Consider the following 72,089-nt stretch of genomic DNA (forward strand, 5'->3'; position numbering starts at 1 on the left):
TCCAGATGGCTCAGGAGGAGAGAGTGAGGCTGGTGAATTTGCACAGCCCTCCTTTACTCAAAACAAAGTCATGTCATCATTTCTCTGATGTCATGGTCCTCTTTGAAAACGAAGGACAAACACAATTTAAAGGGGCTGATTTACAAAGAAGAGCATACATTTGGAAAACTCCATTTACATTTCTTTAAATTGAAAAGCTTTGCAACCCAGAAAGGCATCATGGTACAATGCAAAGAATACCAGGTTTGGAGTTGGAGGTTGTTGTCTTCAGTCACTTTATATTTGATTTTTCATGGGTTTTTCTTGGCAAAGATACTGGTTGGCTATTTCCTTTTCCCATGTGTTCCCATTTTACAGATGAGAAACTGAAGCAAATGGGGGTGAAGTGACTTGCCTAGGGTCACACAGCTAGTAAGTGTCTGAGGTCACATTTGAAGTCAGGTCTTACTGACTCCAGGCTTGGTGCTCTATTTTCTGCAGCACCACCTAGCTGCTCCTTAGAGTTGGAGGACCTTGGTTCAAATCCTAATTCTGTCACCCTCTGTTCCACCTTGGGTAAGTCACATAACCATTGCAGGCCTCAGTTTCCCCATCTGTAAGGTGACCTCTAAGGCCCCTTCCAGATCCAAGTCTATGATCCTATGACCTTTGGTAAGTCCTTTCCCCTTTCTTGGATTCATTTCTCTTACCTGAAAGTGATATAATGGAACAAACATTAGATTTGGAGTCAGAGAACCTGAGTTTGAATCCTAGACAAATCACCTCCCCTCTATGGGCCTCCACTTCTTCACCCTCAATGAGAGGGTTGGATTTGATAACCCTTAAGATCCCATCAGCTGTGGGCCCTAAGTCAGGTACTTGGTCGGGGGGGAGTTCAGCCAGCTCTCCAAGACTTAGACAGGCAGTAGACTTCAGAAACAGGCTCTTACCTTTAATTCTGAGCATCACCTTTTAGGAGGCACACTGCAAGTTAAAGGGTTTCTGGAGGAAGGCAAGAAGCATGGTGGAAACAATATTATGTTAAGCTAAGACCAGTAGAAGGAATAGGAGAAAATTTCAAGAGCTATAGTTGAAAGAATAGACTTCTCTTGTGTGGTCCCAGAGAGCAGAACTATTAAGTTATTGGATATTGTCAAGGTGTGATATAAGGAAAGAGGGAGAAGAAAAAGGTGCCTACGGCATTGATAGAAGGAATTTTCTTCCTCATTCCAATGAAATCAGAGATCCATCAAATAGAGCTTTTCAAATATAGGTTTTTCAAATTATATCTTTTTACCTCAGCTTCACTTTACAAACATTTGTTTCTTTTTAGGTTAAACAAGTTAGCTTAGCTGTACACAAGGTGTACAAAGGATTTTGGTGGCTTCTGTGGGAGGATACTGTGTAGGGATGTTGTAAATGAGATCTGGCCAGTTTACTGGAACCACCTAGTGTTTTACAATTCTCTTGGGCTCAGGTTCATTTTATCTGGTTTTGATCTCGGAGAGTCAAGTACTGAAGCTGTCAATCCTTGCTGTCCCTTCTCAAGGGAGGAAAATGAAGGTGTCTTCAGAGAAGTCTCATATTAAAGAGGCATCCCCAATCCTCTTTCTTTGCAGAGTCCCCTAGAGTCAATTCTGTGGTCACAGAGACCATTTTTGAGGCTTCCTTCAGTTCATCTCTTATGAGCACTCCAGGAAGGAGGAAACCCATATCTTCTACTTCCTATGCGAAGCCCTACCTGAATTGCCTATCTGCCTTACCCAATCCTGAACCTTTGGAAGATCACACAGATTACTGAATAGACATTATTTTAGAGCCCTAAATTGAGTATCATGTCACCTGGAGAACGTTTCTTATTGTTTCCCTGGTACCACATCCCACCCATACAACAGACAATGCCCATCCCCACTCCCTGCTGTTCAGCCTGAGCGGGAAGTGATTAGGACCCCTTTTCCCCCCTGTTGGTTATTTGTGTGGGCACCTTTGCCATCATATGTGTCTGTGTCCTCCCCAGGGATTATTTGGATACCAGGGTGTTTAACTTTGTTGGGGAAAATGAGATAATGGTTGCCTAATGCCAGATGTTCCCATGGTTCACAAAACCTCTGGAACCAAACAAGCTGTTTTAGCACAATATGTATACATGGAGACAGATGTGCAGATTTGACTATACACACAGGTCTCTCCAGAGTCTAAATGTGTCTGGTTGCCCTTGAGCATCTCTAGATAATCCTCACTCCCTTTTATAAAACAAATTAGGGTTCATGAAACCCCAGCAGCATCCCTGGGATGCTGGGGTGGAAGTGGTGGTCTTACCATTCCTAATTTACAGAGAGATGAGTGATGCTTACGAGGACAAGTAACTCACACAGGGTCAAGAAGCCAGGAGGAGGCAGAATTTAAAGCCAAAAGTTGTATGGAAAAGAAAGAGCATAAGATCTGGCAGTTTGAGGGGTCAAATGTCCCCTGTGTTGCTATGTGTGTGATCTTGGGTCAATCATTTAACTGTTCTGAGATCCAGTTTCTTTGTTGCTAACATGAGGGTGTCAGATGAATTATATTCAAAGGTTCTTCTCAGCTTGAAATCTATGGGTGGATGGCTGTAAGCCCAGCACCATCTACACCACACCATCCTTTCTGTGCACGTGTTATTTCATTTCATCCTTATCACCCCATGAAGGGAATACCATAGGCATTATTGCCCCCGTTTCATAGAGGAGAAAACAGAGAGGGAGTGACTTCCATAATCACTCATCCTGCAAGTGTCAGAACTGAGATTAAAACCCCAGTTTTCTGAATCCTAGGATTTAGAGGTATCAAGTCCAATTCCTTCATTTTATTGAGGCCCAGGGAGGAAGGGACTTGCCCAAGGTCAGAAGGACAATAAAAGGCCCGAGCCAGTCTCTGGACCAAGTCCAAGGAGCTGATGTTCTTACCATCAGTTTTAAGGGGCCAGTTGTTAGCTTACTTGTACGAATTGTCTGACCTCTGCAGCATCCGTATCCAGAACTCCAAATGCATGACAATTTCTCTTCATCTTCTCTCTTCCTCCTTCCCCATCCCCCCACTGCTCATAGTCTTTGGAAAATTCCCTTAGATCTTAATTCTTCCAAGCCCCCCACCCCAATGCCAATACTCCCTGATGCCCCTTTTATGGGAGAATTTTCAGGGTCTCCCCTGCAAATTTAGAGGAGTCATGGGGCAGGACCTTGTTCTGGCCCCAAGCAAGGAATCTGGAGCAAGAAAGGGAGGCGAGGAGCAGAGACAGGATGAGTAAATGTGAGTGTGGCAAGGCCAGAGCTGCCAAACCTGGCTTCTCTTTCCAATCTGCACTCCCAGCCTTGGCTTCACACCGTTCTCCAGGACATCTACATGGCCTATGTCCCCAGATACCCTATTGCTACCAAGAAGCAGGGACTAGGGACTGAATGGCTGCTCTAGCCATTCCGGGCAATTGATAATCAATCAACCAATCAACTGACAAGCAGTTTTTTAATCCTTGACTCTCTGCCAGTCCCTGTGCTAGGCCCTAGGGATGCAAGGCCAAAGAAAGGAAATACTCCCTACCCTCAAGGAGCCCATATTCTAATGGGGGAGACAGCAAGGACATATATAAATATACATACAGCATAACTGTAAGGAGAATAAAGACAAATGAATACCAAGTAGGTAGTTGGGAAGGAAGGGCATTAACAAGGACATTCTGGGAATTTATGAGTGCTAGCCACTGTCTCTGGTGCCACTAGAAAAGAATCTTAGTTTAAAAATGGGCAGTGTGGCCTAGGGGAAAGAACACTGGCTTTGGCATCAGGCTGGGCTGGAATCTCAGCTCTGCTTCATATTAAGCCACGTGACCTTGGGGGAAACTTGAGGGAAAATCTCAGTTTCTCCCTCTGTAAAATGAAGAGATTTGAGTAGATGATTTCTAAGGTTATCCCTGATAACCTATGTACTCTGAGTTCTCTCCCAGTTTGAAGCCTATAGATGAATGGACAGATGAAAGATAGATATGATAGATGGCTGGAAGAAAGATAGATATAGATAGATAGATGGATGAAAGATAGATAAAGTTGGATGGATGGATGATAGATATAGATAAATGGATGGATGGATGATAGATATAGATGGATGATAAATATTGATAGATGGATGATAGATTACAGATAGATGAATAGATGAAAGATAAATATAGATAGATGAATGATAGATAGATGAGAGGTGATATAAAGAGATAGGTGGATAATATAGGTGGAAGATAGATATTGATAGATATAGATAGAAGGGAGATGGATGGATAATAGATAGTAGATATAGATAGACACAGATAGATGCTTCTGATATACATAGATGGATAGATGGATGATAGATATAGACAGATGATAGATATTGATAGACATAGATGGATGATAGATGAAAGATAGATATAGATGGATGAAGGATAGATGCATGATAGATATTGACAGATATAGATAGATGGATGACGGGTAGATGGATTATAGATGGTAGATATAGACAGACAGATAGATGGATGCTCCTTGACATAGATAGATAGATACATATCCACATGCAAATATATATAGATTAGATGATCTCTAAGAGCTGTTTGATCTCTGAATTCTCTGACATTTATATGTTGCCTGAGATTTCCAATGCGTTTTCCCCACAACAACCCTGTATAGAAGGTAGTCTGCATAGATCCCTTTTACAGGTGAGGTAACTGAAACTGAGAGAAGGAATTGACTTATTTAGAGTCACACAGTGAGGATTACATTGGGGTCACAAACCCAGGACCTTTGACTTTAAGTATTACACCACTTGGTTTCCCAGTTTCCATTAGATTCCCTATACCAGACCTTGGGTTCTGAGTAAATCCTGGAAGGGAAAATGTCAAGCACTTGAACAGAAAGAGGTCCTGTGATTTATACGGAGCCACCAACCAGAGAGTAGCATGGTGTTGTAGCAAACATTAGATTTAAATCAGGCCACCTGCATTCAAGACCTGCTTAACAATCTGCAAGCTGGGTGACCTTGAATAAATCTCTTCACCTATCTCTGACTAAATTTCTTCCATTGTAAAATAAGCGTTTTAGGCTAGATGGTCTCTAAGATCTTAGGATTCTATGACCCATTGGAATGTAAGCTTGTCAGGGATAGGGACAACAGCTAGCTGCTGATTAGAACAAAGGACAAATCCCTTGAAGTGGTCCCACATTTGACTTTGTGCTATTTGAAGTTATAATTATATGAAACATGGAAACTGGTTCCAGTCCAATAGAAATAGACAGTGGGAATTGGAATAATGTGACCACATCAGTGGATTCATCATTTGCACTGAGGACTAGCTGAAACTGATTTCTGTTATTCTGTTCCCAAAGCGCCTCAGCAGTTGCTTGTTGGAGAGGCAGCACAGCACCATAGAAAAAGAACTGGTTCTGGAGTTAAAGGCCCTGGGTTCCAATTCTACCCATGTCACTACTGATAGGACTTTGGGATGTCACTGAAATTCTCTGGATCTCTTTCCTCATCTGTTCTGATCTGGAATCTCAATATTCTCTGACATCCCTTCTAACCCTAAACCCACCTATGTTCACTGCTCAAATCCCAGCTTTGTCACTTACTCCCCATATGGAATTTTGGGTAAGTTATACCCTAAGCCTATTTCTTCCTCTGTAAAAGGAAAGCATTGGCCTGGATGATCTTGAACCATAGGATAAGAAAGTCAGGACTTAACCGAAGGACACATCATCTAGGGCTGAGTCCTGCCTCTCAGAGTTGCTACTTGTGGGGCTATGCTGAAAGTCACTTGAGTTCTCTGGACCTCAGTTTCCTCATCTGCACAGTTGACTCCTCTGAGTTTTTTCCTTCATCAGCAAAGTGAGGGTTTTGACCTAAGGTCTCTTCTATCTCTAGACAGACCCAGGACCTTCTGTCCTGGGTTTCGAGTTCTGCCACTGGCCATTACCTTTGTGGTCTTGGGCAAATTTGCTTCCTTTCTTGAGCTTCTGTTTCCTCATCTGGGAAATGAGAGTGGTGGGGACGGTATTAGATTAGATACCCTCCAAAAAAGTGCCTCCCAGTTCTAGAACTATCTTCCTATGAGCTGAATTGAATCCTAAATCCTTTCTCTTCTTTGGGCCTCAATTTACCCCTCTGTGAAATCGTAATATTTGGGGGTGGTTTTGGATTAGATGCTGTTTGAAATTGAATCCTAAATCCCAGCCCCTCTTTGGGTCTCAGTTTCCCCTGCTGTCAATTGAAGGGGTGGAGGCGGGAGCGGGACCCTTGTTCAAGCCGTGGAGGGGTCTGTGGTCTGAACCCCGTCCCAGGAGACACACTGGGGAGCCCAGGCGGCAGCTGGGCTCAGGACCGGCACTAGCAGAACCTCTAGCGGGAATCTATGGTTCTGCCCCCTTTCCCCGCTCCGTCCCCCCCACCCCCGCAGCCCCCCGGTGCCGCGCAGGCGTACAGTAGAACTGCCCCTCGGCGCCCCCCTTCCGACCCCCCACGTGCTGCCCCCGCCCCTGGCGGAGCGCGCAGGCGCGCTTTCGCCGGCCTTTTGGCCTGGCCCCAGGGCCGCGTCCGTTCATTCCAAGCTCCGAGTGCGGGCGCGCAGACGTTGCACGTACGTCCTCTCGCTCGGCCGCTCGGCCGTCCAGCCGTCCGTCAGGCCGCTCGCTCTCGGTGTTCCTGTCTGCTTTTCTCTTTCTCTCCCTCTCCTGAGCGGCTGCTGCGGCGGCGGCGTGAGCCGCGGGTCACGTGATGAGCATCCTGCTGCCCAACATGGCGGAGTTCGACACCATCTCCGAGCTGGAGGAGGAGGACGACGACGACGCGGCCCCCGTGTCCTCGGGCCTCGACGACGATTTCGACGAGGATTTCGACGACGACGACGACGAGGGGAACGAGGGCGGCGACGATCTGGAGCTGCAGCAGCCGCTGCCGCCGCCGGGCCGTGCAGTGAGCGAGGAGCACCTGCGGCGGCTGGTGCCGGACCCGGTGACGGTGCGCGGCACGGGCCACATCACGGTGTAAGTCAGGAGTGGGGGACAGGGAGAAGCGGGGGCACGAGATGGGGCTGGAGGCGCTGACGGGACGGGGTGCTGCAGTCCGTGAAAGAGGACGGGGGCGGGGGAGCGGGGCTGAAAGGACTGAGAGGGGTGGGAGGGAGGTGGGCCAAGGGGGTCTAGAACAAGGAGCCAAGCTGGGGGGAGCCCTCATCAATTGACAGGATGAGGGAGGGAACTGCGATCCCTGAAACAGGACCAAGGGGAGGATGACGCTAGAAGGACTGGGTCGGGGGTGGGGGTGGGGGCGCTCAGGGCAGGTGAAGTAGACCAAAGAGGGCCAAAAGAAGACTCTGCTTTCTCTGAAAGAGTCAAGTTGGTGGTTGGACATGGACGGGAGTGAAGCTCAGAGGAGAGCCAGTTTGAGGATGGGCTGACAGGATGGGGTGGGGGGGTGGGGGGAATCTGCAGTTTCTGAAAGAAGACCAAGAGGAGCCTGGGCTGAGAGGATGGAGGGTATGATGAAGTAGACCAAGGGGTTCCAAAAGAAGGGGCTACTTCTCTTGAAAGAGAATCAAATGAGGGGGGGAGGTTGACAGGACTGAGGAGGGTCAAGGTGAAGGGGCTGAAAAGCCTGAGGACAGTCAAGTTGAGGTTGAAGAGGGTTAAAAGAGGGTTAAAGGGAATCTGAAGGGGCTTCTTCCTCTGAAAGAGAGCCAAGTTGGGGGAGGGGTGGTGGTTAGGTGGTTCAAAAATAGAATGATAGATAGTTAATGGTGGTTAGAAAGAGGACCACTTCTTTTGAAAGGGAACTGTATTTGGGGATACTTAAAACTGAGAGGAATCAAGGTGTGGGGGTGACAAAGATTGGAGAGTAAAAGGAATATTTGCTTCATTTGAGAGGGAGTCAAAATTGGGGGGACAGAGCTGAGAGAACTAAGGGAAAGCAGTTTGGGGGAGGGCAGAAAAAACTGAGGGGAGTCAAGTTGAGGGCATTAGGAGGACCAAGGGAGGTCTAAAAGGGGGGCTGATTCCTCTGAAAGAAAGCCAAATTGAGGATAACAGCCGAGAGAACTGAATTGAGGAGGGGGGAAGTTTGAAACAAGGGACTGCTTTCTCTGAAAGCTAGCCAAGTTGGGGAGTAGAACAGAGAGAAATCAAGGGAGCCAAGGGGAGGGTGCTGAGGGAATTGATGTACTCAAGTGGGGGTGGGGGTGGGAGTGGGCTAAGGACTGAGGGGCACTAAAAAAAAAGACCTGCTTCCTCTGAAAGGAAGCTAAGTTGAGGGGTAGAGCTGAAAAATCGGGGAGCTAGGGTGGGAAAAGAATGAGGGAATGAAGTTGGGGGGCTAAGGACTGTCTGAACAGGAGCCAAGTTAGGGAAGGATGAGGTAATTGAGGAGACTCAAGTTGGGAAGGGAGTCTAAGAAAAGGGGGGGGGTGCTTCCTCAGGAGAGCCAGATTGCAGAGGTTGAGCTCATAATTGAGGGGAGCCAAGTTGACAAGGTCTTGGGGTTCTAAAAAGGGGGATTTATTCCTCTGAAAAGGAACCAAGTTAGGGGGATGGAACTCAGAGAAGTGTGGGGGGCTAAGACGGGGGTCTGGGAGAACTTTGGGGATTCAGGGTTGTGGGGAGACTGAGAACTGAGAGGGATCAAATTGAAAAAGGGTCTAAGGACTGAAAGGGTCTAAAATGGAGCTTCTTCTTTTGAAAGGAAAGGAAAATTGGAGAGGGGAGCCAAATTTGGGGGTGTTGAGAAAATTGTGGGGAGTCAAGTTAAGAGAGGTTAGAAATGAGGGGGTTTCAGAAGGACCGGCTTCCTTTGAAAGGGAGCCAATTGGGGTAGAGCTGAACTGAGGGAGGAGGCAGTCTGCATCAAGGGGCTGCTTCCCCAGAAAAGGAGCTGAGGGGGGTGGGAAGAACTGAGGGGAACCAAGGTGGGCCGGGGATGAGGGACTAAGGAATTGAGAGACTTTAGGGGAGGGAGGACTGAGGGAGTCTAAAAAGGGGGCTGCTTCCTTTGAAAGGGAACCAAGTTACAAAGGTGGAGTTCAGAGAACTTCAGGGAGGAGAGGGCTGAGGGGGCTGCTTCTTTTGAAAGAGAGCTAGGATGGAGGGCTGGGCCTGAGATAATTGAGGGGAGCCAGGAAGGCGGGGAAGGGTCACTGAGAGCACTGAAGGGAGCCAAGTTTGGAGGGGGCTCAAAGGATAATAATCCCTGAAAGAGGACCAAGTTTGGGGAGGGTGGCTGAAAAGTGCAGGGGGAGGGGGGACGAGAGGCTGCAATCCCAGCAAGCTGAGAGAACCAAGGGCAGCCCCTTTTGGAACAGTTAGACTGGAGGGCAGTGGGCACAGGAGGAGAGATGGGACTGCTCTCATGAAATGCTGTGAGCAAGCTGAAAGAGGGGGTAGGAGACTGCAGCCCTGAAGGGGAGGGGCCCAGTTGTTGAGGGAGATGGAGCTGTGTTGGGATGGCCAAGCAGGCAGGGAGAATACTGGTGGGGGGAGGGAGGAGGAACAACTGAAGGGGAGGGATGGCCCGGAAAGCAGGGGAACCGGAGTCAGAGAGAGTGGAGATGAGGCAGAATGATGCTTGAATTCAAGTCCTCCAACTCCTAGAGTCAGTGCCTTTGCCCATTGAATCACCCACACTACCCCTTCTGTGTGAGGCACATCTCTAAACTGCAGAATGGGCTTGGGATACCTTCCCTACTGGGATTGCTGAGGGTAGTGGAAATCACTTACAGGAACCCTTCTAAACCCCAACATGAGAGAATTTCATGTATAATTTATATCTCTATGAAGAGTCACATCTATGAAGAAAATGACCCTCTCCCTGCCTTGGCCTTTTTTCAGGTTACCATAGAGGTCAGCTGCATATGTTTTCTAAGTGCTGGTTTCAGTTTAAGAGGGGGCTAGGCCCCAAGAGCACACATCAGTGTAGGTCAATGAGGGAGCGAGGGGAACTTACTGCAATTTAGATGAAGTAGTTTTTCCTTCTGTAAAACTCCGAGTCACCCCTGGGAAATTAAACAAATTAAAGAAAGATCCTCACAGCTCATGGGGCTACAAAGGAGTTTTTCTAAGGGGCATGAGAACTTTTGAAGGCTACTTGTTTCCTGTTATGTGTCTGGACTGTAAATACTTGGAACTTTACATACTGGATCATGTTTTCATCCTGTTTTCACTATCTTTTACTACATTTTCAGGAACAGACCAGCTTTTTTCTGTCAAGTTATTATGTCTCTACTTTCTGTGATAACTTCAGAGCTGTTGACTCTTCAATGAGTTTATATACTTACCTTTCCCCATTAGCAGCTTTTTATGGTCCAGGGCTTATGATTGGGCTTGTCCTGTACTTTGTTCTCTTTCAGTGAAAGATAAAAGAACAAAGCTTGTGGAATTGGGTGGGGATAGGAAAGATAGCATGTTGTTTTATTCTTGGGACAACTTTTTGATGAAACAACTTGAATTCCAAATTTTTGGGTCCAGGAATGTTGCGTAGCAGTCAGCCACAGGAAGACAGCATATGTAGAGAGTGAGCTTACTGTGCCATTTTGTTTTCATTACTTTTTGCCACCAGCGAGAGGACTTAATCCGGAAACAAATTATGATTCTATCTCCTTTTGAATCTACAAATTGCTGTCATGTAAACTAATAGAAAGGGCTGAGAGAATCAGAGGCTCTTAGATGTAGAGTTGGAAGGGCCTTAGAGGTCATCTAGTTCAGAGATGAGGAAACTGAGGCCCAGGGGAACTTTAGGTGACTTGTCCACAATCCTGGAAGGTAGTTACTGGATGAGCAGGCATTGACAGGTAGCTCCCCTGGCTCCAAATCCGGAATGCTTCCCACTTTGCTCTGCTGACATTGTCAAAGGCTGCCTATAACAGCCATGACTCTGCTTACCAGCACTTCTTTTGGTAAGTTCAAATAGTGGAGAAGGAGCAAGGAGGCAGAATTTGTTTCCTGGACCTTGTCTTGGTTCCACACATGGATAAACAGTCAGCCTTTCTATTTTCTCTCATTAAAAGGGAGCAGAAGTAATTTTTTTTGCTTCGAATTTTCTTCAGTGACAGGAGCAAAGTTCCTTCTGTGATACTAAGGGGCGCGGGGGAGGTGATAGATGCGTTACAGGATGGAAACCAAGATCTGAAACCCAGGAGCCTGATGTTAGGTTGCAGGACAGTTTGGAAAGTTATTTAGTATCCTTGTGTACCATGTCTCAGCTGTGCCAGATCTTGGATTGAAAATTTTGATCAGCATATTAAATTACTAGAATCAAATTTCACTAGTTGTGAGGAATGGGATAACCATACCACGAACCTTTCTCATCCTGATAGTCTAAGGAAATATTTAATCTTGTGTTGATGTGTTCAAAATAAACTTCTCCTGTGTGTGTGTGTGTGTGTGTGTGTGTGTGTGTGTCTGTGTGCGTGTGCGTGTGCGTGTGTGTGTGCAGGACATCTAAACAGGTTTCTTTTTTATTCCCAAGATTTGTGTCTTTTTCCATTGTCTGCACTTTTTTTTAATGCTGAAAAGGACTTTGTTTCTTTTCACAGTTTTAAGTTTGAGTTAAAATCCCCAAGTAGGACCTTTTTTAGAAAGCTGTGTTGACACGGTAAGAAAAGTTTTTTTTTTGAAAACTTGATGACAAGTAAAGTGTTTGAGAGATAAGGACTGTTACTCAACCCCTAAGCATGATCACTCCTTACTTTGTTTGCACCTTTCTTATGTTCTTATCATATTCTGTTTTGTGTAATATTTGTGTATGGCATATTGCCCTACTGGGTTATATCCTCTAACTTTGATATAATTTATCATATCTCCCCCAGCACCTAACATAGTGCTGTGCATATAGGAAGTAGAGAATACAGAATTGTAGACTTGAATTAAAGATTGAGAAGCTACCAACCACCTCTGTGACTCTGGGCAAGTTACTTCAGTTCCCTGAGCCTCAGGTAGCCAGCCAAGTCTCTAAAATGAGGGATTCGGATTAGGTTATTGTTAGGCTCAAAGAACTGTGTTCCAGTCCTGGCTATTAATTGCCTGTGGTTCCCCTTCCCTGGCCTGTGAGGAGAGTCTTGGTCGGCTTTAATGATCTCCAAGTCTTTGTGTTCCAAAGCTCAATGCTTCACTTTGGTTTTCCTCTTTTTTTAGAAAAATGTGAGAAACAATCCAAAGGTTGGGTAAAAAGAAAACCAGAAACATTTAGGAGCACAATTATCTTTGAATTAAGAAACCAGCGACCAAATGAGATTATCTCTCCATTTTGGTATTCGAATTCCTGAGCGGGATGTTTTCGGAGTAGAGGAGCAGAAAAGACTGCCAAAGACGAGAGGCTTTTGGGTCTTACTGGCAGTAGAAAACCTTGATTTGGGGCTATTTCCATATAATAGTTGCATCAGAAACATTTTGCTTCCTTTATGCTTGCTGCAGTTTCTGATGCCATAGGACTTAATTGGGATTCTGTTAATTGGAATCATTCACATAAAGGTTGTTATTATTGCTCATAACAACTTTTTATAGCATTTTGAGGTTTAGAAAAGTCTCGTCAAAGACTCCTAACTGCCTTGTGAGCTTTGTGGTATAAAGAGAATCCCACATCCCGAGAGTTGAAAAGGACTCCAGAACCCCTGGGATGTGACCTGCCCCTGCCCTCTGCAGCTACTCATAGGGCAGGGAACAGTGGAAAGAGCCAGAGGCCTCAGGTCCAAACCCTGCCTCTGAGGAGGGCAGGAGGGCCACCTCTGTGGTTTCCTCCTCTGCGGTTTCCTCCTCTGCCAATTGAGAAGATTGTACCTGGTGCCCTCTGGGGTCCCTACTAGCTCCAGATGGGAGATTGATCCCTAAAGGCAGCCTTTGCTTAAGAATCTCCAATGAGAGGGGGCCACTCCCTCCTAAGCTTCCCCTTAAATCAAACTTTTAGATACTTGGGGGTAGCTCTTGTACTCTTTGTGTATCTTCTCTTCTGCCTCAACACCCCTGGTTCCTCATACAGCTTGATCTTGAGGCCTTTTACCATCCTAGTTGCCCTCCCTTTGACACCTCAGCTTATCATTGTCACTTCTGTTTGGTAAATAGAACTGAATGCCATCTACCAGGAATGGATTGGCCAGTGGGTGCCCCTGGACCAGTGTGGAAGATTGCTTTTGCTATCTTGGCTGCCCGATCACATTGTGAACTCATTGGAGCCTGTGGGCCACTGAAGACCCCAAATTGTTTTCAGATGAACTTGGGTAGAAAGAATTTGTTCTCTTTTAATTCTCCCTCTCTCTAGTAGCAACTGTGCATGGTAAAATCCTTCATTTTACATTAAAATACTTAGGTAATATTACTTGGGCCATATAGCCGAGGGCACCAAGGGTCAGAGATCAAAAGTGGCTTGCCCAGGACCACACAGCAAAGACCTGGCTGGCCTGGGACCTGCCCTATGGCCCCCAGGTTCAGAATGCAGTGCTGCGTTCAATTTTGCTTGTGTACTTTCTATAAAGAAAGGATTTCCTAAGCAAATTAATGTAATGTTAAAAAACTATTTTGGGGGAATGTCTAACATTCTTAAGGAGAAGCTTTTTAGTAAAAGTTTTGACTGACTTTGCCTCCACATAGCTCCAAATGGTTAGACTTTTACAGTAATTATGATACAGCCAGATATCCTTAGAAAGAAAAAGAAACTCGAAGTTAGAGAGCCATTTATCATCATCAGTTAAGAGTAAAGAGTTGTTGATTGTCTTCTTTCTGGAAGTCCATTTGAGCCTCAAACCGAGGTGCTAGTGACTCAGCTAGCTTTATTCTGCCTCTCCCAAGCCTTCGATAAAACCTATGAGCAAACTCAGCTTAAGTTTTCCTTGAGCACTTGCTATGTGTCAAGGACTGTGCTCAGGTATAAAGCAGGCAACTTCGAAATGCTGAACTCTTTCTTCACCTGCCTAACTCCACAAAATCTGCCTTCCCAAAATCCAGTCATTTACTAACATTTATTGAGTGTTGCACCATCACTTCTCACTCAGCATGTCCCAGGCCAAATTCTTCATCCTTCCTTCCCTGTGCTGGCTTTCCTTGCCAGATGAGCCTGTTTTGGTCACAGTGGTGCCATTCTCCTAGATTTCCAGGCCACAGACCTAGGAGTCATTTTGGACTCTTGCATTCTACCTCTCCTTCAGTTCCTATTTGAATTTGTCTCCCAAATCCATAATCCATTCCAACTGACTAGTCTAATCCCCACCCTTTATACCTTGTTAGAAGGTCTCTCAGGTTAGCACTTTTCTCTCCATACTCCTTTCTATCACAGTCCAGCTCCCTGGTACCTCCTGTGTTGCCCCTGATGCCCTTGATAACCTCCCTGCCTCCAGTTTCTTCCCTCATTATTAATCTGTTCTCAGTAGAGCTGGCAGAATTTTAAAAAATAACCCCTTTCTCATGTTGAAGAACCAATTCGGACTCCCTCTTAACCTGGGGGGAGTGGATATGAACATCCCTACCCAGCTTTCAAGGCCCTCCATAATATTGGCCCCACCCTGCCATCTGCCCTTATTTCTGGCTACTCCTCAGCACTTACCTTCTATTCCATTCAGGCCCATCTTACTGTCTTCCACACATACCATGCTCTTTTCTGCCTCTTTGCTTTTTGCTCATGCTGTTCCTCCTGCCTAGAGTGCCCGTCCTCCTCCTCTCTGCCTATCCATATCCACTTCAAGGCCCAGCTCAAGTCCTACCTCCTCATGAAGCCTTATCTGCCTACTTTGGAGTCAGAAGACCTGGGTTCGAATTGTGGCTCTGCTACTTACTCCCTGTGTGGCCTTGGGTAAGTTATTTAGCCTCTCTGGGCCTTGGTTTCCTCCTCTTTAAAATGAGAGTGTTAGGCTAGATGACCTCTTTCCAGCTCTAAATCTGATGACCATATAACTAGACTTCAGGTATTCTATACTCTCCATAGTAGAGCTCAGCAGGGTTTCTGAGCTCCCTGTCTAGTCAATCACCACCACCAATACAGTGGCCCCCATGCTTGTTCACTCATTGTTTTATGGTGGTGCTTTTGGCTGTCAGCCACTTTGGGGGTTTGTGGAGAGCACATGACCTCAGTGAGCCCTTCTGGGCCTAGTGGCTAATGACTTGGATGACAACAAAAGTCTAAAACATGGTCCTTTTCAGAAAATGAACAGTCTAGATTAAGGGCTGTTAACCTCTGAGGTCTGTGAACTTAAAAAAAAATAAGCATATACACACACATATGTATTTTAGTAACTATATTTCAATTAAATTTGCTTCCTTCAAAATCCTCTATTTTATTTGATGAATTTAAAAGCCATGGTTCATAGGGTTTCTCAGACTTCCCAGGGGATCTAAGACACAGAAGAAGTTCAGAACCTCTGCCTCTGTGTAGTTGAAGAGATTAGATTCAAACTCATGAAGCAATTAGCCAATAGTATAAGATAGCATATAATTGTTACCTTGTTTGCTACAGACTTGGAAATGTGCTTTAGAGAAAGGGGGTCTTGATGGGTCTTGAAATTGTAGCAGCAACCCTCATGGAAGGGGGACTGTTTGAGCTTGACCTTAAAGCCTGGGTGAAGACTTGAATAGACTGAGGGGTACGGGTAGGCTAGAGGATAATTTCACGGGTGGAGAATTGTTTTCCCAAACAGTTGTGGGTATAGTAAGGGCACTCTTTTAGAACACAAACGCTTTTGTAATAGAAGATCCGTAAGGTCCCTCCCAGCACTGATTCTTGTGATCTACTTGAGTTCCATGGCATTGCTGAACTCCAGTTACATTCACAGTCAGCACTGTCTAGTGCTGCTATGAATAGGTCCCCTACAGGCCTTCTCACAGTGCTGAGCACATAGTTGCCACTCAGTTAATGCTTATTGGCTGCTTGAATCACTGTGCCAAGTTCTTGTATCCAAAGCAGTTTATGCATAGGAAACAAAAGTATCAGCACCTCCAGGAATGGAGCTAAGGCCGTACTTGAAGCAGTCTTATTAAGCTGGCAGTTATGTGTGAGGGGATCTTTGCTTGTGCTTTCCTGTACAAAATGGGACCTCAGCTCTTTAGGAGGGGCACACTCAGGTACTCGGAGGTTCTAGGGAAGGCTTCCTGGAGGATGCAGGCTTTAAAGGCTGGGTGGGTTGGAAATCAGCAGAAAAAAAGGGAGAGGGACTCAGGTTTCATGAGGAATGGAGTCCCAGAAGTGGGAGGTGGGAAGGGGCAGATAGAGCTACATTAGAGCAGTTGGAGGGCACTATGCTATGGAAGCTAGGAATGCCAGGCAGCAGCAGTGGGCAGGCAGCCACTGACGATTTGGGAGCTCAGCACAGGTGGGGCTGTTGGTGTTCTGCTTCATATTAGAGCTCTTGGTCAATGTCTATGTGTCTATTTCCCCACAGACTGTGGTGTGAGCTCTTTAAAAGTGGACACCCTGTCTTTTTAGTCTTTATACCTTTCTGAGAGCCTGGCACAGTGCTTTGCACATAGTAGGTGCTTAATAAAGGTTTATTGAATCAAAATGCTCTTAAGTTGCTTTTTTTGCATCTCTGATTTCTTCATCTTTAAAAAATGGATATGTTACCTCAAAATGTATGTTATGTGCTCTCTGTATAGAAAGAGCATGTAACATAGCATGTCCTTGATGAATATCGCATAACATAATATAATGATGAGTATGCTATAACATAGCGCCTCCCTCAAAAGCTCTTCGATGAATCAAGGAAGGGAGGTGGTCCTGGGTTCTCAGAGATTCTGCCAACCCAATGTGAACAGTGGTAACTTCTGCTATGCTGAAAAGGCTCTGAACCCATGGCTGGCAGAGAGAGTATGCTCTGTCCTGAGAGAAGTCTAGTGAAACAGTTCCCTACTTTTACGAAAGTCCTGTGAGATAGGTGGTGCTCAGATTTGGAGGAGGAAAGTAAGTGTCAGAGAACATGAAACTCTGGGCTGGTGCCTCATTAGCCAAAAGTAATGTCTGACCAGGGCCTTGTCCACACCACCAAATAAATCGTATAGAATGGAGCCCTTCAACATTATGCAACTGCCAAATACTTTAATTCCACACTCTCAATCATGAAGTTTGAATTTGGGGGAAGGGTGAATACAAACTGGGCCAAAGTGTCTCCATGTGTGAGATTGGAGGTGCTATTTGTGAGATTCAGTCATTCTAAAGTTGACCCAAAGCATGTTGGTGATCTAAAGTGAGTGTCAAAGACTTCCACAGTACATAATGGTTGATGTGGAACAAGTCTATTTTATTGATAATCCCATTGTCTTCTGCTGTGGCCAAGCTGCATCTGGGGTATTGCGTTTAGTTCTAGGTGCCACTTATTAGGAAGGACATTAAAAAACTGGATCACATGGTGAGGGGGAGGGAAAAGGGTACTGGATTGGTGAGTGGCCTCGAGATAGTACCATTCAGGAATCCTTTGAAGCAGCTGGGGACATTTAACCTGGAGAAGAAAAGAGGGTGCAGGGGATATGATTGTTCTTTTCAAGAATTTGAAGTGGGTTTCACCTTATCCCCAGCTGCTTCAAAGGAACTCTGAATGGCACTATCTCCAGGCCACTCACCAATCTGGTACTCTCCCTCGCCCCCCCCCCCCCCACATGCTTTTTAATGTCCTAGAGGGCAGAATGACAGCAGGGGAAAGTTTCAGAGAGAACTGCTACTGAAAGAAGAAAAAGTTTCTAGCAACTCAGGCTGCTCAAGCAGAGCAAGTTGCCTTGGGAAAGTAGTGAGTTTCCCTTCATTGACCAGCGCTCAGGCAGGAGCTGGGTGTCCATTTGTCACAGATTCTTAATCAGAAGTAGGTTGGACTTCTGAGGGGCCCCTTTGACTCTGACTCTGTGTGTGGAATAAAAAGAAAGTTCTTTGAATTTGGTTACTTTTCTTCCTACTTTATAGATATTTAGCCCAGTATTTAGTAATGTTTATTGGCAGATCATCTTTTAGCATTACCTTTTACTTTCATGGATTTTTGCCATTACTGGTCTATACTCTTTTACTGTGAATCAGTTCTTGGACAATGCATAAAATAGGAATCTGACAATTTAATTAAGTGGGGGCATCAAATATAGAATAAAGAATGATGACTGAATTGGCCTAAATTATGCATTTCTGCCCAGATTCAAGTACTTGATGCTTGTGGTGGAGGGACCACTATCTTGAGGGCATTACTGCATTATCTGAGTAAGGCTTGTTTCTACGAGGTGGATATTTTGCAAGGTTCTTGAGAATTGAGGAATATTGTATCTACAGTGCCCTGTCAGTGGGGTGAAACACTTGTCTATTTCCATGGGGAAGAGGAAATAGCTGTAAAGAACAGAACCAGAGCTAGCAGCACTCCCTTCCTGGCCATACTGTTGGAACATTAGTGTAGACTGGCTCTAGGGAGTCGAGTGTGGCCACACAGGGCTTCAGCAGAATTTCTTGTGCTGGAGTTGACCTGATTGCTATTGACCATCTGATCTCTAGATATGAGACACCCTTCATGAGCAAACAGGAATTGGTGACATTTCATCTCTTCCATTTTTTTTAAATAGCTTAGTCTTAGCTGTTTTCAAAATGGTTAGATGAGGGAGAACCACACTTTAAATTTCTTTATTCCATGTACATTTTCTTTCTATTATATGAGAGCCTCTGGACATAGATAATATTCTTGAGCACCACTGGCCTGAGATCATCTCAAGATGATCTGAGATTGTTTTGAATAAATAAAATGTAGTAATAAACAAACGGCCTTGGTACCTCTTGTGCTTCATGTGATTTCTAGTGATGTTGGAGTTCATAGGAGAGGCTGTTAGCCTTTGCTGCCACTTGTGGTACTGAGGAATTTTTCCATAGGATCCATTAGCAGTTAGCAGGCCCATCCATCTGGGGTGTTTGTTGAACCTGACAAAGTGATACTTAAGCTTTGGTCCTCAAGGCTAATTGTGTTTAACATTGTTTTGGTAGCTAATAGTCTCTAATGAGGACCATTAACATAAATATCACGGCCCTGGCTGTTATTTGAGTAATTGCTGCTGGATAGTGATCATAATTTTAATCACTTGAGGATTAGTTTGCCTTTTTTATAATCATGGAATTGTAAATATCTGACAGAGTTGAAAAGGTTCTCTAGGTAGTATTTCCTCCTTTGGTGAATTTCTTCTGGTCCTCTAAAGTCCAACTCAAATGGGGTCTTTTCTGGTGAAACCTTTCCTAATTGCAACTATCCTCAATGACTTTGCCCTTTGAACCTTACTTAACACTTTGTTTTATTATTCGAAGTCTCACTTCTTTTGTAATATATATTATAGCTCTCAGAGTTTGTGACATTTCCCATCAGAACAAAAATCTATGAAGTCAGAGTCTTAACTAGCCCTCGGATTTCTTCTTCCTCCTTTGCTCAGGAAATTTCAGGGATTTCCTGTTGCTTCTAGGATCAGATACAGACTCCTCTCTTTAGCATTTAAAGTCCGTTATAGTGTGGTTCTAGGCCACCTTTCCAGTCTTAGCACCTATCACTCTCCCTCACCTACCTGAGGGTCCCCCAAAATTGGCCTTGTTTGCTCTTCTCCATACATTGCTTCTGTGCCTTTGGACCAGTCTGCTCATATGTCTAAGATGCTCTCTGTCTTTGCCCCCTCCTCTTAGAACAGAGAATCCTTCTCTATTGGCTCAGGTACCTATAGAGCTCCCCAAATGTCCTTATCCAGATTTGATTTAATTGTATTTGTTAATGTCACTTCCTCATAAATGCATTCTCCTTTAAGGACAGGGACTGTTTTCTTGTTTGTCTGCTTGCTACATGGGTGCTTACTGAATGCTTGCTTGATATTGCTGCCTACCACTTCTAGATGAAATATTCGTTGAATGTATGAACCACTGTGAAAATGACAGTAACTGTCACCTGTTTGGTGTGTACTGTGTTAGGTGCCATGAGGATGCAGACAGAGTCTGAAAGTGGTCCCTGCTTTCAGGGAGGCTGAAAGGTAAGGGGTCAGGTGGGGTGCACACACAAACACTATGGACAATCAGGGCAGTTTTATATAATTAAGAGTGAAATCATGAGGCTCTGACCAAAGTAGAGAGCATTCTGAGAGGAGAGCTTGGGAAGGACCAAAGATGCGAAGGCAATAATCTCCATGCAAAAGTACAAACATTGAGCCCACTGTGTCCAAAGAACAATGTAGAAATCAGATGCGGTGGAATGGAAAAAGCATATTGGGGAGTAGTAGAAGGAAGTAATAGTAGGAAGCACAGTCAGAAAAGTAGGCTCCCCACATTACGGGAAGACCATGAAAGCCAGGCAATGGAGTTTTGACTTGGTATAGTGTGTTAGAGAACTCACTACCTTTAGAGGCAGCCCTGATCTGCTTTTAGATGGCTCTAAATATTTTCTTCTCTCCCTGGAAAATCTGCTTTGTCCATTTTCCTCTGTTCCTTCATGAGGCCAAACAAAATAAACCTCTTCAGTGTGATAGCCTTTCAGATAATTGCAGGCTGTGATCCTCCAAGTGTTCTCTAGGTGATGCCTCCTCAGTGTTTTCCACCAGTATCAGTGCCATATGATTTTGAGGCATCTCCCCATTGCAGTTGGCTTCCTTTGGTCAGTCTCCAGTTTGCCAGTGTCCTTTTTCAAATTCAGTGCCCAGAATTAGACACATTATTCTATATATGGTCTGATCAGGGTAAAGAGCATGTTGAGTGTTAGGTAATGGCAGTACCTCCAAATAATGATGTTTAGTAGAAAGTTTGAAGCCAGAGACTGGAGATTAAATGAAAAGACAGGACTGGCATGAGAGATCTGGCAGTTATGGTTGATGCCATTGTGACAGATGGTGTGTGTCCTAGGTGGACACTTGGTGGTGCTACTAGAACTATTCCCATCCATACCTAACTGATTCCTCTGATTTCTGTAGAATATAGAGAAGCAGGCTGTCATTTCACTAATTAACCATTGAGGGAGTATCATATAGACTTCTTGGCCTATTGGGGCAAAGAAGACCATTAGCTACAAAAAATCCAAATCTCTCTTGGTCATCAGATAGCACTACCCTAAAGCCACCAGCCAAATGGTTACCTCAGGGGATAGAGGGTGTGACTTGGCATTCAAGTGGCTGCACTGTTCACCAGAGGGTGCTCAGACTAGATTGTATCCTCCCATCAGCCTAAGCCTTCCATCCCTGGATTCTATATATATGTAAGAGTCTGAGCTGGGTCATGCTCAGAACGTCCCTATCTCTGCATTTGGGGTTTCCCCTTCTCATTGAGGTTGAGTTGATCTCACAGGACTTTAGCTAGGCAACTGAAAATAAACCAAAGAATATCATCTGATGGGATACTTTTGAGAAAGATCAGAGAAGGAACTGTAGCTTCACAGCTCATGGATTGTTGCTGGGGCTGAGGCCGTACCCTTCTCTACTCTTCCATGTGTGCCTGACTCCATTTCACCTGTTTTCACCTCTTCCTGGCTCTCCAAGGTCAGTCATGGCTCTTCCTTTATTCCATCCTGCTCGGGCTGTTGCCTTTCCCCATCAGAAACCTGTGCTGTCCCTGCCACGTGGCGGTAAAGACCTCCCAGGACTAACCAGGGTGTTGACCTCTCTACTCTCAGCCAAATAGAGGGAACTTAGATGGAAAGGTCAAGGGATGGGCTCGGTCAGCTCCATAATCTCGTGAAAACAGATCAACATTCTGACACAGTTTTGAGAGTGCCAAAGACTGAGCTTTGGATAACACCCACACTTAAGCCTCGGAGGGAGATCAAAATAAGCAACTTTGAAAAATCATCTTGCAAAATAAATCTAGGATGAAGATTTAAAATATGTCCATAGTACATTAAAGCTTAAAATATCACCAAGCATTTGTTTGGCATTCATTGTGTTCCAAGCACTGTGTTAAGTTTTCCTGCCTTCAGAGAGCTTATATTCTCCTGGAGGATGTAACATGTTTATAGAGAAGTAGATAGAGAGGGAAAAGAGAAAGGCTGGCTGGGCTTGGGATTTCAGTGGCGTAAGGCAACACCTACCAATGCAGGTCAATATGTTTTCTGCAATTAGAGATTATAAACCTTGGAGATTATCATCTCAGATAATTGGTGATTTACCTTGGGTCTCCCAGCCAGTTGGAATCAGGACTGAAACTCAAGTTTTCCTGGCTTGACGGTCGGCTCTATCCAGTCTGCAATGTGCCTCTCCTGTACAGGATACAGAATGTATGTTCCCCCCCTCCCCACAAAGTATACTGATTTGGAAGGAGCACGAGTAACTGGGGAAATTGGGAAGGCCTCTTAAAGTGAGGAGAGAGAGCATTCCAGTCATGGGGGTACAGCCAGTGCAAAGGAGCTATTCTGTACAGGGAACTACAAGCAGACTAGTTTGACTGGAATATAGTGAATGGGGGAAGTAATGTGTCATCAGCCTGGAAAGACAGGCTAGAAATGCCCAAATATCACCCTGGAAAAGGAACACAAATGGCATTGTTTGGTATTAGGTTCATGGTGAACCTTTTTAACCAAAAATGTATGGGGTTTATAAATGGAACACAATATATCTTATTAGAAGCACTCATCTATATATTATTTAGGAAGATGAGCAAAACCCCATTTCCATTGGGAGTTGGTGTTTAGCCAGTGCAGAACACTCACTAACCATTCAAATGATGCTTCTTTTTATTCTTTAGCTGTAAATTTGCCTCCAGAGAGAAGATGCTTGTTAATCAAAGTACAGGCAGTGCTGAGTTTTGTAGCACACTGAATTCTTGGAAATTGTCTTAAAGCAATCTGAGCCCAGGAAGATAAAGATTTTTACTCTCATATTCTTGCTCGGTAAAATGAGGACGCAGGACTAAATATTCCCCAAGGTTCCTTCTTAGCTCGAAATTGTATGAACACATTTTACTAAAACTCTTACCTTGGAGTATGAATAGTATTTAGGAACAATCTAAAATTACATCAGTGCTTCCAGTATGTGGTGTTGACCTTCTCAGAATGGAGCCCAAGGCTATCTCTGAGGTCGAGTCGCATAAAAAGCTGCTTTGTGGGAAGGTAGATTAAATGAAGCCTTCTCGATTAATGCTTTAAAATGTTTGTATCCCAACTTAGATGGAATGGCCTGCACTTATTCTGTTACATATTTGTGTTCCAGATTTTCGGATTAGTATGTCATTGTAAATTCAATACAACAGGTTCCTCATACTGTGAAATAAAGTCTGAAGATGCCACAAAGCAAACCCCAGGCCTTGGATATTTTTTTTTGGTATTGTTTGTTACTCTGTGTGAGTATTTATAGGTAACATTAAGAGCTCTGTATGGGAGTGGAAAGAACAGCAGAGACCTGGGTTTGAACCCTGCCCCCAGTGAGATGTTTCACCCTGAACAAGTTACTTAGTTCTGGGAGCCTACTTTCTGTTTCTCTAAAATGGAGAGAATACTTGGCCTATTCACCTCGCAGGGTTGTGATGAAAGTGCTTTGTAAACCTCAAAATACTGATGTGAGCTTATAGCACTGGATGACTTTTTTCTGTTACACATGAAAAGTAGGTCCTGGGATTGTAGGTGAATTTTACAGTATTTTTTGTTCTGATTTTTCAACGCAGCTTTTGTTCAGATTTCAAATACAGCTTCAGATTTTGTCCATTGCCCACACAACATTTTCACAGGACTCACAGTTTTATACTTTTAATTGTTTCTTTTAGATATTCAAAATTGCTTATTGAACTTAAGCTAAGCTGTAGCTACAAATGATTACCAGTTGTATTTTGCCTCAGTATGGTGTGTTGCTCTGAGTCCAGCAGGAGGCAGCCAGCAGTAGGTCCCGGCCCCCTTTAGCTCTGCCGTGCTATGCTTGGGCTTCACTTGCCCCCTCGTATTGTTGTTAGCTTTTCCATTGGGGGCATTTTTTGATGGAAGAATTCCTTAGACTTATCACTGATTGTACCTGTATTTTCCAAGAAGTTCAAATGTGAATCCAAGAAATGGCTTTTGAGCGACATGTTACATCTCATAACAAGTCATGTCATCATTTCTCTGATGGCATGGTCTTCTTTGGCAACGAAGGACGAACACAACATCCCATAACTTACTAGGCCTTGAAAAGCTTGTTGACAGTTTCTTGGTCATTTTCTGCCTTGTAGTTTTCCCAAAAGTTCTTTGGTCCCTTTTAAACATGATTTTCATGACCTTCAGCCATCCAGAATGTTCAACTTCTGTCACTTTCCTCATTTGAGGAGACACAAAATACCCCTTCTTTGATTGGGAAATTTAAGACCTGTCAGTCCATTAGCTTGACACCATTTTTCATGAAATGAAGTTTAACATGACATGATGGTTAGAAAGTTTGGCTGGCCTGACATACACTGGACTTGCTACATGTCTCTTTCTTGGTTTCATCTCTTTCTTGGGAGGCTGGTATGCTTTCTTCTGCCTCTGCTTCTCCATCTACAAGGAAAGTGGTAACATTGGGTTGACCCCCATTGTAATCCTTGTAAAAAAACAATCCCTCTGAGATCTCCACCAAGCCTGTCTCTCAAGGTTAATACTTCTGGGGCAATCTTGTGTTTTGTACTGCATTTTGGGGCCCTCTAACAGGGGAATCCCTTCTTTTAGTGTAGAAGCCCACAGTGTGGATATGTTAAGGTGATGAATGAGGTCATGTGGGTTGGCTTGAATGATTAAATGATCATCTGGGGAAGGGAAGGCTATTTGGGCCTCTCAATTCAGCAGACATTTATTAAGCCCCTACTATGTTCAGAGCCAAGACAGCAGCCCATGTCCCGAAGGAGCAGAAACTCTGTGGGAGTTTGCAGTCTATTGGAGGGTAAGACACAGACCTAGATTATTAATAAGAATACAAAATGATCATAGCTAGCACTTGTATAGTGCTTTTAAGGTTTGCAAAGTGCTTTACAAACTTCTCATTTGATCCTCACAGCCACCCTTTGAGGTGGGTGATATTTGAGGCAGGCAAAGGTGAAGTGACTTGCCCAAAGTTACACAGCTAGTGTCTGAGTTTGGATTTGAACTTAAGTCTTCCCAACGCCATGCCCAGCCCTCCACTTTTGCCACTTAAGATAGTACATGAGTGCATAAGGGAAGGAGATGCAAACACGGTTCTGTATAAGGGTCAGAGATGGGGATGAGGAGCACAGGAGAGGCTTCTTGGAGGACGTGGCATTTGAATTGAACTTTAAGGGATGTGAAAGGGTTCAGGAGGCAGAGAGGCAAGAAGGCTGTATTGTTTGAAGTGTAACATGATTTTCTTTTCTTCCTTAGAAATTAACAGTATAAGAGGGAGTTAAGTTCTCCACCCTGTTCTAGACCATAACAATGGCCTGATGCCCATTTAAAAAATAGACTTGACCACAAATAGTTTTTAATCTACTATCATGAGATACCTCTGTGTTATATAAAGCACATAATTTCCTAGATTAATTATGTGGAGGCAATACTGTCGTCATTCATTCAACAAGTATTTTTTGTGTAATTTTTAAAAAAAATTATTATTTTATTTTTCCCCTATTATATGTAAAAACAATTTTTAACGTTCATTTTTATCAACAAGTATTGATTGAATGCCTTATGTCCATGAGACCCTGTTTGAGGCGTTGTGGTGGTCACAGGAATTAGAAACATATGCCTCCCATTCTCAAATTTCCATTCTAGTACACCTTGTTATTGATTATAGTCTAGCAATCTGTGCTGTAGAGTTTAGTTTAGTCTGGTAGAATATAATCATTTTCCATACAGAGTTCTCAACTTCTTCATGATTTTAGACCTTCCATTACTATAGAAGATCAGAAAATGAAGGTGTAGCCATGGGGCCAGGAAATTCACAAGGGTTTCTTCAGGAACATTTGACAGGTTTGGGGAGGAGATTGGGTGGAATGCTTGCCTTCAAAATTGAGCAGGTAGGCCAACAAAAGGCCCTGCTATATTTGGGGCAGAAACTGGATGGTTTGGTCCTCCTCCCACCCCCCAGACCCCAAGAATGCCTGGCTGCCACTCAGAAACCTGAAGGTATTGAAGGAAAAACATTTTATTTTGACGTTTAGAGGCTGCTAGATGCACACCAGTATTTCTTTAGCTCACTTAGAAAAAGCAGACTTCAGTTAGAATCTGACTGTTCTTTGTTGCCATGCTCATGCACTTAATTAGGATTAACATTCCAGGATTTGAGTTCATATGGGATAATTTAAAAAACTTCACAGATTAGTTTTTTTGAACTATACATTGTCTCAGCTAGTTTGCAAAATAGTAGCCAGTGGATTTATCTAGAAAAATAGAAGAAGTCAAGGATATTTTTGGGGTGTGTGTGTGTTTTAAACACAAGGTCAACCTATTGAAGTAACATAATTTTAAAAATAAATTGAAAGAAGTTGAGTAGAATTTATCTTTTGTCTCTTTGTTTTCAAGGTTTGGCTTGAGCAACAAGTTTGATACTGAATTTCCCTCAGTTCTAACAGGGAAGGTAAGTAACAGTTTGTATCGAATTTTTCAATTAAAAAAAAGATTGTTGGGAACAAAGCAGAACCAGGAGGGCATTATACACAATAGCTGCAACAATCTAAGGGAAAACAGCCCCAAAAGGCCATTGAACCTTTAATTGTAATGATCTATCTCAGCCTCAATGAACACTTGAGGAAATTGACCACTCTGGATGTGGAATGTGGCATGTGCTGGGCCTTTGAGTTGTGCTGAAATGCTTGTCTTTGTTACAAGGGAGAGTTCAGTTGTGTGTGCTTGTGGGTATGGGTAGGGGTGTGGCGGAGGGAGTTGGGAGTTGGTGGGAGATTGGGGGTAGGGGGTAGAATTGGGTATAGGTGTGTGTGTGTGTGTGTGTGTGTGTGTGTGTGTGTGTGTGTGTGTGTGTGAGAGAGAGAGAGAGAGAGAGAGAGAGAGAGAGAGAGAGAGAGAATGAATGAATGGAGGGGTAAATGGTTAAAGGAGAAATAAATTATGATTTGAAATTTAAAAGTATTAATATTTTCATGCCAAGGACGATCAAGCTAAAGTAAGAAGATGGCCATTTCAGAAGTGTCTTGGTTCACTGCTTATAAACTCAGACTCGAATATACTGAATAAACACATTGAATGTCTATGTTCTAGCAACACTGTCCCTTGCCCAGTTATTGTGCCAAAATCCCTTCACTTTCTGCAGCCATCATTTCTTTCTTTATCTATTGAACATTATCATGTGACCAGACCCCCCTCTCTTTCCCTTACACAAATACATGTTCTGAGCTAACTTTTTTTTTTTTTTTTTTTGGAATAGTAGTAGATAGACTGGATAGTTGTGCTGGACTTATATTCAAGAGAAATCTGGGTTTGAATCCTGCCTTGGACATGTACTAGCTGTGTGACGATGGTCAAGTCCCTTAACTTATCTGAGCCTCAGTTTCCTCATCTGTCAAATGACACTGATAATAGCATCTAACTCATAAGGTTGTTGGAAGATTCAAATGGGATGATGTATGGAAAGTGCTTTGAAAACCTTAGATCACCATATAAAAATGTCAGTTATTGTTTTTGCACCTAATTGAGGATGCTGTATTGTTGAAAGAGCATTGGACTGCTGGGACTTAGGAGAATTGGTCTTAAATCCTAGTGCTAACACTGTGAAGGCAAAGAACAGTTTGTCTGAGCCTCAGCTTCCTCATCTGTAAAATGGAATTAATAATCCTTGCTCACTGAACCAGGTCACTCGCAAGGCTCCTTCCAGCACTAAATTACATAATTGATAGGAACTATCTTTCAGGGTACGTATGTGCAGAAAGTGCTGTGTAAACCTTAAAGGGCTACAGAAATATTGACTTTGCCCTGGGTTTTCCTTCCTCCTGAGAGTTTTTTTTTATAACATATCTTTATATTGTAAGTTAATGTGAATTAAAATGTTGTTTTGAGATTGGTACAATAGCTTTTCAGAGAGAATTGTAGACAATTTGACATATAGAGAAGCCAAGGTTGGAACCGCTGCTTTAGGTCATTTCCTGTCCCTTTGAATTCTCAGTTCCTTCTGACTTAGTAGCACATGGAGGCCTCTGGGGACCAAGTTTGTCTGCTGATATTAGTGGGTTCTTTTTACTATGATATCATGCTATGCTATCCATATCCCAGTCTTATACCACCCCTGAACCCAAAGTGATAGATCTGTTATTTTCAAAGGACATTGAATCTGAAAGTCTAATTCAGAGAATTCAGAGCTACAAGGAACCTGAAAAATCACCAAGTCCATCTTCGTTTTACAGATGGAGAAACAAATGCCCAGAGAGACAGTGACCTGTTTATGGGCGTCTGTGTAGGAAGTAAGAGAACAAGGATTTTAACCTCAGCACCCTGACTTAGACTCAGGAAGAGTGATCTGAACTTAATTTATCTATTTTACTCTTTCATTTTTCACTTAAAAAGAAAAACCACATTTAAATCTGCAAAGTTTTCTCTTTTTTATCTCTTTGAAGGAATCTTGCATCCCTTTGGCATCTGCTTGGGAGACACATGAATGGAGGAGAGCCTACCTCTAAGGTGGCTTTGTTGTCCTGTGTCAAGAGCTTTCTTATAGTCAGTAAGCAATAAATACAGTGGGATCTTGCGATCTTGTATCCTGCACATCTTTTAGTCTGTTGTGTGATAGTAAAGATGTTGTTCGCTGCATCTTATGCCACCTGCCTGATCCCTTCTACTTCTCTCATCAAAGATGCATTCCAGCATGGAGACTATCACCAATTAGTAATGTTCTCTCAGTTGCCTTTAAAGAATAACATATGAGATTTTTTTTCTATGCCTTTGGCTTCTTCCCTGCTCTCAAATACCTTGAGAAATGATTTCTTTGGTCCCTTCACCTTTGGGTTGTCTCCAGCATTGACCTCCTCTGTGGACACTTTTATTTTCATTTCATTCATTCAGCAAGTATGTATTAGGCATCTGTCGTGTGCCTTCAAGGAACTCACATTCTTCTGCAAGGATACAAGTCTCCACAGATAAACTGATAAATAGGTATCTTCATTTCTGTCTGTAGCTATCTCTATTGAGAGAGAAATTTCCATGGGAAAAGGGGGTGGTGTAAACAGCTGGGGAAAATGGAGAAGGCTTCTTATAGGAAGAGATGCTTGGGCAGAGCTTTAAGGGAGCTACAGGTTTCAAGAGGTGAAGGTGAGGAGGAGAAGAACATTCCCTTCTGTCCCAGGGTCATCCCCTTTACCTTCATCTCAGTTTCTATTTGCTTTGAGTAGCAGCATAGGAAAAAAAGATGCTGTGTTCCTATTTCTATTTCTATACTTCAAATTCCTATTTCTATACTTCTAGGCTGTGAACCTCATGAGAAAGAAAATCACATTTAATTAGCTAGGATTTGAGCCTAAATGTCTTGACTCCAGATTTCAGCATTCATCCCCTTTACCTTCATCTCAATTTCTATTTGCTTTGAGTAGCAGCATAGGAAAAGACGGTGCTGTGCTTCAAATTCCTATTTCTATACTTCTAGGTTTGAACCTCTGACAAGTTACTTCTACTTTGTGAGCCTTGGTTTCTTTATCTTTGAAATGGAGATGATACTTATATTTTGGACCTGACAGGACTGTTGTAAAGAAAATACTTGTAAACCTTAAAATGTTATAGAAATATGAGTTAGCATTGTTATTAAAACTGTTGCTTTGTATTCATGGTCCCAGATATTATTTTCAATTATGTTATTATCCCTGAAAAGCCAAGAATGAACTATAATATAGCCACCATAGTTCTGTTTAATACGTGTTTCTCATTGTAAAAAGGATTATGTCAATTTCTTGATGATGATAAGAATAACTTACATTTATAGTGTTTTATGGTTTAAAAAAATCAAATTAGCTAAGCTGATTATTGTTTTCAGGAAAAAAACAGCCCCTAGCTTTATTTACCAATACAATCAATAGGTTTTTTTTTTCAATTTTGTTTCTCTTCCTTGATTTTCAGAGTTTCTGTTTTTTTCCCTCTATTCAGAGGTTTATAATTTCTTGATTTTTTTTAGGTTTTAAAAACACTAGTTATAAGCTCAACTATTAGACTTCTTTCTTTTGTTGATGAAAGTGGTTAGAGGTAGGAGTTTTTCATTAAGGACTGTTTTGGCTACATCCCAAAAGTTTTGGTATGTTATCTTGTTATTTTCTTTGATAAAATTATTTATTGTTTGTATAATTTGTTCTTTGCTCCACTCATTCTGTAGGATTACATTATTTAGTCTCCATTTAAGTCTGACTCATTTCTTCAGATTTCCCTTATTGATTTTAATTTAATTTTTTTTACTTTGACCTGTAAAGGACATTTAATTTTTCTTCACTTGTTTATGAGTTATTTGTATCTTAGCACATGATCAGGTTTTATAAAGGTGACATTCAGAGTTCAGAAATTGTTATATTTCTTATGAATCCCATTCAGTAATTTAACATATTTAATTTTTCAAAAATTCTATTTAAAATACTTCTTTAACTTCTTGTTTATTAGATTTTTCTAGATCTGAAAGGGGACACATCGAAATCCTCCAACAGTTATTGTTTTGTTGTCTATCTCTTCTTGTAATTAAATTGACTTTTCCTTTGAGAACTTAAATGCTATGCCATTGGTGCATGTATACTTAGTATTGATGTTGTTTCATCATTTTTAAGTGTAATGTAGCTTCCTTACTGTTTATCTCATTTAACTACATCTATTTTCACGGTGGCCTGGTTTGAGATGATGGTAACCACACCTGTTTTTTTGAATTCAGTAGTGATATAATAGATTCTAGACCAACCCTTCATTTTTACTCTTTGTGACTCTTTACATAGTAAATATGTTTCTTGTAAATAACATGCTTCCTCTTTCTTCTTTATGGGCTAGTTTTTTGCATTCATATTCATGGATATGATTGTTAGGTTTGTTTCCCCCTCTCTGTTATATATTTCATTCTTTCTTCTCTTTGTCCCCCATGACTTTCTTTAAAAGGAAGAAAAACTGAGGAGAGTAAAAACAGTGTTAATAATCTGAACTGTCCAGTCTCAATCCTTTCCCCTTTCACTCAGCCTAGACATAGATTACTGGGTCTTGTCCACATTTGTCTAGCTCCTTTTAAACACAGATTGGTAATGAAGTCCTTTAAAGTTTATAAAGCACTTTGTATATTATCTCATTTGAACCTCACAAAACTCTATAATGTAAATACTTTAGGTATTTATTATTCCCATTTTACAGATAAAGAAACAGAAACTCAGAGAATTGAAGTGACTTGCCCATGGTCACATAGCTAAAAAGTGTTAGAAGTGGGATTCTGCCATAGGTCTTGGTGAATCCAAGTTTAGCTCTGTAGTCACCTTGCCATGTAGTGTATCGCCATTTGTCTGCTTCAGGGTGAGGCTGGATGCAAGCTACATAAGATCACCTTGCTTTTCCTTCCCTTGACCATCTGCAGAGAGACTTTGCAATCTTCCTCCCATCCAGCTCCTAAGGCCTCCAACTGTAATGGAAGCTCATCCTTTTTTTTTTGTTGTTCTCAGGAGAGAATAGTTGGAAGCCTAGATATTTATGTCATTTTGTGCCCTGCAGAACACTTTTCCCATACCTAACTATTGATTTTTCCCAGTCCTCTAAGATAGATAATATGGATACTTAGATACTTATTTTATAGACTCTTAAAGTTTCTTAAAATGAATCTTGGAAAAATGAAGTGATTTGCCCATAGTCACCCAGCCACTTAATGACAGGTTGAGGATGAGAACACAGATCTTTTTTAGACTGCCTACTCTAATGCTTTCCCTTTGTGACAATAGCACTTCCCACAGAGAGAAGACCTTTTAAGTACTTGAAATATTAAATACTCTCTAAACATTTTTTTCTTCAGCTATAGAAATCCATTTTATCTCTTGGAGACTGGTAACGTATTTTGCCTTACACAAACTGAAAATACATGATGCTGTTAGATTTTATCATGACTGTCTGGGTTCCTAAAAGCTAAGCTGATAAAGTATAGACTTGATTGTATTCTGGCAAGGGAGAAAGCTAGGAGGCCTGGAGGGTGGGGCAAGCCAAAGGTTGGAGATGCCCAGCAGCAGAAGTTGGCCACCAGGGGATGGCTCCCTACTGGTGAGAGAGCAGGGTGGGGGGAGGAAGTTCATGAAGACCAGAGTCGAAGGCATGACAGGACTATCATACCACTGAAAGCACAGCCCTTTTTAAGTAAGTACAACTCAAGTAAGTAGAGTGTTTTCTGATCACCATAATATTACTTAAAACAAAAATTCTACCAAGATTGGTTTTTATCCTAATTTGATTTTGACTGTACTTTCTAATTAGTACCTAGAATGTTAAAATCACTCCAAGCTGCTTCCAATTTTATATTAAATTGCAGGATTCCAGGTCTTCAGCTGGTCTAACACTTGTATAAATTAAATTGTGTGTTTTTGTGTGTGTATAAACTATTCTAGGTTTTATGTTTATATAAAAAAATTGTACTTTCATGAATCTTATTTTTTTAATGAACATTTAAGTTAGATGTTGTCAAGACATTTAGCTCTGCACGAAACTGAAAATCCAAAGGATGTCTCTCTTTTGAAATTTCTTCTGCAAATAAAGCTTTAAGCTCTTACCTGTCACAACAGCAGGAAGTTGATTCGGTGGGCAGTGTACCAAATTATAGTCAATGCAATTAAGCAAATTGGTTGTTATGAACTAGTCAAAACAATTTGTCTTATTATTTATATACTTAATATCCTCGATGGCCCCCCAACTGCAAATGATGGTGCTGGCTTCTATGGCAATTATCTGTCTCTGCCATCCTCTTAATTCATACTGGGCCTGTAATCTTGATGCTTCATGATGGAAATGTACCAAGTGGTATGACAATGTTTTAAGGGCAGGTAAATCCTTTTTGACACCAAAATTACCTTCTTTGATTTGTCTTTTTGTGCCTTTCCTTTTCCAAAGGTGTCATTTCACAACTTGTTCATTTCACAGTGAGGCGTGGGATTTTTTCAGCCTCAAGCTCACAGACAGACAAGTTGATACTGAAAGGGAATTGATTCTTAAGTCGAGAATAAATATTTCACCTTGAGGTGCATGGCTTTCAGCATACCACTAACTTGCATAAATGTGAGGTTACATTTTCCATGCAAATCCAATGAAACCAGTAGTGCCTACCACTTTTAAATTGCTTCTGTTCTTGTCACCGGTGAGATCCCAGAGGTTATTTGAAAGAAAGGAAGAGGAGAAGAAAGAGTGAGAGACCTAGGAATTTGAAATCATTTTGTGATTCATAGGATGTAGCTCTTAGATCTAGTCTAACCCACTCATTTTACAGAATAGGAAACTGAGGCCCACAGAAGGCAGGTGAGAGGTTCATTTGGCCAGCCTTCAAACCTGGTTCTTTGGATTCTGGATTGCATATCCTTTACCACCCTGCTCCTATCCAGACCCAAAGCAGTAGCTTCTCATGTTACACATTAACAAAACATGCATGAATTTAATCCTCAGAAAATGCTCAGCACTGTTTACTTGGCATGTCAAAGGTTTTATGGGGGAAGAAAATGTTTCCTAAGAGCACCTTATTTTTGAGACAGCCTGTGAACCACACGAATAATAATTCTGGCTGGCATCTATGTAACATATTTTACAAGGCACTGTATTCTTCTGCATTAATCTAATTTGATTATCAAAACAGCATAGAGGTAGCAGGTAACTCTAATCTACATTTTAGAGATGAGAAAATTGACAACTAGTTATAGGTACTGTAAGCTACATTAGGTTCCCACAGAGAATTTTGCCTATAGTTTAATACCTATGCAGTGATATCTGTATTCTGGCCTTTAAAGACATTCCGCTTTCAGTTTGAAGTCTAAGTCAGTTTGACTCAGTTTCCACCTCTGCAAAATGAGGAGGTTGGTGGACTTCACTTTCAAGGTTTTTTCTAGCTTGGAGTATGTAACCCTATGACCCTGTGACTTGCTTCTGCCTTTTCTTGGTCCTACTGCTGCTCTGAGCCCACTATCTTCCAGAGAGCGAGGGATGTCATTGGTATAGAAAACTCTCTCTACCAGAGCAGCTTGGCACTCTCTGCCACTTAGAATCTCAGGGCATTGTCAGTAAAGCTTGGAGCCCAGTCTTCTTCTCAGGTTCAGTTTTCTTTCCTTTTGCATCAGGTTGCATCTTCTCCTGAATTTTGAGAGACCACCAAAAGCTTGATTTTTTTTTCAGTTATTACTCCTGTTTCTTTGGCAGTGTCTGGCATTTTGAATTAGAATCAATGAGTGCTACAAAAAAGATTCTTATTTGTAAGGACAAATGGTAAGAAAACAGGTCTACGCCCATTTCCTGGGATCTGAAGGGGGTTATTTAATATTATTTACTATAAATATCACTAATGGTTACTTTTCTTCTACTGGCTTGCTTTTCACTCATCCATTATTGGAAAAGTTGACTAACTTTTGTGGATATGGCCTTAGATCCCTTTACTTTTTAACATCCTCTAAGTGTCTTGTCTGTAATTATATGGGAGATGGAAGAGGACACTAGACATATTTGTTTTGCATGTGATTAAAATAATTGTACTGAGCCTTGGTGACTTTGATTTGGGAACTCATCTGCAAATCTCTCAAGAGCGCTGTTTCTCCTGCAGGTGGCCCCAGAAGAATTCAAGATCAGTATTGGCCGTGTGAATGGATGCTTACAAAAGAACCTTCCAGTCAGTGTCAAGTGGCTACTGTGTGGCTGCCTGTGTTGCTGCTGCACCCTGGGGTGCAGTTTATGGCCTGTGGTTTGTCTTAATAAAAGAGTGAGTACAACTTGTTACAGCAGAGGTGTTTCCACCTTTGGGACCCTCTTGGCTCTCATTTTAAACCCCATATAGTCATTTCTTGGACACAACTGTGGTTTCCCTAAAGCACTCTGCCACCAGTCTGAGACTCAGTAGGACTTCTGTGAATTATCATTCTGAAGTTATTCAAAACAAGTCAACAAACATTTATCAAGTTTCTATTCTGTACTGGGCCTTGGGGACCCAAAGACACATGGACTGGCCTCCGCCTTCACAGAGGGTTCAGTCTACTAGGGGATGTCAGTAGTGCACAGGAACATAAACGCAAAATAATGCCAAGGGGAAGAGAACACTAACAACTAGGGGCCATTGGGGAAGGTGGAAGCATGGAGTGGAATGTGGACCAAAGTGAAGGAATGGGGCATAGCCTGAGGAGATGGCAGAAAAGGCTAATTTAGGGGTGGGGAACCTGCAGCCTCCAGAACAGATGCAGCCTAAACTAGCTGCAGGTTCCCCACCCCTATGGCTAGTTTCACCATAACATCATAGAGTATGGAGGGGAAATAAGAGGAAGTCAGTCATGCATGGTATGTTGGAGCCAGATGGTAGAGGGTGTGAAATGTGAAATGCTAAGTTAAAGAGTTTTTAATCCTAGGAGCTGTCAAAGAGTCCTTAGAGATCAGTGACCCCCACTCTATCCCCTTTTCCAGATGAAAAAAATCAGGCCCAGAGGGCCTGACTTGGCCATGATCATACAGATGGAAATGACCAGAAACTGCAGTCAGATTCACTGACTTCTGGTATGCTGAATTCAGTCTATTCCATCCTTTGAAAATTGGGAGATACGCACCCTCTCCAGGCCTGTGATCCCTCTGTTACTCTCCATGATGGTTTGGAGGTCCCTGAGAGTGGCTTAGGGCAGTGGCACTGCAGTGGATAGATTGCCAGGGCTGGCATCACGAAGACTTCTTTTTGTGAGTTCAAATCTGGCCTCAGACAGTTCCTAGCTGTGTGACCCTGGGCAAGGCACTTCGCCCTGTTGACCTCAGTTTCCTCATCTGTAAAATGAACTGGAGAAGGAAATGGCTGAACCACTCCAGTATCTCTGCCAAGTAAACCCAACCACAGCAGTTCCATACTACAGTTCTTTTAGTGCTCTGGGACTTATTCCCAGGGTATGGCCTTCTGACAAAGGAAATGTTCACTTATTCTTTTCCTGTGTATCTTGGCCTTTACCTCTTGACTCATTCTTTTCCTGCCTTTTCCAATGCAAAAATCATTCTTGACTGAGAAAACAGTGTCCACATAAAAATGGAGCAGCTTCTGCCTTTTCTTGGCCCTAGCGTGGCTCCAAGCCCACTATCTTCCAGAGAGAAGTCATTGGTATAGGAAGCTCTCTCTACCAGTGCAGCTTGGTACTCTCTGCCACTTAGAATCTTAGGGTATTGCCAGTGTGTGTCAGAAGAGGGACTTGAACCCAGGCCTTTCTGACTTCGAGGCCAGCTGTGCCACACCTTCTTGTAGATACAATTGCCAGGAATGAATAGGAGCAGTCATCTGTTTTAACAAACTTTGGAGACTCACTTCTGTTCTGGCTTACGCCCTAGGAAGACTGATCTCTCTCGTAGTATGATGAGCAGAAAGTCACCGACCAACATTGCTTAGTTCTTTCTCCCCTGAGTCTTTGTGGGTGAGCTTTCAACTGAGCACCATAGTATCTTTCCTTGAAGGACAAGTAGCCACTTCCTCCCAGACTCTTTTGCCAACCCTCCCCTCCTTCTCTGTGTCGTATTCTTTTACCCTCCAGCCTTCGGACCCAGTGTTGGGTTACTCTCTGCCTTGTCAGAGCCTTTTTCTTGGCTTTCATTTTGAAGCACTTTAGTTTTTTTAAACAATATTTCATTGTCTCTGAGATCTGGCTGCTCTTTGGGCAGGAATCACAGTTTCTAGGCTGCAGCAGAAGGACAAACGCAATGACTCCCTGGGATTTACTACAAACTTTGCGCATTGCTCTATACCTTCTATCAATGGTAGTCTAAGTTAAACATCCTTTGGCCTTCTCTCTTAACCTGCAGAATAAATATCCTAATATATATACTTAAGTACTTAGTGATTTAAAATAGAAAGTCCCTTGGGATCATATACACTACGGTTTCTGCTCATTAACATGCCTAAATGAATTTCTTTTTTTTTTTTTATTTTGTAATGTTTAACAATCACTGCCATACAATTGTGATTTTATCCCCCCCACCTACCCCCCACTCCCCCCCTCCCTCCCCACGACTGCATACAATTCTGTATAGATTCTACATATACTTTCCTATTGAGTATATTTTCACTATAGTCATGCTATGTAGTCAGACTAAGATAAATGAAAGAAATCGTATAACAAATCAGAACATGATACACAAACACATACACATACACAGACATGATCTGCTACAATATGTGAGTGACTTCCATATTTCTCTCTCTGAGTGTGGCAGGCATTTTGCCTTGAGATCCTCCACTGGGATTTTTTTTTTTTGGTAAGAAGTTCTTGTGTTATTACACAAATCTAAGTCTACCAGAAAAAACTCTCAAACACTGTGGTTGTTGCTGTGTATAAAGTTCTCCTGGTTCTGCTCCTTTCACTCAGCATCAGGTCATATAAGTCCTTCCAGGCCTCTCTGAAGTCTTCTTGTTCATCATTTCTTATGGCACAATAGTACTCCATTACATTCATATACCATAATTTATTCAGCCATTCCCCAATTGATGGACATCCCCTTGACTTCCAGTTTTTGGCAACTACATAGAGTGCTGCTATAAATATTTTTGTACATGTGGGACCCTTTCCCATTTTTATGATCTCTAAATGAATTTCTTGTATTGAATAACTAAGATTTTATTAAGGACACAACACTCTTTAATATGTGGCTCCTGCTGAAAGTCTGTCATTAGCCTTTTTGACCAGCAGCAAGCTTTAGCTGTCCTTTTCATAAATCTCCAATCTAGGGTGCAGTAGAAAGGGCATGAGATTGGAAGTGTGAGGATTTGGCTGAGAATTCTGGCTCATCCATGGACTGCACAGCTGATGTTCATCAAGTCCTCTCAGAACCTTAGCTTCCTTATCTGCACAGCAAGGGACTTTTACTTACGTGGTCTTTAAGGCCCTTCTAACACTAAGTCAATTAGCCTGAACTCAGACATTTTAGATTACTCAAAAGAACAATTGTGATCATAGATCTGTTTCTAGACCCAGTCACGTCACCTATTCTTAACTTGTCTTCTTTTATCATGACTTAAGTTTTAGAGAGGGAAGGATGGAAGGAGGAAGAGAGAGACAGAGAAAGACAGATAAAGAATGGATGTGCGTGTACACATGCAGATGGAGGAATTTGGCCCTTAAAGTATAGACAGGCTGGTCTAGCTCTGCTTGTGTTGGCATGTTTAAAGTCCAGAAAGAAAGAAAAAATCTCTATCATCAGCCATACAGAAATTTTAGCATGTTGATAGTCTTGGAGCCCCCACCTTTCATTTTGGTCTTTGAAATGAGAGACAAATAGTTCTGCCTGGAGTTAAATATGTTCTAGGCAATCATAGCATGGTGAAGCCCTCTAGTCATACCTTACAGAGCACGTTTCATCCTTTTGGGCAGAGATAGCCAAAAGCAAGTACCTTTTATATTGATGAGAAGCAGCCTGATCCAGTGGATAGAGGGCTAAAACCTTGAAATCTTTGCTCCATCAGTCATAAGTACTTAGTAAGCACCTACTGTGTGCTGGTTGCCAAGGATACAGGGACAAAGAAGGAAACCATTTGTTCTCTCACAAGGAGCTTATGTTCGTGTGTGTGTACGTACATATGTATATATGTATAAAAAATATAAGTATACACACAGCATAGATGTAAAGTTAATAAATGCACCCATGCATACACAGAGCATTTGAATACAAGGCAGTTTGGGAGAGAAGACGCAGGAGTTGGAAAGCTCAGCAGTGACTTCGTTTAGAAGGTGGTACCTAAGCAGCACCTTAAAGAAAGACAGGGAAGGACTCAATGAGCCTGCAGTAAGGAGAGAGGGAGGGAATACGTGGCAATGCCGGATGAAGCATCACAAGTGAAGAAGAGAAAGAAGGCCAGACTTGGGAATGGGAGGGGGACCCGTGGCCAGTGAGGCCAGCTCCTGCCTCTGCCATCTATTCCTTAGGTGACAGGTCCCTTCATTCTCCATGCTCCTGGCAGTTGCCTGACTTATAAGGGAATTGTTCATCTATACCAGTGGAGGGAATTTCCATACCCAAAGTTTCCTGCATGGATGAAGCAGAGATCTGGACCAAAAACAAACCCAGAGACTTCTGTCATCCTAATTTCCTTAGCCAGTCTTTCTCATCTAGTCTCCCCATCCCTAGGTTAGCTCCATGAAATACCTCCCTCTTCATTACTGATCTTGATATCCCCCAGCTTTGAGCATACTTCCCTGAACATAATAAATAGCTGTCAAGCCACTGAAGGAATAAATTGTCTGTCTCTTTGCTGGACTTAGAACTGGAGCTGTGTTTATATAGCATAACAAGAGCCAAACACTTTCCACATAACCTTCCCTGGGGTGTTGTCATTCAAGTTGTTTTAGTTGCATCCGACTCTTTGTACCCCATCTGGGGTTTTTGTGGCAGATACTGGAGTTATTTGCCATTTCCTTCTCTGGCTCATTTGACAGATGAGGAAACTGACCAAACAGGGTTAAGTGACTTGCCCAGGGTCATACAGCTAGTAAGTGTTTGAGGTCAGATTTGAACTTAGGAAGATGAGTCTTCCTGACTCCAGGCCTAACACTCTGTGCACTATGGTGCCACCTAGCTTCCCCTCAGACAGGTCACCAGGTTGCCAAGTGTCATGGCTGCCATCCGAAGCCAGGCCTTGCAGGCTCACAGGGCTCTTTGTCCCATGCTATATGTTGACTGCCAGCTAGATTACCTCTGGGAGATTCCCCTATCCATACAGAGGTGGCTTTTGTCTGCTTTTGTCTGTTGGAGTCCCTTACTAGTTTAGGCTGGAAGAGATGATCAGGAGCAGGCTGTAACACCCCCACCCCAGTGCCTGGCTGGCTCTGGCACTCCTTTGACAGAGCAGAAGTGAGCCAGGGTACTTTGAGTCAGGATGAAGCTTCAGTCAGAGGGTTTTGGAGGGTCAGGGCCCTACATACTCTGCTTTGGGGGATGTTTTAGTTGTCAGAGTCACTTCACACCAGTCATCAGAAGCTTTGGGCACATAAGGGATGATGACACGGGGCGTAAGTTACCTCACTTCCTGAAGCCTCCCTTTGCTCATCTGTAACTTTGTAAGTAAATTTGGAAATGAGAGCTAATACTTCTTTCAAGATTTCATTCAACCAATATTTATTAATACCTGCTGTGTGCCAAGCACGGAGGGTACAAGGACAAAACTGAGGTAGCCCCTGTCTTCAAGAAACTTAGGTTCTGTTAGAGATCAAGAGCATCTAAATCAGTCTAAAATAGATGCCACGTCAGTACCAAGTCATGTTGGTGGGCAGATGCCTCACCACTGGGGCCCTCAGGAAAGGCCTCCTGGAGGAAGCAATGGATGACCTAGAAAGTTAAGGCTTGTGAGAGGAAGGCATGGCACCATGACCCATCAGAGCCAGTAGAGGAAAGAGTGGTCAGACTAGTGTGGCTGGGGCTTAGTACTACTGGAGTCAGGAAAAGTGATTGGCAGTGAAACCGGGAAGGGTTTGAAGGGCCCCCAAAAGCAATTGGTAGTTTATGCTAGAGACAATAAAGAGTTTCCAAAGCTTCATGAGTCAGGTAGTGACAGGGTCAGATGTCTCTTTCAGCAATGGCATTTTGGGAGCTGGATGGAAGACAGATTAGGGAGGGGAGAGTGTTAATAGAGGGACACCAGTGAAGAAACTAGTGCCACAGTCCAGATGAGAAGAAAGAAAGGCCTGAACTGGGGTGTTTGTGGTAAGAATTGGTGTGAACAGTTACTAAGATGAAAATTGATTGGGTAGGGTTGAGGTCATGAGGTGGGATGAAGAGTCAAGGATGATTCTTAGGTTGTAAACCTTGGTGACTGGAAGGATGGTGGTGTCCTAGACAGAAGTAGAGAGGTCTGTACATGTATCTAGTTTGAGATGTTTACAGGACATTTACTTGTAGCTGTCAGATGGTTGGTAATAGGAGTCTGGAGTTCAGGACAGAATATATAGATCTGTGGATCATCCACAATAGGCATAATTATTGAACCGATAGCCATCTCCAGTCATCCTGATGAATATCTGGTCACTGGATCCAGATGGCTCCGGAGGAGAAAGTGAGGCTGGTGACCTTGCACAGTACTCCCTCACTCAAAACAAAGTCACCTGCAAGTCATGTCATCATTTCTCTGATACCATGGTCTTCTTCAGAAACAAAAGATGAACACAACAGTTATTGAGCCCACCAGGACCTTAGGAAATCACCTAGAGAAAGAGTATAGAAGAAGAAAAGAAGAGGCCCCAGAAGAGAGCCTTGGGGGACGTCTACATTGAGTGGGCCGGAGGATGGTGTTCTAGCAAAGAAGTCTGACTAAGAAGGGGTGACCAGAAGAAAGGAGGAGACTGAAGAGAGAGAGCACTGTTGAAAATGCCTGAGAGCAAAGGGAATATCCTGGTGGAAGGGGTGGCCTCTAATGCTAAATGCTGCAGAGAGGTCATGAAGGCTGAAGACTAAGAAAAGATTTAGCAATGAACATGTCCTTGGTAACCTTGGATGTTGAAGCCATAAACCAGACTGTTGAGGGTTTAAAAGTGAGTAGAAGAAGAGGAAGTGGGGAGTGTGTTCTGGAGGAGAGGCCAACCTGAGGGGATGATAGGGTCAAGTGAAAGTTTTTTCAGGTTAGGCGGACCTGAATGTGTCTATAGGCAGTGGAAAGAGAGCCATTAGATAGGGAGAGATTGAAGATGAGAGAAAGAGAAAGAGAGAGAGAGGGAGGGAGGGAGAGAGAGACAGAGAGACAGAGAGACAGAGATAGAGAAATTGCCATACTGAGCTGATGATGGAGACAGTACGGGTTTTGGAGGTATAAGGTGTATTTGTTGCACAGGGGATTCATTGTCGAGTCCAGGTTGGATTACATGCCCCATGAGGCTCCTTTCAAACAGGAGCTTCCCTGACCCTTTTTTGATTCCAGCCCTCTTGTAAAATCTCTCCATTTTTCTAAATGGAAATTCTGTGAATTCCCTCATTCCCCCCCCATCCCCCAGGCCACTCCTTCCAGCATTCCTGTCTTTCCCTCTCACTGCCAGTCTCCCAGTGGCTGCATTTTACCCTCGTTTCCACGGATATCCTTTGGCATCATAGCCTTGGCATCATGCTCCTTCTCAGATGGGAAGCCCTTCTATAGGGAAACTGGTTAGCTTGGAACCTTATGTACTCATTAGAGATATAGTCATGTTCAAAGATGTGCAGATAATGATCTTGGGTTTGTTCCTTTTTAAAGATTTTTTTTATCAGTTTGAAACACTAGGTTAAGTTTTTATGATGGTCTCAAGAACTAAGTGAGTGTATTTGAGTTGGTGATTGATTCATTTGGGTGCATTTCTTTTTGAGGAGGTAGCACAGAGCTTTTTCATATAAATATGATCTTTCCAATAGCACCAACTATTTTAGCCTGTGTTAGAGTTGTCATTTTTCAGACTTAGAAATTATGGGAGGGGGAAGGGATGATGGGATGAAGGGGGTAATGGATTCTTATAGATGGGTAGAAAACATGAAAAAATAAAGTTTCCTAGGTGGATTAAAATGTTTGTAAACCATATTCTACCTACTGACTCTTTTTTCCTTCCTCTCCTTCCTTCTGTAGACAAGAAGGTCAATTCAGAAGTTGTTGGAATGGGAAAATAACAGATTATACCACAAGGTAAGAAATGTTGAAGGGGATTTTGAGCCCAAAGCATCATGTTCCTGTAAACTCTTATTGGTTCCATTCACATAAACTTTTTGGTAGTTAGGTATATTTTTACTCAAACCTGTTTGTAAAGGACTCAGAATTTAACTTCACTGGCTTTGCCGTGTATTTTGTTAATGGTTAAGTTACTTAAGGTCCCCTCTTACCCCACTTGTAAATATTGCCTCTTTGCATAATGAAAAATGTGGTGTCCTATGGTTTCCAGAACATAAACCTGCTCTTGGTGTGTTGCCAAGCATTCTGTGTAGAAGAACTTCTGAGCTTTAGGTGCAGAGGGAATTTAAGATAAGACATAATACCTGTCCTCATGGAGTTAGGGTAGAGGAATAAAACCTCACCACTAAAATGGTTAATATTATTTAAGTGCATTAGAGAAGTGTAGAACCAAGAGCTCTGGGCCAGCTCAGGGTGGGGGTAGAGATGAGAGGCTGTGCCCTCTGGAATGCCTGTTATTTAACCAACTTGCTTTCATCTTAAACCTTTTTCTTTCTCACTCCTTCCATCTTATGGCACTCACTGACACCTCACTTCCTTCTGATAATGTGATATCTCTGGCCACCCTTTACAATACTGATTGCATTTTTACTCAGTGCTCCCCATTTCCCCCTCCCCCACCCCAGTCATGAGGGGACCCATGGTTATGGGTCCTTGCTTCCCCTTGCCACTTCAGACTCCCTACCAACGTCATTCGGCAGCCTTACCTCCTTTAAGGTTCATGATATCCAAATTTCTCTCCTAGTCCAGGTCCTCATAACCAGTATCTGTCAGCCCCTAGGACTTTCTCCTTCCTACTTCAGTGAGTTTAGTGCCTGGTCCATAGTCTTTCACTCTACTCAACATACATATTGCAACATCCTCAAACACCTTTATTTTCCTGTTCCTCAGTCAGCTACATTCCCATCATCTGCTCTTCCCAGCCTCCTCATCTACACGCAGGGATGGTGTTGCCATCACCCCCAAGTATTCTGCTTCCATGTTCATAAACTCTGAAATTCCCTTCTTTGATTCTAATCCTTCATCATTCCACCTTTCTTTTAGCCTTTATTGGAGCTAACTCTGCTCTTTAGCCTCAACATGGCCTCCTGCCATTCCTTCCCTCAGTCCTTTCCTAGGCTGTCACCCCTGCCCTGGTTATACTCTTCTATCTTTCCTATCTTGATCTCTTGGTAGATTCAGTTCCACTTTACAATATGCTCTGCACTTGAATTTCTTTCTTCCTTGTCTTGTTGCTTATCATGGCTTCTGAAACCCCAATATTGGATCACTCCAACCTTAGTTTCTATTTACATACTGCTAGTAGAACTGGAGAAAATAGCAAATCTATGCTGACTCTGTCCGCTACATATTTTTGGAAATATTGTGATAACAGCATTTCATTATAATGGGTTTCCTCTGTAATAATTCTGTGTATTTTACTTTGTGCATTTAAATACATTATTCTGAAAACAAGTCCTTAGAGTTTGCCAGACAGGATCCATGACACAGGAAAGGTGGCACAGAGCTAATAAGTATCTAAGGATGGATTTGAACTCAAGGTCTTCCTGACTCCAGGCCCAGCTCTCTGTCCACCTCTCTGTTTAGCCTTATCCTTTTTCATGAGTTCTAGTCTTGAGTCACCAGGTGCTGCCCTACATAGCCAGTCTGTTTTCAGTCTTGTTTCTACAGTCATAGTTTCTCTTCTCTATGTCCCATTCTCTTCACTCACACAGCTGTCACATTGGTACATGCTTTCATCACCTCATACCTAGACAATTTCAGTAGCCTCTCTTTAGTCTTCCTGCCTCATATTTATTCTCATCCAGTTCCATCTTTCCCTCAGCTTTTCTAAAATATAGGTCTTGCCATGTAAGCTCTCTACTCATGCTGTTTCCACCATTAGAATGTCATCAACCTCACCTGAACTAACCCCATAATTGTGTTCCTTGCCTCAGGTTTCTCTCTATTCCAGTCCACTCAGCTGCCAAAGCGATTTTCCTAAAGCATAGGTTTGATTATGTGAACCTTTTTCCCTTTCCCCCAGATCCCAGTGGCCTCCTCTTACCTCCATTCCCTCCCCCAAATAGATCCCACTGGCTTCCTTTTACCTCCATTTGATACTGAAAGCCCTCCACAACCTGGTCCCTTGCTACCTTTCCAGTTTTCTTGTCCTTTCTTCTGCTTTATGCACCATACAGTCTAGCTACACTGGCCTTCTTGCCCTTCCTCAAACATGTTCTGTCTCTTCCCTTAGTTCCTTTGTTCTGGCTACCCCCCACACCCCCCTCACTTCTGCCTCTCTGATCCCACCTTTACAGTTGGCCGAAACTTCACCACTCTCTCCCTGACTACTAGTGTCTTCCCTCTAAGCACATTGTAATTATCTTATTTGTATGTGATGGTCTCCCCCACTGGACTCAGTTCTTTGAGGTCAGGGCCTTTGTTTTTTGCCCTTCTTAACAGCAGTGCTTAGCCCAGGGCCTGGAACACATCAAGAGCTTAACAGGTGCTTCTCAACTGACTAGAAGAGGGAGGGCATTTGAGTTGTGTTGGGATAGTGGGGAGGAATCCAGTGGTTTATTTGGGTGGTAGAGTCACTGGGGACAAGAGCACAGTTGCAGAGTCATGGAGTGTGGGGCATGTTTGTGGAATGGCTAGTAACTCATTGTAGCAGGAATGGAGAACATGAAGAGAGGAGTGGAATGAGGTAAGGATGGTAAGGTAGAATGCCAGAGTAAGGAGGATCCTGCCAGCTGGGCACAGGGGTTTCCTCCATTTAGGAAGGACTAGGGAGCCCCTGAAGAAGTTTGAGCAGAGAAGTGGCCTGACCAAATCTCTGCAGAAGGAAACTGATATCACCTTTAACAAATTTTATTTTCCTAGCTTGGTCTGCACTGGAAGTTGAGTAAACGGAAATGTGAAAGTAATAATATGGTGGAATATGTAAGTATATACATATATATATATATATATATACATATATGAAATAGGTTTTTCCCCATTACTTTGAAGGTATCCATTCTAAAATGTGTAATTCAGCAGATATTATTGTTGATTACCCCATTTTTTTACTTTGATCTGCTTACTGTAAACATCATTCTTCCCTTTTAGAGTTATGGATAATAACATAATTATCCTGAAAGCTACAACCAATTGTTATGCCTTAGAAAAGTCTCTGTTGGTTCAAACAATGTTGTATCAGTTTAATCCACTTGTGAAACATTCCCAAGACATAGTAACAAAGTCGACGTGACAGTAACAGCTTCTGTGGCCTGATGCAGAATTTGGGAATAGCATCTTGGGCAAACATGCATGAAAAATCCCGATTGTACTTGGAGACTTTGTGGAGGGGGCCCTGTCTTCTTTTGGCTATCTAGCTTTGATTAAAGCAGAGGAAAACACATTGTGAATTGTGTTTTTGACTTGAAGATGGGCTTAAGTGTTCTTAATTCATAAACCACTGATCCCCACATATGGTCAGCCTTCAAAACCCCAGTGTCAGTTACATAGAGATGGACAAACCATTTAACTGCATTTGGTGTTTTAGGTTTCCTATGTCCAGAACAGCAAATTGCTTTCCTTCAGTGTGTGTTTTAATAAAAATCGATTTTTATGAGAACTTTCAAGTTGAATTATGAAAAAGTGTGATGGGGAAAAAAGGACCACTAGCCATGAAGTCTGAAGTCCCTGGGTTTGGGTGCCCTTTCTGCAATTGCTGGATGTTGTCACCTTGGACATTTTACTTCTTTGGGCCCCACCAGTTCCCTCTTCTGTAAAATTTGGATGCTGGACTAGAAGGAATTCTGAACCTTTTTTTCTGTTATAGGAAAGCCTGTGGACCCCTTCTCAGAATCCAGGTTTTATATGCACAAAATAAAACACATGGAATTACAAAGCAAATTGGAATGCAGTTTTCAGAATATTAAAAAAACAAAACAAAACAGTTCACTCACCGGGTTAAAAATCTCTGTACTACGTGGTCCCTGAAATTCCTTCCAGCTCTTAAGAATGCTGTAATCTCTCCTCTCTCCCTTGAGCCCATTTGAACCAAAAAACACCCAAGATCCCAAATTCAAAATTCACTGTAGGATGAGACTTCACCTAGGATCAGGGCTGTAGCATAAACAGCTCCCCAGTCAAGTGTCTTGGGCTGTACTACTGCCTCATCACACTTCCGTTCAGATATGGGATCGGTCCATTTGAATCTTCATTTAAGAAAAGACTCTGATTCTCTGTAAAAATCATGGTTTTCTTTTTGGTGATATTGAGCCCTGCTATATTGCCTGTCCCCCACCCCCACCTCAAAAGAGCAGCAATCACATTAATGGTGTTGTTTTGATGAGTATAAACAAACATCTAGTTAGACAATGAAGACTTTCAGTACTGACAGTAGTGCAGAGGGATTGAGTTGTGAGGGGCCCGAGAAACCAGCCAGTTCAGCCACCCCCTCATTTTATAGGTGAGGAAACTATGGTCTGGAGAGATGGGGTGGGGGACGATTTGGCTATATGCCCTTGTCATTGCAGCACACAGAACGTAAGGAGATGATCACTGATTTTACTCTTTAGAGACAAACTCATTTGTGAGAGACTGATTTATTTGAATAGACTTGGGTTTGCATTGTATTTATAACTGAGTCCAAAGTATGCTCCCACAGCAAATGAAGATAGATGTGAATATTTAAATGGAAGTCATTTTTCATTATGTTCTTTTTTGGTTGTTTTGCAGGTAATCCTAATAGAATTCCTACCAAAGTATCCCATATTCCGACCTGACTAAAGCATCATAATGTGATCACTTTCACATTTCCTGTCATTTTTCTACCCTTAGTGCCTTGTTAGATGATTTTGGAAAGGATATGGTCTATTTTGTTGTGTTCAGAATGTTATAATGCTAGCTAGAATAGTCTCCTTACTCAGTTAATTTTGTTCATTTAAGAAGAAAGCAATTTGCACATTTTTCCCCCTGTTAAATGAGGTTTGTGTTTTGCACTCAGAGTTTTTAACGTAAACAATAGTTTCCACTAAGGATCTAACATCAGTGCTGATTTAAAACACAGAGCTTGTTCTGAGCATGCTGCCTTTTCATTTGTATAGCCCTTGTCTCTTTCTCAATATGTTTCATTTGTCTAGGACATTCTTTCAAAGCACCGTGTTCCAGTAAACCCTTACAGATAAGCTTTTGGAAACTAGAGCTCATTTTACTCTACCCTGCTTGCAAAGGGCATGCAATCAGTAGTACTGGTTTGGTCCTGCACTTTGCAAAATCATCACCTATGTTAGTGAGTCAGCTCCTTAAGCCCTAACTTAGGACTTGTAAATATTGCCTCCTTGCTTAATCTAAACTGTGATATGCCATGTTTCCAGAATGTAAAACTGCTTTTACTGTGTTGTCAATGAGTCTGCAGAGATTTGTAAACTATGAAAGACATTTGGAAGCATCCTCTTGATTGTACAGACATGTATACGCCAGCGTATGGCCAAGCCATAACAAATTATCTTGGAATTGTTCAGCTGTCAATCTAAGTTGTCTTTTGTAACAAGTAGACTTAAAATGTATAACTCAACTGATGTTCTGCACTGTTCCTGAAACAAAAACCTTAGTTGGGAAAGGTTGGACTACCTGTTTAAACACACACACACACACACACACACACACACACACACACACACACACACGCACACGCTCACCTGTGCCATCGAGGACATTTTGCAGCCCCTTCTAGCTTGCTTTTTTTCCCCACACAAATTTCCCTTCCCCAAATGACCTCAGCCACACCCCTCCCTCTGTTTCTCTCTGTCTCTCTGTCTGTCTGTCTCTCTCCCTCCTTCCCTCCTTCTCCCCCACCCCTGCGTTTCCCCTACCATGAAAAGAAGAAAACAAAATCCTGAGCCCTTCCCTATATATGCAGTGTCTCATACCAGTGTCTCAGGGAGTTGGGAAGACACCATTGTCAGCCACTGACCCCTCCTCTTTGGACTTTGGGTGCTCTGCTTAGCCTCAAATGGAGAAGCTACAGTTTTAAGATTAGGCAGTAGCTGTCCCAAATCCTTGTTTAAGGGCATTTATTCAAACTGTCTCAAACGAGAAATTAGAAAATAGTTTTCAACATTTGGATAATAGCGGTAATTCGAGGCATGTATTTAGCTGGAACTTTTTGTAGCTTCTGCATTCTCCATGTTAGGGTACCTGGTTGGGCTGTACTTGGGTCACCGTTAAGTGTGAGAGGAAGGAACCCTGTTCCCTAACTCTTCTGAAATTTAAAAATGAATGCACAGTGATAAGGAATGAACATCTAGAATTGAACAGCATTATTTGGTCCATGAGGTTCATAATGGCCACTAGGAACCCTTTTGGCACACTTTCTATTAGAGACCATCAAAGGCCAAGATTTTTGCATCCAGCTGTTGTTATATTACATATATTTTGTTCAGACACCCTCTTGCCTTTCAGCTCTATTCTCTTACCTCCCCCTCAAAAAAGCAAAAAGCAAAACAAAAAATATACTTATGTGTGCCTGCTAATAATTACATGTTTGCCTACTGCAAGATCAGAGGTTCATTTGCCAAGATAGTAAGGTGGACACCTCTGAAAATTCACCTAACATGTTTTGTTTCCCTACGGAGGTTAGGGGAAATTATATCTGTGGTTTCATTTCCAACCAGCATCATCCAAATGACGCTTTTTTTGGACTGTGACATTTGAATACCAAAAATTGGTTTCCAGTCTGTGTGTGAAATGTCTGGTTCTCATTAATATGCTATTAATTAATTAAATAATTAGTTAATTATATTTTATTAATTAATATAATATTAATAGGTGTTGAGTGTTACCCCCACAATTCTCATTTTCCTTGAGGAATTGAAATTTGGTCAGTCCCTTTGGCTGTCATTTTTTTTTTATAAAACCTCTCCCCCCTTGGTTTTGTCTGAAGAATGACAGCAAGTTGGGAATTGTTTCCATGAAACATGAAACACATCAGTGTAGATAACCAGAGTGAGGGAAGCCTGTTACAAGGAAAGGGGGAGTGCGGGGTGCAGAGTCTTGTACTAGCACATAGAGTTAATTGTAAAAAAAGGACTTTGATAGCTTTATCAAAGTATTTCTAATGCTGCTGTTCATTATGTTAGAATTGACTCATGGGCTTATCTCATTTTCTTAAGTTATCCAGACACTACCCTCCCAGTTTTTTTTCTCTCTCTTATTTTTGTGTTTGCTTATCTTTTAAAATGATCTTTCTTTAGAAGAGTCAGTCAAAAAGTTAGATGTAGTCGACCATTTGGGGGATTTGGTTTTCTTTTTAATGACATTGTCATGATGGCTTATTGATTGATGACACCAGAGTGCTATAGCTGCCCGTTGCTCCTCCAGAGTGAGTTGGAACCCAGTTCTCATTGATTCTACCAGTATCTATCCTTTGAGCTTGTCACATGTTTTGTGAAATGTGGGGCCAGATTGAGGGAATTCCAAAGGAACTGCCTGCTCACACAGCTAGCTGCTCTTTTCACAAAACAGTGTGAGGAGAAGGGACAAAGTAATGTTTGGTTTGGCCAAGAGGCTGCATGATATTTGTCCTTCCCCAAGCTCATCTTTCCTACCTTCTCTTCTTGCCTTTTTATCACATTTCTTTCTTTCATAAACCTCTCTCTCCTTTCTTCCTTGGACACCCCCTTCCCCACTTTGAAACAGTACTTGAGCCTACACACTATGTGTGCTTCTCTAATCAATGAGACTCATGTCTTCATGGACAGTGAGGGTAGGATGGATGGATGTCCTTGCCCATCCCTCCCTCCCCCAGCCCTGGGTGGACTGTTTGGTATACCTAATTACGTTTCAGTTTTTGTAGAAGAAAAACCATCTGTATGGTTCTGCTAACCAAAACAGAGAAACATTCATTCATTCATTCAGCTGTTACAGTTCTTCTGGTCAGGACTCAGGAGTCAGGGGTGCTTTGTTTCTCCCATCTTCCCCTCCCTGTGCTAGATTAGGATTGCAACCATAAGAGACTGCTAGCAGAGATATTAAAGGTATTGTTGGAGAAGGGCCTTGTCTATCTTGAGTAAAGATATTAGGCTAAAGTTGGGGGCAGGGGAAGAAGCAAAATGAATTGGTCAATAGGACTATATATATAAATAAGCTAAAAAAATCACTCACCTCAGATAGCTATAAACCAGCTGACTAGATTATTCTTTTCTTGTTTAAGGTCTGTTCTTTGGGATGTTTTTTTGAGGGGAAAATTCAATCATATGGTGAATATTAGTGTCAGAAAATATTGGCAGTTCACTAATATTTGCCCTCCACTCAAGGGAGTTTCATTTTTCAATGTTTCCCCATAAACCAGTGTTCAGGCTAATTCTTGAGCATGGAAAAATGGCATTCTAGTTCCCATCAGAAGAAAGGGGGAAATCAAGCCTTGTATGAGTGACCTCTGACAAGTCACTTGTGGACACATCACCCATCTTCAAGCAATAACTCCCACCATTGTTAGTTGTTAGTTGATCAACAATCTTTACCATTTCTACTGAGCCGTATTTGAAATCTTTTTTTTGTTTGTTTTTAACGTCTGAAGGGTATTTTTTTCCCTTAATGAAAAAGGCTGTAAGATTTGTAAGTTTCTGAAAATAGTTTTTATTTTTCCCAGTCCTTAACACTTTTATTTTGTTTACAAGTGAAAAAAAACCAGTTTAAAAAGAGTAGCCCTCACTACTTGAGCTTAAAATAATAAAAGCGTGTTGTCTTGAGATTTTACTGTATTAACCTGCCTGGGCCAGGTCAGGGAGGCAGGACTTTACTCCCAGCTGGTTAATTGGACCACTTTGACCCATGGGGCTATTTTTTAATTCATTTAAGTTTCAGATACGAAACTTGCCTGAAGGAGGGCCTCTGATAGCCTGGCAGGCAGGTGCCTTTTGGCCTTTATCAAGGACTGTGCGCAGTTTGGATGGATTGTAAGGCTTCATCTCCACAGAGAAGGGAGCAACTGGTTGGGATCTGTGCTCTGCAAATGAAAGGGAAGGAAGTTTTTAGATTTTTCTCTCTAGTTTTCTGCCTCCTGACTCTGAGCATGCATTTTCTGTTTTGTGGGTTCTAGTCCCCCAGATCATGGGAAGTTTGAGAGTGGAACATTTCGTACTGAATTCTTAGCCTAGAGGAAGAACAGTAAGAACCACTACCACCACCGAGGTCCTCCCTAATTCTGCCACCCATAGCTTAAATTATCAATGCTTCCCTTTTAGTAGCCACTGAGCAGATGGATATTTGGTGATCAACTAAGTTACAGTGACTGCTGCACATTTAGATCCCCAAGACCCGAGGAAGCCAAAGTTTCTCTCCATCCCCTTACTTCCCTTCCCCTTAACCTAGGCTCCTCCCTAGTGGTAAGCACTAATACCTCTTCTGGAGGGGCCTCATCACCAGGGAGAGGCTAAGGCCCTGAGGGACTCTGGCTCCTTGAGTCTTTGGGATCTGAATGCACAGCTGCCAATTGCTATCCAGGCAAGAATCCTAACTATGATGACAGGGGCAGATGGAGGTGGGAGGGAAGCCCCATTTTGACATTTTAAAGGGTAAGAATTTCACATCTTGGCATCTGGCTCACTTTTTCAAAGAGCCACACCCTGCAGATCTATGGGAATGGGATGGATGCTATGGAGACATGGAAAGTCAAGTGGTTTAGAAATCCAAATGCAAGTCATTCCTGGCCCAATTCAGGGCTCTGCTGAGTTCTCTCCAACAAGTGGCTTAATTCCTCTGTACCTCATGTCCTTGTAGGATAATAAATTCGGACCTACCTCACAGGGGAGTTGAGGCTCATTTCATACGTTAGTGTTCTGGATGACTACTGACAGACATGCACGCTGTTGTGCATGTTTTGGAAGTGATTCCTTTAGATTCAGCTTTGGTTTATTAGTTGAACCACATAAGATGAATACCACAGCTTAGCTTAGGGTAGTTCTTAGGTTCTCTATGTCTGTGGCTTTCTACCTGTTAGACAAACACTTGTGGTTTGGGAGTTCCCCCGGAAGATTAGATTTCACATACTCTTCTGGGTCCATATTATCCTTTCCCTTCTTGTTAGACTTGGTTTGATGACAGAAACACCCTTCGATTTTAAAGGGAGTTCTCTCCCTCTTTCTGCAGGTTGTAAGTGTTGTCTCACATGACAAACTTTTGGTCTGTTTTTGCCGCACTGGGGATATATTGCAGCTTCAGGTTAGCATTTGCTTCTGCTCGAGTCAGAAATAATTAAATGGACTTCATTTAGTGTATGTACAAAGTACTGCAGATGTTGAGAATGTTATGCTATTTTGCTCCAGCATGGGACTTTGAATTCCCAAATATCATCAACTAAGGTCAGTTCAGCTTGAGAACTTAATATAAACAGCAACTTCAAGCAATAATGTCTCGAATGTTATTTGTGTTCTCATCCTTTTGGTTTATTTGGTAAAAAATATTTCAAACTTGATTTTATTTGTCACCTCCCCAATAATTCATGTAGTGTTTTCAACTAGATGAAACTTTTAAACTAATTATCAATGTTTTCAATGAAGTGTAATCTCCAAGGTCAGTTGGCACTCCCTAGTTATTTGCCAAATAAGAGGCATCAGAGGATTCCAACATGTTTCCTGGAACACTGACGAAGAGCAAGGCTAAAGAGCCAGAGAGGAGCCATTTCACAAGGCACTTGGTTGAATTGGCCGCTCTTTCCCTTTTGTGGCAGAGGACTCTTGTTGGAACAGCTTTACCAGGGGAGAATGATAATCGTTTTGAACCAAACCAAGAATTCTCCTGGATCTTCAAATGTTATGTAACCTGTCAAATGCTCTTTTTCGCTCCTGTAGAATGTAGTAACCCTTTCCTCCCAGAAGAACTCTTCTTATGTATCTGTGCCAAAACTGAAGAAACATGCTTTTATGAAACTTTCAGTGCTGCTTTTGTCTTTGTTCATTTGTCAGATGTAAAATTGATTATCTCAGGATTGCAAAATTAAAGTCAAGTGCAAACCAATGAGAGTCATTTTAATGCCTTTTGGGGAGGGCTTCTTTCCCTCCCCTCTGTACTAATCCTTACAAAGTAGATACTCAAGGTGCTCTTCTCCAACTTTATTTTGGCTCATCATCAATCCCCTGTGAGTCCGTGACGGATTACTGCCTGATGTTGGCTCTTAGGTATTTTGAGTTGTGTATGTGCTTTGAAACTCCTCCAAGAAGGGAGGTGATTTCAGATGACTTTGCTCTTGACCCAGAACACTACCTCTTCGCTGTGGAATTGAAAAAGGAAGAGAAGTAACCAGGTGTAACTAGACCTAGTTCAACATAAGACTCACATGCTAGTGCTTTATTGAAAAAAGGGGGAATCTGCTCTTCTAGAGAGCCTGGTGCTCCACAGTGGGTGTATGAAGTCAGGGATTAACAGCATCTACTTGACTTACCACTCAACCTGACTGAACATGTCAAAACAGTATTAGGCAAATAAATCATCATCTGGACTTTTTTTTGACCCATCAGCAATGTGAAAGACACAGCATACTGAATGAATGACCCAGTAGTTAGGGTTCCCCAGCATCTTTGGAAATTGAACTGAACTAATATTCTAAAGGCTCTTCTAGCACCAGTGTTCCATGTACACAGTGAGTCTAATGTAACCACAGCTTGGTTAATGCCAACCCATTAATAGAGATTTATAAGCTTTGGGTGCTATGGACACCATTTATCAGGAGCCCTTCTTCCCACTCCCAGTTGGTTTGGGGATTAGGGATGGGGGGTGGCTGCAGCACATAGTGGAAACCTTGTGGAAATAGAGCATTTAATTCCATTCACATTCTCTTTTTGGGGAAACAAGCCTAGCCCCTGCACACCCTCCGCACTATGTATTGTACACATTTACTTCTAAACAGAGCTTCCTTCCATGGAGGTCTAGTAAACATTCTATAATGACATTCTACAGGTAGCCTGAATTCCAGCCCTGTCCAGATCCTCTCCCTCTGCTAGGTGTCTCTGTCACAATTATTTCAATCAATATCTCAGTTTTGTGCTGGCAGAAAAGAGGGCCAATTTGTCTTTCCATTGAACCTCTCCCCCCACCCCCCAGGAGCCCAGGCCTGAAAGCTGTTACCATTGGCTTGGGTCTTTAAGAATAAGAAGGGCCTTTGATCTGTTCTAGGCACTGAGTCACAGCTGGAACTGGAAGGGAGGTTGAGTGCATTTGATTGCAAGGTAACTAGAATGTTTTACTGCTGGGCTGATGTGACTCCTCAGAACAGTCATTTCCTGAGAGTTATTTGTTACTGCACCAGAAAGGAGGAACAGGGTGGAGATCTCCCCATTGGAAAGAGCTGGTACAATCATGTGAACCCCTGGGGTCTGACTCCGTGATCAGCAGGCTCCTCAAAAACCAGCCCATCTTTCCCCTCCTTAGGCTAGGCATTCATTTCACTTTGAGATAATGTCTGCTCAGTGGGCCCTGATAAAACAGATGGGTTTCAAAATGACCTTGACGCCATGATTGGGCAGTGCTTTGTTCTAGTAAGATTACTCCTGATTTATAAAGGCATGGTTGGTTTCTTCAACAAATACATCTTAGGATTTAGAGGTGGAAGGTACTTTAAAAATCATCTAGGCTAATATCCTCGATGGACAGATGAGGGAACCAAGTTAGAGGACAGGGAAAGGCCTTAGATCATAGCAAACACCTATTCAACCACTTGTACCCTACTTCACAGGATTGAAAAGTACAACAGGAACATAGCCCCTGCCCTTCCATCTCCTCCAGTCCATCCTTTAACACCTAGCTCCAGTGCTACTCCCCCTTCCTTTCCTAGCTCCTTGCCTCTAGTCCCCGTGAGTCCTCCCAGCCAAACACAGCGCTTTCTGTGACCTGTTGATGCCATTAGCAGACTACATTGAATTATAGCTGCTTCTCTATGCTCCTTAAAGTCAGGGATCATGTATTATGATTAGAACCAAAGAATATTCATGCCAGAAGGGACTGGAGAATCTCTAGTGCAGGGGTGAAGAACCTGCAGCATTCAGTTTGACTGAATCCAAACTTCAAAGAACAAATGTCCTTAATAAGAGGCTTTATTCTATCAAACTTGGACTCAGTCAGAGGGCCACACTTGAGGAACTAGAGCACCACAGGTGGCCTAGAGGTCACAGGTTCCCCATCCTGGCACACAGTCAAAGACCAAAGATGGAGCCTTTAAGATCAATGTGGGCTGACCTTAGACAAGAAACTCTGAAGGTCCTTTCTTGCTTTAAAGTTCTGTGACAGATGTCAGACTTGCTACCCTTTGGGCCTTCCATAGAGTCCAGAGGCAGGGGAGGTCTTTCCAGAGATTTCCCCACCTCTGCTCTAGTCCAAGCTCATCCAGCTAATAAGTGATGGACCTGGTGGGATTTGAAGTGAGATCTCTGGATTTTAAAGCGAATGCCCTTTCATCACTCAACAGAAATGACCCTCTCCAAAGTAACTGGTTATCTCCTAATTGCCAAACTCTTTTCTCAGTCTTCATCTTTTTTGACGTCTCTGTAGCATTTGGCACTGTTCACTCTTGGTGACTTCATTAGCTCCCATAGGTTCAATTATCATCTCTGTGCAAATGACTTCTAGATTTCTATATCCAGGCCTACTCCTTCTCCGAAGCTCCACACTTACACCACCTGTTGGACATTTCAAACTGGATATCCCCAAAGCATCTATGAACTCAATATATCCCTAATAGAACTCATTCACTCCTGAACTTCCTTATTTCTGTCAAGGGTACAATTATCCTTCCAGTCACCTGGGTTCACAAACTTGTCATGGAGATCTTGATTCTAAACCCCCCTCATATCCAATGAGTTTCCAAATTTTGTTGACTCTTAACTCCATTACATTTCTAGCTTCTGACCTTTTCTCTCCATGGTGGCCAGAACCCTGATAAGATTCAAAACCTTATCACCTTTTGCCTAGACTATTGCACCATCCTTACTGATTTCCTTGTCCCCAATTTCTTCTCTATCCAGTCTATCTTCCATGCAGTTGCCAAAGTGATATTCCAAAAGCACAGGCTGCCAAGTCACTCCCATGCTCAAGCAGCTTCAATGACTCCCAATTGCTTCTAATTAAATACCCACTCCTTAGACATATAAAGACAAACCTGACTCCAGCCTTTCAAGGCTTATTTACATGTTACCCTCTTTCAAGAACTCTACCCTTCAGCCAAACCAACCTGCTAGCTGTTTCTCATACACAGTATTCTATCTCCCATCTCCATAAATTTTCATGGTCTGTCTTCTATACGTGGAAAGTATTTTCTCACCACCTTTCACCTGGACTATTGCAATAGCCTTCTGGTTATCTTCCTTGTCTCAAGTATTTCTTCACTCCAATCCATTCTCCCCATAGCTATATAATTGATCTTCCTAAAGCAAAAGTTTGATCATGTCACCCTTCCCCCCAACTCGAGAAATAATAAATAAATTTAATGCCTCCCTTGTACCTTCAGAATCCAATATGAAATCCTCTTTGGCATTCAACTTCCTTCAGAATCTGGCCCCTTCTACCTTTCCAGCCTCTTTACACCTTCTTCCTCTCCACTACTCTGTGATCTAGTCACACTGGATTATGGCTGTTCCTCACTCAGAACACATCATCTCTCATGTCTAGAATACTCTCTCCCTCCTCACTTCTGCCTTCTTACTTCCTTGGCTTTCTTCGTATCCCAGTTAAAATCTCACCTTCTATAGGAAGTCTTTCCCAATCTGTCTTAATTCTAGTGCCTTTCCCTTGTTGTTGTTGTTGAGTAGGTTCAGTTGTGTCTGATTCTGTGACCCCCGTTTGGGGTTTTCCTGGCAAAGATATTAGAGTGGTTCACTATTTCCTTCTCCAGCTCATTTGACAGATGAGGAAACTGAGGCAAACAAGGTGCAGTGACTTGCCCAGGGTCACACAGCTAGTCAGTGTCTGAGGCCAAATTTGAACTCAGATGAGTCTTCCTGACTCCAGGCCTGGCACCCTGTGCCACCTAGTTGCCCCTTCCCTCTGTTAATTCCAAATTGTCCTGTCTATATGTTGTTTGCATGGTTATTTGCTTGTTATCTCCCTGAGAACAGAGACTGTCTTTTGGCTTTCTTTGTATCCTCCACACTTAGCACAGGGCCTAGCACATGCTTGGTGATGTGCCAACCTCTACCTCTTAGAATCCCTAGCTTCCTTCAAAGCTTAGCTCCAGCTTACAAGGGACCATTCCTGCTTCCCCCAGGTGTCAGTGAATACACAGAATCATGGGATTGTAGATTTCGAGTTGGAAAGCATCTTGGAAGCCATCTTGTCTGATCCCTTCATTATGCAGTTGAAGAAATTGAGACCCAGTGAGGGTAAATGACTTGCCCAAGATCACACAGGTAGTAAGCATCAGAGTCAGATATGAACCCATGTCCTCCAACTCCAAAACTGTTGCTATTTTCACTTTCCCAACAGAGTATAAACTCCTTGAGGGGAGGGATTTTTATTTTTTTGTTTGTTCCCAGCACAAGTTTCTGACACATAGTAGGTATTTAATACATTATTGTTGATTGATTTCTACAACACCATCCTTCTTCCTTTCTTGGCCTGTCCATGGAACTCATCCCTTAAGGTGCTTCTGTGTAGGAGGTACAATCTACTCTCAGAAGGCAGGGGTTTGATGCCAGTGCCACCAGCTAAGTTAGGCAGGACCACCATGCCTCCATAGCTGCCATTTTGTCAGGGAACCCTTCTGATTGTCCTTCCTGTTCTGGCTACATTTTTCCAGGTGTGGAGAGCTTATGCTACTTCAGGGGCTGGGGTCTCAGAATGGCAGGCTATTATTGGCAGGGAGAACTAGTCACCTGAAGTTCTTTGTCTTTGGGCGCCATTCCAGGAGGTGGGGCCAAGCTGACACTGCAGAAAATAGAGACATCGTTGGACAATAGTGCTCATCCTATAGTGGGAGAAAAACACAAGCCATTCTGTATATTTCATAGGGTAGCAGAGGGTCTACTTGTGTGAATCTCTTCTCATCCCTGGGCCCCAGTTTCCTCCTCTGTAAAATGAGAGGGTTGGCACTTTCCAACTCTTAACTTTTATGATTCTATAGACTACCTTTACTGAGCAACATCAAGGAACTGTCAGCGTTAGAGCCAGAATAAACCTTGTTGTTCATCTATTCCAGTCTCCCTCATTTCTCTGAGGAGAAAACTTGACTTGATCAAGGTCATACAAGTACTAGAAGATTCAGACTTAGTTCTTCCAATTACCAACCCAGTCCTCTTTCCAATAAACCACCAACCTGGAGATCCAAGAGATGTCCAAGCAAGTGACTCAATGAGCAGCCTGTTGTGGGAACTGTATAACAAAACCCCCAAATAGTCCCTGACTACAGGGGCTTTACATTCTGCTGGGGGTATGGCATTCAAACAGAGAAGTAAATGCAAAGTTATTTGAGGAAGAGAACCCTAGTACCTAGGAGGTCCAGAAAGGCTTCCTCTAGGGAGCATGAGCTCCGGTTCCTAAGAGGCCCAGGTAAAGAAGGAGTACATCATACATTCCTGGTTTAGGGGACAACATGGGCATAGGCACAACATTAAGTGGGCCAGTATAGCTGAAATGGGAGTGTCTGGGAAGGCAAGTGGGAGCTGACCTACAAGGACCTTTAGCTACTCAACCGAAACTTTTGCATTTTCCCCTAAGGACAATAGGGAGCTACCAAGGATTCAGGAGCAGAGGGTTGACACTGGCAGACATCCACCTTTAGAAAAGGCACCTTGACAGTGAAGTGTAAAATGGATTGGAGAAGAGACACGTTTGACATAGGGAGACCAATTAGGTTATTATAACAGTCTAGACAAGAGGAAATTAAGGCCTAAAGTAGGATGAGTGGATATAAGGGAACATACTGTATTGAAAAGATGTTCTGAGGGAGAAACGAGATTTGGCAGTAGATTAGATATGTGGGCTGAGTGAGACTGGGGAGCCAAGAGTGGCACTGAGGTTTTGAACTTGGTTAACTGGGAAGACTATAATAGAGAAGTCCAGAAGAGGAGAATAATAATGAATTCTGTTTGGTTCACATAAAACTTAAATAGTTTTTACAGAAGGTACATGGTGGGTGGTGCAGTGAACAGAACTCCAGACCTGGAATCAGAAAGACTCCTCTTCTTGAGTTCTACTTTGGCTTCAGACACTTACTAGCTATGTGACCCTGGGCAGGTCACTTCACCCTGTTTGGCTCAGTTTTCTCATCTATCAAATGAGTTAGAGAAGAAAATGGCTAAACCACCCCAGTGTCTCTGCCATGACCCAAATGGGATCATAAAAAATCAGACATGACTGAAATAATTGACCAACACCACCACATCTCCCCTATCTTGATCTTTCGATGTTGGTTATTTCAACCTAAGCCTAAGATTTTATATTGATCTCTCAGAACCCCTCTGTAACCATTCTGTATTCTTTCTTCCTTTGGCCCAGTGTCTGGCAAAGAGGTAGTTCTCCTCCTTGTCAAGACCAAACCCTATACTTTTGCCACTGATCCTATCCCATCTTAGCTCCTTCAAGACCTTGTTTCTTTAAGTGTTCCTCCCCTTTTTTGCTCTGTCATCTCTCCCAAAATACTTTTGCTATTGGGAAAAGTTCCAGGAAAATCATATTTATATGAAAGAACTCTGTGCGACCTTCTCAAAAAGAAATGCATCCAAATGAGTCAATCATGAACCCGGTTGCACTCATTTAGTTCTTGAGACCATCATAAAAACTTACCATATGTTACAAACTTGACATAGAAATCTTTAAAAAAGAACAAACCCAATCTGTGCATCTTTGAACATGACTATATCTCTAATGGGTACATAAAGTTCCAAGCTAACCAGTTTCCCTGTAGAAACCAGTTTTCCCATCTGAGAAAGAGCATGATGTCAAGGCTATGATGCCAAAGGATATTCACGGAAAGGAGGGTAAAATGTAGCCACTGGGAGACTAGCAGTGAGAGGGAAAGAGGAATGATGGAAGGAGTGGTCTGGGGGAAGGGGGGGAAGTGAGGGAATTCACGGAATTTCCATTTAGAAAAATGGAGAGATTTGGCAAGAGGGCTGGAATCAAAAAAGGGTCAGGGAAGCTCCTAGTTGCAAGGAATCTCAAGGGCCATCTAATCCAACCTGGACTCGACAAAGAATCCCCTCTGCAACAAATACACCTTACACCTTCAAAGGCCTCAAGAGTCTATGATTAAGAGAGATTTTTAACAATGAATATGACATCAACAGATAGTGAAGGATAGAAGGGCCCAGTGCACTATGGTCCATGGGATCATGAAGAGTCAGACACAGCTGAATGACTGAACAGCTTCTTTCTTTTCTGAACTTCAAATATGTTTTAAGCATGCAAAACATAAGTTGTAAGACATCTGTATTGTGTTCCTCATGAAAAAATAATAATCATAGCTAGCATTTCTATAGTACTTTAAGTGCTTTACTGATCCTCACAACAACCCTGGGAAGTAGGTGCTATTATGATCCCCATTTTACAGATAAAGAAACTTAAGCAGGCAGAGGTTAAGTGATTTAAGTCACACAGCTAAGTCTGAGGCCAGATTTGAACTCAGGTCCTCCCACTCCTAGGCCCAGCACTCTAACCACTGTGCTACCTGGATTTTGTCTTCCAACAACATTGGAAGCCTCTGCGTCTTGGCCAGATTCTCCATGAATTGTTAGGGTGAATGATGTAGTCAGCATTCTTTGCACACATTCCTTTAACATTTATAATGAGTCTTTTCATGTAGAGGAAGCAGTGTAGTAGATAGAGTACTGACCTTGGAGTCATCAAGACCTGGGTTTAAATCCCACTTCTAATACTTACTAGCAGTGGACCTTGAGCAAGTGACTTCCTCTCCTTGGGCCTCAGTAAAAACAATAGAAATATTTACTGTGATCATCATTGTGCCTCATATGCAAAAGAGATGTTACTCACAGAGGTTGTGGTTGTTTACCCTTCATTCTCCAAGACAACCATGATATCAGGAAGGTAATGTCATGTCATGCAAGTGAATTGGATTTGAGTGAGGAAGGGCTGTACAGAGTCACCAACTTCACTTTCTCCTCCGAAGCCATCTGGGTGCAGTGGCCAGACATCGATCAGGACAATTGGAGATGGTCCAGGATGCAGTGGGAGACCTTGACCTTTTTAAACTAAGGTCAAAGACTCCAACTATCTAGAAAGAAACAGTTCAAGTATTGCAGAGCCACGGGCATTATCACACAAGATTTACCAACTTCTACATTAAAGGAGTAGAGAGCTTGTAATATGATATTCTAGAAGGCAAAGGACATAGGATTACAACTATGAACAAGCTGCCTGGCAAAATTGATAATCCTGGGATGGGGGTGGGGGGTGGGAATTGGACATTTAGTGAATAGAGGACACTTAAGAATTTTTCCGAAAATACCAGAGATGAATAGAAAATTTGACATTCAAACACAAAGCTCAAGAGAAGTATAAATAGGTAATTATGAAAGAGTAGTCATAAGGGATTCAATAAAGTGAAACTGTTTGCATACCTATATGGGAAGATGACATATGTAACTCCTAAGAACTTTGTCATTATTAGGGGAGTTCAAGGGACTTTACATAGACAGAGGATGTAGGTGCTAGCCAATTATGTTGAAATGATCTCCACAAACAAATTAAGGGATAAGGAAGAGGGATGCACTGGGTGAAGGGGGAAGGGAGAGGTAGAAATGGGCTATATTTTCTCACATAAAAGATGCATAAGGAAGAATTTTTTATGATGGCAGTGAAATGGGGATGAGGGAGTGGCAGGCAATGGTTCAACCTCATTTTCATTGGCATTGGTTCAAAGAGGGAACGGTATATCTACACACTCAGTTGTGTACAGAGATGTAATTTACCCAATAAGGAAATAGAAGGGAAAAGGGATAGGAGAAGGTGGAGGGAGGATGATAAAAGAGAGGGTGGATTAAGGGAGGCAGTGATTAGAAGCAAAATACACTTTTGAGGAGGAGTAGGATAAAAACAGTGATGAAGAAACAGAGGCAAATGGGATGGAGAAATATGTAGCAATCGTAACTTTGAATGGGAATGGGATGACCTCATCCAGAAAACAGAATAGAAAGCAGAATCCAACAATATGTTGTTTACAAGAAACACACTTGAAACAGAAAGACATACCCCTTGGATCATTGAGGCTTGAATATTTATGATGTTTATTCCTAATTTGAAGAGGATACTATGCCTCAGAGTATGGAAGTGACTTGTCTAGGGTCTTGTGGTTATAAGACAGAGAGTAGGGCTAAAACCAAAGTCTTTTCACTAAGTTATGGCAGGGCCAGTGAAAGTTGGAAGCTTGGGGTCTGTGTCCTCAGGTCTGGTCTTTCCTAGATATGGACTATGAGCAAGTAACTTCCCCTTTCTAGAGGTGGCTAGGTGGTGTAATGGATAGAGTGCTGGGCCTGGAGTCAGGAAGGTCTGAATTTTAATCTGGCTTCAAACACTTTCTAGTTGTGAGACCCTGGGCAAGTCACTTTACCTTGGTCTGCCTCAGTTTCCTCATCTGTCTAATGGAGATGATAACAGCACCTACTTCTCAGGCCTATTGTGAAGATCAAATAAAGTAATGTTTATAAAACAGCACAGTGTCCAGCATGCAGTAAATGCTTAATAAATGCTTGTTTTCCTTTTCTGTAAAATCAGGGACTAATGATACCTTCCCAGGGTTATCAAAAGCCTGAAAACTGCCTAGAAAAGGGAGCTGTTATTCTCTTCATGCCTTCCAGTACAATCCGTCCTGATCTTAACTGAGGGAATTAGGCAACTTTGGATCGATCCCCATCATGCCGTAGGACTGGGAGAGACCACTCAACTTCCTAGTCTTCTGAAACCTGTCTCCTCCTGCTATAGCTCTGTGGTGCTCACCATCTATACCATGACCCTAGTTCGAGCCCGGTAGGGAAAGGACCGAGTCATAGCTGGAACCTAGATAGAGCAGGCCCTCCTGACTGACCCAGTAGCAGAGACTAGGGAATTTCAGTCACTGGGAACACAACCAGCATGCATTTTAGCACCTCAATTTCCTTTGTATAGTTCTGGTCAAGGCTACTCGCCTGCTCTGAAACTTTCAATTACTACCAGCTGCACCCCGCCTCCCCCCAGCAGAGTAAAGATTCCAATCCAGGTCTTCTGACTCTAAACCCAGTATGCTTTCCCGCTATACCAAGCTACTACAATAAGTGCAGATCTCTCAGCCTGGCATTCAAGGGGTTCCACAGTGTAGCCCCACCCTGCTTGCCAGCTAGCATATTACTCGGTTGCACCCCAAACAGACAGCGAAGAAGCAAGCTCTCCACCTGAATTCCTGGGCCTGCTCTTTCCTTGGGAAAGACTCTAGACCAGGGCTTCCCCAAAATTATAGTGGCAAGAGCCTTGCATTTGGACTCACAAGTCTGAGTCCCTGCTCAATCTCTGACTATCTGTGTGACCTTGAGAAAGTTACCTCCCTCCTTGGGCCTCAGTTTCCTCATCTGGGAGAGATGAGGGGTTTGGACTCAGTGATGTTGAAGGTACCTTCCAATTCTAAATACTCTAATTCTCTGAATAAGCTCAGGGAACATTTATTAAGCACCAACTAAGTGCCAGGTTCTGTTCTAGATCCAAAGAGGATCCAAAGACCTGAGTGAAACAGTCCCTGTCCTCAAGAAGTTTATGTTTTATTGTAGGGGCTGGGATGGTGGCATGGAGATGACCTCATGTATTAACAGGTAAGCATTGTAAAGTATTCTGAATAGAGCTAAGTGGTGCTGCAATGGATAGAATGCCAGGCCTGGAGTCAGGAAAGACCTGACTGGCCTCGGACACTTATTAGCTATATGGCCTTGGACAAATCACTTCACTCTGCCTCAGTTTCCTCATCTGTAAAATGAGCTGGAGAGGTATCTGCCAAGAAAATCCCAAATGGAGTCACAAATCTACTGAGCAACAATAAATATGGTAAAGGGTTGGTCAGGAGAATGCCTTGATTTCCCCTTACTCCTTTGTCTAGCTCTTCTTTGGATATATTTGTATTTATTCTCCTTATATTTCTTCTGTGTATACTTTTCTAGGTACTTTTTTGTCTCTCTCATTAGAATATAAGCTCCTTGCAGGCAGGGATTGTTTCATTCTTTATTCTTGTATCCCAAGGGCCTGGCACAGAATAGGTGTTGAAAAAATGTTTTTTAATTGACTTGATGAGTTTACTGGGAAGAGAGCATCGTCTGGCAACCTTGCCTACACACCTTGCTTCATTGAAGGATATAGGTATGGGCATCCCCATTGGCACCTTGTTACTAGGACAGAAGCCAACCCCTAATTCAGTTCCAGTAATGGGGACTGCTTAGAGTGACTTGGTTGATTTGGAACAGACCATAAAATAAATCTTCATTAAAAGCTCTGGGCTTCTGAGCATAAGAAGGCAGCAGTGGCAGCGTGTGTGGTGAAGCAGTTCATGGTTGTCTGGGGCATGAGCCCATGGGTGTTGCATGTGCTAGGGTAACCTTTGCCCATGGTTCCTAGGAGGAGAGTTTCTGTTCACCATATGCCTGCTTTTTTCTCTTTTATGAATACAGATCAGTATCAGAGACCTGAAAATGGATTTTCCTAGCCCAAAAGAACAGTCAATAGTGGTGTCTTGAGGAGGCACATAGCAGATCTGTGTACTCACCCACATGCCCCAAGAGGAGAATTCATGGACTTTGTCATTCCAGGACCCTTACCTGGTGATTAGAAGAGGGAAATTTCCCTAGTAGCCCAACTCCAGAATCTAACCTTTCCTTGTAAGCTCAAATTTGGGAGTTTGGAGATCTACCCTTCAATCCAAAGAAGAGGAATTTCTTCAAGAAAGGAGATCACCTCTTCCATTAAGTTCCTTTCTGAAGGGACTCCAAACCATGGGATGATGCTGAGCCAGGAGGACTCTAGGATCTTATGGAAAAGTGGGACTCACTTGAGGACAAATGTGGCTACTGAGGGACCATTTATGTGTTTTCTACATTTGTTTTTGGACTCCTGTGAGTCCTTTGTGTTTTATACATTTTCTGTATCTGTATCCATCACTCACTTGAGCGCTTATACTGAGCTGGGACCTTACATTGATGGAGTAGACACAACCAGCATGCATTTTAGCACCTTAGCTATATTTGGAGATTTTTCTAGAGAAAACTCTGAGGCTGATAAGGAACCAAAGGGAAATTGACCTTTTAGGATAGCAACCAAGATTGAACCTGGTCTATGCAGGCCTTGAGCTGAGGCGGGGGGGAGGGGATAGGGCTGTGTGTGACAGTGGACTACAATGTAAAAGGGGATAGAAGCAAACATAGATCCCCATCCTGACCCCTCCTGCTCTGACCCTATGTAGGGTTTGTTTTGTACCTGTTAATGCATTCCATGCTCATCATAAAACCTCAGAGCTAGAAGGGATCTCAGCGGTCGTCTAATTCAACTCTTACCTGTCTATGTTGTTCAGTCATTTTTCAGTCATATCTAACTCTTTGTGACCCCTTTTGGGGTTTTCTCGGGAAAAATACAGGAGTGGTTTGTCATTTTCTTTTGTTTATAAATGAGGAAACTGAGTCAAACGGTGAAGTGACTTGAACTCAGCTCTTCCTGACTCTAGGTCCACTGCAGTGCCACCTAGCTGCCCCCAACCATAAATCCCTTCTAATCATATCCCACCAATGCTCTTCCAGCCCCTGATGGAAGACTTCCAGTTAGGGGAGAACTCATCACCTCCCAAAGCAGCCCATTCATTCCCCTTGGGGACAGCTCTCTTTGGTAGGAAGATTTTCCCCTATCATCAAGCCACCTAATTATTACCCTCTGGGGCCAAGGAGAAGAAGTCAAATCCCTCTTCCACAAGACAGCTCTTTGAGTACTCAAAACTGTATTGGGTCTGTCTTCAGTCTTCTCTCCAGGCTGAATACCTCTAGTCATTTATTCAATCCTCAAAGGGCATTTGAGGCCTTTTACCATCCTGGTCAGGCCCCCCCACCTTGGGCATTCTTCAGCTTCTCAATGACCTTTCTATAGGGAAGGATCAAACACCATAGTCAAGATATACATTCCAAATGGTCCACAGAAGGTCTATGAGCTCTTGTTCGATCATTCAGTTGTGTCCAATTCTTTGTGACCCCATAGACCATAGCACACTAGGCCATCCTATCCTCCAGTATCTCCCGAAGTTTGTCCAAGCTCATGTTCATTGCTTCTATGACACCATCTATCCATCTCATCCGCTGCCATCCCTTTCTCCTCTTGCCTTCAATCTTTCCCAACATCAGGGTCTTTTTCAATGAATCCCATCTTCTCATCATTTGGTCAAAATATTTAAGTTTCAGCTTCAGTATTTGACCTTTCTTTAAGTACTGACTGATTTCATCTCCTTGCTGTCCATGGGACTCTCAAAAGCCTTCTCCAACATCATAATTTGAAAGCACTAATTCTGTGGCGTTCAGCTTTCCTTGTAGTACAACTCTCATAGTTATACATTGCTACTGGAAAAACCATAGCTTTGACCATATGGATCTTTGTCGACAAAGTGATGTCTCTGATTTTTGGTATGATGTCCAGATTTGCCACAGTTTTCCTTTCAAGGAACAAACATCTTTTAATTTCATGGCTGCAGTCACCATCTACAATCCTTAATAAAAGGATTTGTTCTGTGAAGTTTGGATTCAATCAAAGGACAGTACTTGAGGACCTAGAGGTCCACATGTGGCCTTGAGACTGCAGATTCCTCACTCCTGGTGTCAATGAAAGAGAAGTAGATATTTTTCTGGAACTCCCTTGTTTTCTCCATAATCCAGGCTTAGCCATTTTGGATGGGGCCTATGATTTTAATGGTGGAGGGAACTCTCCAGTAAAGGAACCCCCTCTACCTCTGGGGTACTGAGGGGTAAAGCAACTTCCCCAGGGTGGCACAGCCAGTGTGTGTTAGAATCGGGGGTTGGGCCTGGTCTTCCTGGCTCCCACACCACCACTGCCTTGTCCACAGTCCTCCACAGAGATCTCTCTTAATGCAGCCTAAATTTGCATTAATTCAAATCTGCTGACTGGTGCTTAATAGCCCTGCAACTATGTCACTAGATCTCCCTGGGTCTTAGTTTCCTCCTCTGTGAAACGAAGGGGTAGGAATGGAAGATTTCACATGTATCACTTTGATATTTCATCCCAGTTAAAACCAACATTAGATTCATTTTATTTATGTCTCATCCTGGACCATTTTGTCACTGTAATTTATGTGTATGTGGCTCCCTCTACTGGATAGTGAGCTCCATGACAGCAGAAACTGTCTCAGTTAACTTGCGTACTTGCAGCCAGGGCTTTGCTAGGGTCCTGAATTAGGAGCCCCTTCCTAATCAGTGGCTGTAGAGGCTTTAAACCTAAAGGGGCCCCTTGCTCGCCACATCAAATAATTTGTAAGTACGCAGTCTAGCTCTATGGAGGCTTTGTGGAAGAAAATGAGGAGTTTTAGAGGGGGCAAAATCTCCCCTGGGAGAGGGATTATTCCTTACAGAAGGGCCCTCAGAGGCCATCTCGTTCTACCCGCTTATTTAAACAAGAGGAATTGGAGGCCCAGTAACTTACCCGTAGGCAGGTGTGTGCTGATTTACAAACCAACTCTTGGGGGAAAATGTCTTCATGACCCATTTTTAATTTTAATCAGAATTATTAACATTTTTCCAGTCACTTTCTTAAGAGGGTTGGGGAACCTGCAACCTTGAGGCCACATGTAGCCCTCTAGGTCCTCAAGTGTGGCCCTTTGACTGAATCCAAACTTCACAGAACAAATCCCTGTAATAAAAGGATTTGTTCTATAAAACTTGGACTCTGTCAAGCGACTGCATCTGAGGACCTAGAAGGCCACATGTAGCCTCAAGGCTGCAGGTTTCCCACCTCTGGTAGGCAATCAACAACAAAATCAAGCCCTGATTTGAAACATTTATAGATTTCCAAGGTGTAAATGATCACATTGAAAATTAAACAATCGGCTTCTGTGACCTGGTTTGAGCTGGCTCCAGCATATTTCTGCATAGGATAGGTTTAGAGCTGTCAGGGACTTGGGAGGGCACTCAGTCCAATTCCCTCAACTGAGGCCCAGAGGGAAAGTACCTTAATGAAAGGAAAGTTAGAGTGGGACTTTGAACCCAGAATCCTCTGACTCCAGAGCCATCATGATTCCTGTGTGTGTGTGTGTGTGTGTGTGTTTGTGTGTGTGTGTGTACACATGTATATGTATATATAAATATATGTGTCTATATATAAAAACATATACATAGATGTGTGTTCATGTATATCAATATAAACACCAAAAGCCCCAGAATTTCCACATATACAGCAGAACACAAAAAAGGATTATATATGAAATTATGAATCCCTATTTCAAACCACTTACTTTTTTCAAAAATATGTTTTTGCAGGTTATTTTAAACACTCACTTGCTTGTTAGTGCTTCCATATGAACTGCCTCATGTACAAAAATATAGATTCGGTAGCCTTTTTTGGTAATATCACCATTGCTGTTCTGCCCCTCCCTCCAATTAATTTTATAATATCACTACTGCTTCTCTACCCAGCTCCAATTTAAAAAAGAGAGGAAAACAAACAAAGGACCTCATAGCAAAAAAAACCATCCAGTGGTCAAATCTCTTTCTGCATCTTCAGTCCACCACTTGTCTGTCAGGAGGTGGGTAGCAGGCTTGTTTTTCTCTTGTATATATGGCTCCCCTGGTCCAGCTCATTTCTCTGTGCCTTTGTTCTTACTACCCAGGATTCTCTGAAATTGTCTCTTTCGTTATTTCTTACTGAGCAATAATACTCTATTGCTTTCACATCTCATATATTCAATCATTCTCCAATTGATGGGTACCCATTAAATTCTAGTTTTTTGCTTTTCTTCCTCTCTCCCTTTTCCTGCTTCTTTCTCTGCTGAATTTGATATAGTTCCATACCAAATTGCGTTTTTTCCAGTGTATTCTACCCTCCTTTGTCCATTTCAGATGAAAGTGAGGTTCATTTGATGCCTATTCCCTTCAACCCTTCTTCCATGTTTGCATAATCTTCTCATTCATCCCAATTATGAGAAATAACAAATTCCACCTTCTTCTTGCTACTCTACTATCTTTCTCCTTTTTGCTCTCTCCCCACTTTAAAGTCCTCAGAACAAAACCAATGTAACCCCAGGTTCTTCTCCTCCCTTATTTAACTCTGGCCATAGCCTTTGAAGGCATTAAGATTCTGGAGGAACACTTATTCCTTCACCCGCTGTTAGAATGTTAGCCCTACATCATCACATAGCTCCTTCTAGATGCTTAAATAAATTTACCTTTCTAAGTTTCTTTGAATTCTTGTGTTTGTGTTTCAGAGTTTCTACTTGGCTCTAGTCTTTTCATCACTATTCCAATAAAGGTTTATTGTTTTCCCCTATAGGATTATGTTCAGCTTTGCATATAAGTAAGTTTTTGGTAATTGGTAATAAGCCCATTTTTTTGCCTTTTGGAATATTGTATGTCAAGATCTGACATTTTTTAGTAGAAGTTGTCATGTCTTGTGTGATCTTGACTGTGGTTCCTTGGTACTTCTTTAAAGTGAGAGTGCTTGACCACAATATTCCTCAGGAGCTGATTCTTTCTATCTTCAGGTTGCCCTCTAGTTCTAATAGATCTGAGTAGTTTTCATTTATGATTTCTGGGAAGAGTGGTCAGGCTTTATATAAAATCATGATCTCCAGGGTGTCCAATGAGTCTCAAATTATTTCTCCTTGACTTGCCTTCCAGGTTACTTGTTTTAATATCAGATCTTATCTTTCATTTTTTTCAATTTTTTGATTGTATTATTTTTTTTAGGCAATCAGGATTACGTGGCTTGCCCAGGGTCACACTGGATGTGACACACACTAGCTAGTCAATGTGTGAGGCTAGATTTGATTTTGTTCTAACATTTCTTGCTGTCCTGGGGAGTCATTGGTTTTGTTTGGTCTAGTTTTCAGAGAGCCTATTTCTTGGGCATTGTTTATCATTTTTTTCTTCTAAGCTATTAATTTTCCAAAAAATAAAACATTAAAAAAGTTTGTAACTCTTGCTTAATTTCTTCTAAGTATTCCAGTGATCCTTGTGGAAAATTCATTTTTCTCTTGAGTCTCTCTGCTTGTAATTGTTATGGAGTTACTCTTTTTGGAGTTTCTAGATGTGTAATCATTTTTTATACTGGTTGGCATTTTCTTTGGTTTACTGATTTCTCCACTTTAGTTCCTGTAATAGAAGTTTGGCACCAAGGCCAGACTCTGCCCCTTGATACATTTTTGAGGGGCTGGTTGACCCTACTTGACTTAACTCTGAGTCCCCCGTGTCCTTTTGCTGACCTTTACCTCCTCGAATTGGATCCACCCTGTACCTTTGAGATTCAGAGAGCTGAATCTTCAGGGTCCCTTCTGACCATCTGGGGACAGAGTAGTAGGGATTTTAGAGCCCCTGAGCCTGGGCTGTCCCTAAGTATTGTTTCATATCACCCTGGACACTCTTGGTCCCCAGGGCTTCAAAGGTCCCCACCCTGGGGCTTTCTGACATTCCTGGGTCTTTTTTACATTCTTGAGGCTTTCTGGGGAGTGGAAGTTGCCCTCCTCTCTTGCGGCCCTGCAGGCCACGTATGTCTTTGACCTATGTCCAGTCCTTCTGGGAGGCTGGGCTCATTAGCTTGAGTTGGTGCTGACTTTTTAGGTGGTTCCCTTGGACTTCTGGCTAACTACTTGTGAAATTCTGTGGTAAAAGAAGTTTCTTACTGTAGTTCCCTTCAATTTCTTGATTTTTATTAGGTCTGATGATGGAAATTTTAAGTTTTTATCTGGAGCAACACTGTGGGAGCTGTGTCTTCTGTTGACTCAAAATCAGCCAGTATGATTTCCCTTTAATAAAACACACACTCACTTTTGTCATTTTGAAATAAAGATCATTTAATTCACACATTAAAGCATAAACAGTTTATAAATGAAATTGTGAAGCTTCCTTTTCCCTCTTTTAACTCTAACCTGTTGTCTCAGGGCCTAAGGTACTACATCTCCCTTCAGGGTTTCAGGGTATCCTGAGGGATTGTCAGTGTGTCTTCTCTGCTGCCATTATCTACAGTTTCCACTGGCTGTATTTTCTTTATTGTTAGGGGTTTGAAGAATGCTCCAGTTCTATTTAACTACTTAATATTAGGTAGTGTTTACAAAGGGATATTTATTTCAAGGATATAAGAGGAACAATTTCCTCAGTTATCTCCAGGGCATATTCTCCTCTACACCATGGTTTCTGTGGGAATAGGCTCAAAATTCAGTCTAGACTCCAATACCTGGATTCCTGTGGCTTGATTTCTGGTGGTTGGCGATTTCACTCTTTGTACTTAGAATGGAAAAGAATGAAGGAAAAGGCCAAT

At 42.5% G+C, this 72,089-nt stretch overlaps 1 protein-coding gene across 2 annotated transcripts; it reads left to right on the forward strand.

Moving 5' to 3' along the window:
* Positions 1-6,488: 6,488 nt before the first annotated feature.
* CHIC1 (cysteine rich hydrophobic domain 1) lies at positions 6,489-53,639 on the forward strand. 2 transcript variants are annotated; one of them, XM_072626686.1, is made up of 6 exons: positions 6,489-7,010; positions 26,369-26,423; positions 34,569-34,724; positions 42,552-42,608; positions 45,516-45,575; positions 46,459-53,639. In XM_072626686.1, the coding sequence occupies exons 1-6, from the start codon at positions 6,742-6,744 to the stop codon at positions 46,507-46,509; spliced, it is 648 nt and encodes a 215-aa protein (XP_072482787.1). In that variant the 5' UTR covers positions 6,489-6,741; the 3' UTR covers positions 46,510-53,639. The 2 variants fall into 2 exon arrangements, with proteins under 2 accessions (XP_072482787.1, XP_072482786.1); XM_072626685.1 differs by having other exon boundaries at positions 6,506-7,010; positions 47,361-53,639.
* The last annotated feature ends 18,450 nt before the right edge of the window (positions 53,640-72,089 follow it).

This window comes from Notamacropus eugenii, chromosome X (genome assembly GCF_028372415.1).
Source record: "Notamacropus eugenii isolate mMacEug1 chromosome X, mMacEug1.pri_v2, whole genome shotgun sequence".
NCBI classification, from domain to species: domain Eukaryota; kingdom Metazoa; phylum Chordata; class Mammalia; order Diprotodontia; family Macropodidae; genus Notamacropus; species Notamacropus eugenii.

Coding starts and splice junctions, on each gene's coding strand:
- CHIC1 (XM_072626686.1), top strand. CDS start 6,742: ATGAGCATCCTGCTGCCCAACATGGCGGAGTTCGACACCATCTCCGAG. Junction 7,011..26,368: donor GGCACGGGCCACATCACGGT/GTAAGTCAGGAG, acceptor TTTGTTTTCAAG/GTTTGGCTTGAGCAACAAGT. Junction 26,424..34,568: donor CCTCAGTTCTAACAGGGAAG/GTAAGTAACAGT, acceptor TTTCTCCTGCAG/GTGGCCCCAGAAGAATTCAA.